The sequence below is a fragment of the Lethenteron reissneri genome, chromosome 9 (assembly GCF_015708825.2).
Source record: "Lethenteron reissneri isolate LAM-NWPU_2019-01 chromosome 9, ASM1570882v1, whole genome shotgun sequence".
In the NCBI taxonomy this organism is placed as follows: domain Eukaryota; kingdom Metazoa; phylum Chordata; class Hyperoartia; order Petromyzontiformes; family Petromyzontidae; genus Lethenteron; species Lethenteron reissneri.
This window is the reverse complement of record NC_083787.1, coordinates 10,851,331-10,914,069: the sequence shown is the minus strand read 5'-3', so window position 1 is coordinate 10,914,069 and position 62,739 is coordinate 10,851,331. Positions and strand designations below refer to the sequence as shown.

Here is a 62,739-nt window from a genome sequence, read left to right as displayed (position 1 = left end):
CCCACCCAGCCCCACCCTGCCCCTCCCCACCTCCTCCCCACACCTCCCTCCCAGCCCCTCCCCACCCAGCCCAGCCCTCTCCACCCAGCCCCACCCCTCCCATTTTTTGATGCACGACGGACACACACAATAATCCACTGTGGGCTGGTGGAACCAGGTGGTTCCTACCAGTATAAGGATTCTGTTCGGGCTTTTAACATCTCGAAACCTGTTTTATTGCCAGAAAGGGTACAACCAATTGTTATATGTGCAGCATGTTTGTCAATCCATTGCTGGATGAGAGTGGTGGTGCCACGGTGGAAAGATGTTAACTACCTTGCCTCGATTATAGGAGATCGTAGGTTCGATCCCGACCCTAAGGGGTGTCTCTCTTGCCGTAGTCGCGTGGGGTTTTCTCCCCGAGTCCCCCGGGTTTTTTCCACACGAACCCAAACTAATTAATGGCATTGCCCAAACTGCTAAATGTCGGATTTCTCCTGAAAAGTATTCGGAGAACCGACTGCTGGCTAAATTCCACTCAATACTCTTAAACGACTACCTTATGCTCACGAGAAGAAATTGTCCCACAATGCCATGTTACTTTTAAATGAGTTTATTTAGTAATAATGTTTTATTACTTAAAGGTTTGTCTGTTACCCAGTAGCTACTATTAGGTAACTTTATATTCCAATAAAAAAGCTGGTCATCAGAAAACATTACTAATTTTATTTTATTATCATCAGGTCCCATGATATTAAGTGGTCTCCAACTCTGATCGTCTACATTATCTCTGACCTCTCTATTCGTGTGCTATGAAGGGCCATTACCCGAAACGTCGCCGATTATATACATTTCCTTTTACGGCCAGTGTTACTGACGAATGTGTTGATTTGTTTTGTTAGTTGTGTTTATGTACCACTTCGAACGCAGAATCCCCCCCCAAATAATTCGTTTCATCCGTGCAAGGGTGGCACTGGTTGGAGTTGTGTTGTCGAGGGTGGAGGGGAGGAGATGAATGGGACGAGGAGGATGATGGAAAGCTCTGACAATGAGCCTCGGTTGGTGGGCTCAGTGGGTGGCGAGACCAGTCACGTATAAGCCATATCGGCTTACAGAGCATATATATACACACACACATTCACACAAACACACCATGCTGACCACTGCTGTACATTATATATAGCAGTGGCGGCACAGCAGTTAGCGCTGTACTATGAACCCAGCAACCAAGTTTCAAGTTTCATTTATTAGGTATAGCCCTGTGAGCCATGCGGCTCTTGAGTCGGGTGCAACCGCAACAAACAATGAACACAGAACATCCCAAAGCAATGACGCGTAACAGAAACATCCTGGAATAAACCAACAAATTACCCCCCCCCCCCCCCCAAAAAAAAAGTATTAAAACGCTGTGTGAAGAAATCACAATGTGGTGCAAGCCAACAACAACAACAACCATAAGACAATTTGGATTAACCATGTTTTCAAATCACTAAAATAAAGCTATAAAAACAATGTAACAACAGTAATCATAGGAACTGTGATTTAAATTGAACAATAAACGATATACATAAAACGTATGACCAAACTTGCAGCGTTCGATTCCAAGCCACCAGTTAACGTCAGCGTTGGATGACATCTTTAATACTGGACACCCAACCAGTACTGACCATGCAGTATGATTAAAATAAACAAACCATCATTCTATCTTCGTGACTTTACCGAAAGCAAGAATATGAATTGCTGCAGTCACGACAGTTTTAAGGCAAAATCTAAACCATCATGGGTCACACAGCACGGGGGATGACTTCGCGCAGCAGTAGATTGGCAAATGGTTGTACCATAGATTGTAAAACAGAATATAGCGATGGCTGTTGTGATGCGTCCAGTTATTTTGAGAAAAACTTGATAGTTCATGACTGGGTTGACTCAAATACTGGACCCTATGGAAATGTCAAGTCAAATCTGACAAAGTATTTCTCACAAAGTACACAAAGCCCTCTGCGCCGCATGCGTTTTAGTGGCGTACACAAAACTCGCCTGCGTCCTTTTTGTATATTTTTAACGTGGAGATATGAATATGTGAAGGAGACATTGCTGATCTATTTTGTTATTTATACGAGCACTGCCCACGCAATTGCGCGGGCGACATGGCTGGGGTGGAGGGTGAGTGGGGGGGGGCGTGACGTCATCACTCACTTGCCTGTCTGCACACCAGCCAGCAAAACTTAAAATAAGCAAGTACATGAAGGATAATACTCTTATATAGAAGCTGCTCGGGTCAATTGGTCAAAGTGCAACTGGCCCGATTTGTCAAGAATACCATGGGACACAAAATTCCACAACCACACAGAGGTTGGTGACATTACCACGGAGGTTTTCGCTACCAACATTGATTCACAATTTATTTTTGGGTCAGATCGCATGAGCTGTCGTAACATTTGGAAGATGCTTAACTAACGGAGTTTAATATAATTTGTTATTCGTAAATTTCCAACGTTTGTTCATATGATTTTACGAATCGGCTGCGTCAGGTGGAGGAGTGTTTACGACACGCATTTAACTTGTGATCAGATACGAATCATTCCACAACCACACACACATAAACTGGACAGCTACATGAACACATGAATAGCGTGTGCAACACACTCATGCATCGTACACACTAATCTCATTGCTTTGGTATTGCCTACAGTCACTTCGTGTACGAATCGTACACGCACCATCTGGTTTTAATTACTTGTACATTTTCGACTCCTGTTTCGTTTAGTTTTTGGCATTTTTATGTAAATTATTTCGAATACTACATAGGGTGTGGGAAAATGTCAGGAGCCATACGTCTGCGCAGGAAAATAGCAGGAGATGATCAAACTGTGTGCAATGGCGTGCAGAGCCCTTCATGCAGCAGATCAATCATGGCCAATGATGATGACGCTGCAACTGTGCACCGTTTGCATGCACACACACCTCTCAATCCGTTTCATACATAGGATGCTTGAACATTCCCTTGTGTCCATACGGATAGCACTACGACAAGGTTAGGGGTTGTACCACGTCGGGTTTTTTTCCACCATGTCCAACGTTTTGCTCCACTTGCTGGAAGCTTCTTCACGAATTTCAGGTCCTCAAAGAAGGTCCCATGCTGTAGGGCGATTTTGGGGCCTCCGTTTTATATATTGAGAAAATAGTACAAGCTGAGGGAGCTCAGGTCAGTTGCTGAAGAAGCTCCTTGTACGTGGAGTGAAACTTCGGACAGCGGTAGAACCCAAAAATACATTAGAGAGCTGTCGAGCACAACTGCGGAAATGTATGCAGTGATCGTCCCACGTACATCTTATTAATCATACTAATATTACACTCAGCTTGTATCTTCTCCTACATCATAGGAATTAAGTTTCTACTGTTCCTGAATATTGCCGCACCCTGCATATTACGCTGTTTGTCGAGATGTCTTGGAGTGATGCTAGATTTTTTGGGGGCGTCTAACTTCAGCAGGGACCCTTTGAAGAAGCCGTGTTATGTGAATTCCACGCGGGACGGCTCGATTGTCGGCAGGTCATCGAGGTCGGTGACCTGCGGTTTATTTGTTCTTCTGTCGCAACAGCTTTACAACGACCACACGTCAGAAAGTCGACACTATCGCCAAATTTGCTCGGCCAAGCAAGTGAGCGATGGGTGGTGGGGAAAAGGCAACCGCCGCTTCTTACATCAGCTTTACAAAAATACAAATAACCATCGAGTGGGACGTGTTGTGCGTCCGCTTGACGTTAACGCGCACAAGCGATAAAAAAATTGCATGTTTGTGGAGAGGAAACGTAATTATCGCGAGTGCAGCAGCACATCCACAGCTCATGTTAACAATTAAAATTACAATTTTGCGAGGATGTACCAATACCAAAATACATATGAAGGCAGCGATTGAAATTCATATATTATACTCGTGAAACCTTTCACGAAACTTCCTTGGTGATAAAGATTCAGGAAAACACAAATGTATGAGCTGGATACAGTGGCGCACACCTGTGGAGAGGCAAGTTTTGGTGTATTTCGTAGGGATTTGTTAAACTCCTAGACCAGCTAGGCCGTGAGGTGTGCCAGTGGATGGCAGCAGAACAAGGAGGACTCCTGAACTCATCTTCACAGACCAAATGAGTGTTATCCTACGTATGTGTGATGAGCGTTCGGCAGAAAAATCCGGCTCACAGCTACGGTTCTCAGCGACATCACCACTGCACAGCTCAGCCACATCGCGTCCGTCACACCGCCGCACCCCCCCCCTCCCGTCACGCCGCCGCACCCCCCGCATTACGCTCCGCCTGCCGCGGCAATCCAGTCCGGGGTTCCCGGTGTTCGGCCCCGACAGCCTCGGCCACGCTGCTGTAGCCGTGTTCACTGCAAAAGATGGAGCCCAAACAAAACGATTGTTGGGTAAACCAATCGTGTGGACAGATGATGAAAAATTATGACGTTTTTGTTGATATTGCTCGTTTTGTGATGATGGGTCCCGATTACCATACTGACCTGGGGTCACATATCATTCTAATTCGTAAGGAACTACAGCTAACGATGCTGCTGTGATCGTAATTACAATTGAGAACAGGGAGGTCGACAATGGTGAAGAAGTCAGTCACAATGTCATCATTGTGACTGAATTCTTTCACTGCTGGACGAAGGCCCGCCCAAACTATCACCATCTCTCCCCATCCTGCGATGTATCAATCCACCTAGCATTTGCACTTGAGCTGATTTAATGAACCTTAGAAGTAATAATAATAAAAATAGCCATAATTTATTTTTCATAAAAAGCATCGTCCTTTACTCCTGGGCGTCTTAACCCTTTCCCATTACAATGGCGTACGTGTACATACATAGAATGGCGTACGTGGAAGTCATCAGTTTTTCTTCCGATTTTGTCCCGTATATTTACGTCATCGGAACAGAATCAAAAGTAAAAAGCCATGTGGGGAGGACTTGTGGTACAGTTTGGTGACAGCTATCATAGAGTGTGGTTAGCTCGCTACAGTTCTCTGCGGTGAGTACAATGTTTTAAAAACAACGGCGCTATGCCTCTAAATAAAATTAACGATAACCGCTCGTGCGTTCCGAGAATTCAGCGGTGAACAGGACACCCACCCTGCAACTTCTAGACGCCTCGATAACAGAAAAGCTTTAAGGCGCTTTACACACGAAAAGCAACACACGTCTCATATCATCCCCAACGGCTTGAAAGGGTTGTTTTTTGCAAACTGTGATTCAACCGCGTGAATTTTCTGCGGTCGCATTAGCGGCGGACAGCGCCCCAGAATATACCTGAGCAGGTCCCGCAGCTCGCGCTTGACGCGCGCAATGACGGGCGGGCCCTGGTACATGAGCGCCGTGTAGAGCTGCACAAGCGAGGCCCCCGCGTGGATCTTCTCGAATGCGTCGGCGCCGTTTGTTATCCCGCCGACCCCCACAATTGGCACGGAGCCTGCATCGTTCGTTGGTGAATGCACAACAAACAACCGTTAAGCTACTAATTGCTCAACAGTGCTGGATTTAGGTATCTCTGCACCTTGGGACATCAGAGCAGAAAACACCCCATATTCCCACCCCATCTTGGGCCTCTCCGAGCTCGACTCAGCCTTAAATGAGCACCTGGTGTGGTGTATAAACATCAGCACTGGGGGCCAGGCGTAGTGATGGCCAACCACCCTCTTATGTACCATGCCGGCCTTTACAGGTACGTGCTAATAGCACTTGCCCCAACAGTTCTGTATGGCTACTGGGGAATATTTGTCTGGTGTGTGTACATGTATGCATGTGTGTATGAACACATGTGCATACAATCCCATGTGGTTTTGTGTGTGCTCGAGTATAAATGTGTACCTGTGCATGTATCTCTGCATGCACGTGTGCAGCCATGAGTTGAGCGTGTCTCTCCGTGCACGTCTCTGAACGTGTGCGTGCAGACATGTGCACATCCGTGCGAATACACGTGTGCCCATGCAGCTTCTATTTGGCCGGATAGAGGGGGCTAAATGGACGCGGCATGGGCTAAAGAAGAGGTAGACTGATGTGTTACAGAAGGATTTGGAAGCTGAGTGGACTTGCAGTGTCAAAATCGGCCGCATTGGAGGAGGTTCGTGATGAACGCTGCTGGGGAGTGGAGGCAGTCGCCCTCCAGCAACAACGGAGGGCAGAGGAGCAACGCTCATAACAATGAGCAGAGCGCCAGGTGGCCAAAGCTCAGAGAGTTGGTACAGTAGATGCATCTGACAGTTGTCTCAGTCAATAAACCCATAGCACCTGGGTCTGTTCCGTGACCTCCTGCCAGCAGGTCTATGACACTTCACATGGCCTCAAAGTGCAACTAGCATGCCACAAGCACAATGGTGTCATCACCACCACTGAACGGCAGTTGCTATTGTTGTATGCACGCGTGGGTGCGTGAGTGGGTGCGTGAGTGGGTGCGTGAGTGAGTGGGTGCGTGAGTGAGTGGGTGCGTGAGTGAGTGGGTGCGTGAGTGAGTGGGTGCGTGAGTGAGTGGGTGCGTGAGTGAGTGGGTGCGTGAGTGGGTGCGTGAGTGGGTGCGTGAGTGGGTGCGTGAGTGGGTGCGTGAGTGAGTGGGTGCGTGAGTGAGTGGGTGCGTGAGTGAGTGGGTGCGTGAGTGGGTGCGTGAGTGAGTGGGTGCGTGAGTGAGTGGGTGCGTGAGTGAGTGGGTGCGTGAGTGAGTGGGTGCGTGAGTGGGTGCGTGAGTGAGTGGGTGCGTGAGTGGGTGCGTGAGTGAGTGCGTGAGTGTGTGCGTGAGTGGGTGCGTGCGTGCGTGAGTGAGTGGGTGCGTGACTGAGTGGGTGCGTGAGTGGGTGCGCGCGTGGGTGGGCGCGTGGGTGGGCGCGTGGATGGGCGCGTGAGTGAGCGGGTGCATGAGCGGGTGCGTGAGCGAGTGGGTGCGCGAGTGGGTGCGTGCGTGGGTGCGCGAGTGGGTGCGCGAGTGGGTGCGCGAGTGGGTGGGCGCGTGAGTGGGCGCGCGAGTGAGTGCGCGCGTGAGTAGGCGCATGAGTGGATGCGTGGGTGCGCGAGTGGGTGCGCGAGTGGGTGCGTGAGTGAGTGGGTGCGTGAGTGAGTGGGTGCGTGAGTGAGTGGGTGCGTGAGTGGGTGCGTGAGTGGGTGCGTGAGTGAGTGGGTGCGTGAGTGAGTGGGTGCGTGAGTGAGTGGGTGCGTGAGTGAGTGGGTGCATGAGTGGGTGCGTGAGTGAGTGCGTGAGTGTGTGCGTGAGTGGGTGCGTGCGTGCGTGAGTGAGTGGGTGCGTGACTGAGTGGGTGCGTGAGTGGGTGCGCGCGTGGGTGGGCGCGTGGGTGGGCGCGTGGATGGGCGCGTGAGTGAGCGGGTGCGTGAGCGGGTGCGTGAGCGAGTGGGTGCGCGAGTGGGTGCGTGCGTGGGTGCGCGAGTGGGTGCGCGAGTGGGTGCGCGAGTGGGTGCGCGAGTGGGTGCGCGAGTGGGTGCGCGAGTGGGTGGGCGCGTGAGTGGGCGCGCGAGTGAGTGCGCGCGTGAGTAGGCGCATGCGTGGGTGCGCGAGTGGGTGCGCGAGTGGGTGCGCGAGTGGGTGCGCGAGTGGGTGCGCGAGTGGGTGCGCGAGTGGGTGCGCGAGTGGGTGCGCGGGTGAGTGGGTGCACGGGTAAGTGGGTGCACGGGTAAGTGGGTGTGCGAGTGAGTGCGCGAGTGGGTGCGCGAGTGGGTGCGCGAGTGGGTGCGCGAGTGGGTGCGCGAGTGGGTGCGCGGAGTGGGTGCGCGGGTGAGTGGGTGCACGGGTAAGTGGGTGCGCGAGTGAGTGCGCGAGTGGGTGCGCGAGTGGGTGCGCGAGTGGGTGCGCGAGTGGGTGCGCGAGTGGGTGCGCGAGTGAGTGGGCGCGTGAGTGGGCGCGTGAGTGGGCGCGCGAGTGGGCGCGCGAGTGGGCGCGCGAGTGGGCGCGCGAGTGGGCGCGCGAGTGGGCGCGCGAGTGGGTGCGCGAGTGGGTGCGCGAGTGGGTGCGTGGGTGGGTGCGTGGACGGGAGCCGACCTCCGGTGAGTTTGTACATGTCTCGCACGGTCTGCGTGGAGAGCTCTCGGAGCGGCACCCCGCTCAGCCCCCCGGTCTCGGTGCGGTGAGCGGACTGCAGGCCCGCCGGCCGGCTCAAAGTGGTGTTGCTCACAATAAGGCCGTCCACACCCATCTGTGCCACGCGGGGAATAGCAGAGATTGCACGTGCACCACCGCACGTCTCGGTTGCCTCATTGTGTTAAGCACATGCACTATTGCTTAATATGTTTCCGGTCGCTGGTAGACTGGAGGAGGTAGCATGTGACTAGTAACCACAGCCATAGGCGAGAGAGGTATTCTGGATGTGGTGTGCCGGGTGCGAAGTCATTTTCCGGGTCACCAAACCCGGACAGATATTTTGACGGGTCGCACATTACCACGCACCATACTTCACCAGCATGGTGGATCCCCCCCCGCCCTTACAGTCAGAGTACAGCCGGGTGGACAAAGCTATGAATAAACGTTTGTGGAAGCTGACCTCAGTGACAACGGCTGCGATGTCGCGCTTGGCCTCGTTGGTGAGGTCCGGCGCAATCTTGAGCAGCAAGGCCGGCCTGTGTGGAGTGGGCAGTGCGTCACGCGCACGCACAACCTGCACAACACGCACACACAACACATACAGCCTATATAGACCATTGGGCCAAGTGCTGTTAGCGAGCACCTATGAAGGTTGGCATGGCACACGAGGGGGTGGGTGGGCAGCACGATGCCCGACCACCTGTGTCTCCCCAGTGGTGATGTTTACACACAGCACCAGGTTCCAATTTAAGGCGGAGTCGACCTAGGGGAGGCCCAGGACAGGTTCACATCATTGCAACCGGTGTTGGCCCCTTAAGCGGGAATCAAACTCGGGTTCCATATGTAATGACAGGGTGACATCTGCTGGCCTGGAAAGGGATTCACGGGTATGGGCACAGAAGTAACAACCAATCAGAGAAGCAGGTGTATCTAAGGCAAAGGTAACAGGTGGGGTTAGCAGAGATACTCCAGGAACCTGCTGGAAGGTTCCACGAGAAGGCGTGGCCGGAGGCGGGGCCCAGCCACGCCTGGGGGGATATTAGGGGGAGCGGACCCGGAGCTCAGGGCTCATGTGTGGGGTCCTGGGTTCTGGCTGCGTCGCTGCTCGCCGACAGCTCTCTCCGTCGTCCGGCCACGTGGAAGATCCCCTGCGTGGTTTCCATCGCCATCATCATTACGCCACCAGCCAGCGGCATAGCCGAGTGGGGGCAATGGGACCACGCTGAGTGATCGGCTGTGTGTGTAGCCAGTAGATGTGTTAATACCTAGAGTTGTGCTCAGTGTGAGGAAGAACAAGTGTTGGCCTGTGTTGTGCCCAGTGTGAGTAAATAAAGAAGTACCCTCTACACGACGTGTCACGGAAGTCGCTCATTACACGTACATAAACGTACACGCGCTCCAAACAGACTGTTGAGGCAAGTGCTGTTGCCGCACAGACTGCCGACCTCAACTTTGACCTCGACTTCGACTCCAACTGCTGCAGTGACCGTGACGATGGCCCCAACCTCTATCGTGACCCTGACTATGACCTCAAGAATGACCCTCCCTCCGTGACCCCAACCAGTCGTCACCTGCTGCAGCAGGGCCCTGAGTTCGGAGCATCCTTGAAGGACCTGTAGGCCCGGCGTGTTGGGGCAAGACACGTTCACCACAAGGTAGTCGGCCAGCGGGCCAAAGCGCGTCACCCCCGCCACGTAGTCATCCGCGGCGCTGGGCGAGAGCTTGTTCTTGCCCAGGTTGATGCCGAGGGGATGCCCACCTGCGACGGAGCGAGCCAGAGGGTGGGAGGGGGAGAGAGGGGATGACGATCGTGAGAAACTACTGTGGCTGGAGGTTAACTAAGCCCGTCAATATTATATAATCGAATGCATTATCAACATCACTGTAGTTGCCCTTGTGAGCCACTTCTCCACGTCCCTGCCCTCCCCCTCATTCCGCCCCTTCCTCGGTTCAGCGCTGCATGTTGCGGGAGGGGTAGGTGTCTCGTGGGCAGGATGGGGAGCCTAACATGAGAGAAAGAAGCCCCGAGAGAGTGACAATAGGGGAGGAGTCCCAGAGAGAAGAGAGAGACGAGCATCGGGGAGCATGGCGTGGCCATGCGGCGCGACCACGTGGTTGCCTCAAAGTGAATGTTGAGAGGGTGGAACGTGAGGCAGGCGACTCGACCCTGTCAGCTGCTGGTGCCTCGGGGCGATGAGGTGCGCTCGAGGACTGCGGGAGGGCGAGAGGCACGCACAAGAGTTGTGGCCTGACACCACGTGGAAGCCCGACCTCGGCTGGAAAAAGCGGACGAGGTGCCATCTTCTGCAGAGCTGGAGAGAATATCCGTGGGTGCGGAAGTCTGCTGAGCCAGAGGAGCTGATAAGTGATGGACGGGAGTGTAGAGATGTTAAAAGCAGGTTTAAAAAAATGTGAATTCAATAATACAGGTGTGCACACATGAGCTATGCATTGGGGCAATATCGATTAAATAGGTTTAGTTATTTTACATTGGTTATATTTAAGGCCTCAGATAAATTGATTAACTGGTAATGGTGTTTTCCAAATTTCAACCGGTGCACCTTGATAAAGTAATCTCTGAGATGTTAATTTCAAAGGTACATTACTCACTCATCGTATGATCATATTTTATATTTCAGTTTTCAGGCAGAGACAGAGTCCTGGAGCAACGTTATTCACAGGTTGTTTTAAAGTTATGCAGGCAGAGAAGACAGCCCAGGAGAAATATTTTTACAAGTAGTTTCAGAGTCATTCAGGCAGAGAGGGAGTATTGGAGCCGAGTTTTCACCTACATTGTTTGACACAGGAAGTGTATCAACAGGTTTCCAGGGTTACAGGCAAAGTGTTTGGTACAGGGAGTGTATGAACAGGTTCAATGTTTCAGGCAGAGTGATATTTAGGCTACTCCTGGCCATCGCGGTGTTTTGGTGGTGGTCGTGCCCCGGCACCGCCGTGCATTTTCAAGGAGGGAGAGTTCGCCGGTGATGAACCTCCCAGCTCTCCACATTTCTGCAAACTGTGACCCTTTGGCCTTCGATGCCAACAGAGTCAACGAGTCTCCCAGGCATTCACCCTGCTGCAAACTAGTGACAGGCGTGTCTTTACTGCATCGGAGACCAGGAGTTTGAGGCTGCAAACTCTAGCTCAGGGGTCTGAGGCTGCAAACTGCTGCTGCATCAGAGTCCAGGAGTCGGAGGCTGTGAGCCGCTCCGGCACGAGGCCACGAGGAGTTTGCAGAGTCGAGATCCCAACGTGCGGTTTGCGTCACTTTTCGGGGAAGACGCGAGCGGGTTGATTGTTTTGCAATTTGTTTGTTTGTGTTTTCGTTAAAAGTTTCATGAGTAAAATTCGGTGGTTCTTCGTTTCGGTCGGGCCACGTTGAGGAGTGGTTGTGTGCTGGGAGCTCGCGTGGGCTGGATTGGCATGAGGGGTTGAAAAGATGACCTGACAGACCCGACGGACCCAACCCTCACAATCACGTCAAAAAACCACCATTATAATAATAGGGTTTTCCCCTTTTTTCTGGCAACAAACTAAAACCTTTTTACAAGGATTCATGTCTGCATTAACCACAATACTTGCAGTCAAAATGCAAACAACAAAAAAACACGATGATAGTACATGCATTGCCCTTGAAACTGATTGGTCCACACCAGAAACGGCTTTCTTTTGAGCCTATTGTATTTTGGTACTTGTAAAGGAAGTCTCATGATGTAGATGCTCACCCCGAGCCCTCATTACTTTGATAGTGCATTGTCTTTGAGCTGTACGCCTTTTGGCGTCCTCTGGTCGAGCACCAATTGGGTCGAGGCTCAAACGAAAGCTGTCCCTGGTATGGACAAATCAGTTTCAAGGACAATACATATATTATCATACTTGCAGTAAATGCAGCTATGAATCCTTGTAAAAAAGGTTTCAGTCTTGTTGCCAGAAAAAGGGGAAAACCCCTATTATTATATTTTGGTACTGGCAAGGAGTTCTAATGATGTAAACACCACCACTGTTACCATCATCGTCGTCATCATCATCTGATGCATAACCATCATCACCATACCATCGCGTGCGATGGAAGCGAGTGTGAGGGTGAAGGTGTGAGGCTGTGTAAAACTGGAGGCGGTCAGGGCTTGATTTAGCCCACGATCATCATCATTCAAAAAGACTACTACTACCACCATAATCATCATCAGCAACAGAATGATAACGATAATAATTTTTATCATCAAATTTATCATTAAAAACACAACCATCATCAGCAGCACCACCATCAACATTTTAGAAAGAGCAGCGCCCCCTAGTGTGTCGATATTAAAAGGTCACCTTACGTGTTGTTACAAGTCGATCTGTAACATCTACTTTTCGATATCCTCAAGCTCATGGCGATGCGCTGGTCTGTGAAAGTGCTGAACGGGCAGTCCATCACAAAACTCAAACGAAATTGGGGAAAAAGTATAGTTACTATTCGTTTAAATCCCGAGAGCAGTACGAAGACTGCAGCACTCACACGCGAGTGCCCTACACACAAGCACGCACACACACACACCTCGAGACAGCTCCTTCTGCGCGTCCGCTCGTGCCCCCAGACGTGCCGCCACCACCTCGTGCCCGTCGCTGTTGAACCCGTACCTGCGGGGTAAGGGGCATGGCAAAGCAGAGACAGCGTCAGTGCTGCTAGAGGCGACTCAAGAGGTTCGGAAAAAATCATTTGAACTCGTAACATGCCGTGCACAGATGACTCGGAAGAGCGAAGAGGAACCAGAGACGAGCGGGAAATCAGTAGCAGGTAGTGAACTGGAGCCAAATTCCTCCCCCTTCGCCTCTTCTCTGAAAACGTGTGTCTTCATAACGTGAATTGGATCTAACGCGGTTAATGTATTAGGAAGCACATTGTTTTAATAACGCGGACGCGAATTGGATAGAACACAATTGAGTGAACAGAACTACGCTGTGCTAGTAGGAATAAGCAGTTGGACGGCTGCCGAGGTGTAGCATCGCACAAGGCGGGATGCTGCTGGATGCTTCTAGATGCTACCCATGCGCCTCAGTCTTTGTTCAGCCTGCATACGCAACTCATGTGTTATCGCGAACTGTGCTTTACCTTATATTATTTATTCTAACGCCATTTTCCCATAACGAGGTGTTCTTTAGGAATGCAACTGCAACTTTATAGGAGAAAAGAGTGTATCAAGGTGTTACCAGTCAACTTATAAGTACTTACATGCGGGAGGAAAAAGGAGCACCTGGAGAAACCCACACATTCGAGGGAGCACTCTATCCCATGCAGATGGAACAGGTGGGTGTCTACATTTGCTGTACTGCATTCTCTTGGCTAGCCAGGGTATGACACATTTACGCACACGGGAAGAAAGTTTCTCAACATTTGTGTGATCCACCGACCGAGATAATGGCTCTGCAATCAACACCCAGCTGTACCACTGAGATCCTGGGTTCACTTCAGGATTTCAGCTGCCTGTGTGATTAAACTGGGTCCTCAAGTGGAGTGAGTTTATTGTCTCAGCCTGGTCACCAATGACTTGCATAGAGGCCCATATAATCGCACAGAGGCCCAACGACTCACAAGGAAGCCCATAGACTCACACTGACCGAGTTGTGGTTGTGTATTCATTTAGAATTTAATGTGATGAACAAATTTTATAGTGGAGTACCGCATAGTGTGGATAACAAGTCAACTGATTGAACCTCAAAAGTAGTTATGTGACGTCGCCTTCCCCGTACCTCCGATTCGCACGGTTGGCTACATAAGATGTCCAAAGAAAACACCGCTCTTAAATTTCCATTTATTAATGTAAATATCTCTCATCCTGTGACACTACGACAGAGGCTCCAGCAACCTCGGTGACCGACGGAGGATACGCAACTACAATCAAAACTAAAAGATCCCCACGACTAAGATCCACACGAGACGTATCGATACTAAATCCGTACAGCGAGGGGGCGGCAGGGGTGGGAGGGGAGCGGCCAGCGGGGAGTAGTCCCGACACACCGGTTGATGACTGCGCTGTCCTCGCTCAACCGGAACACGCGGGGCTTGGGGTTTCCGGGCTGCGGGAGCGGAGTGACACTGCCGACCTCCACAAAGCCGAGGCCCAGGTGGAAGAGGCCGTCCACCGCCTCGCCATGTTTGTCGAAGCCGGCCGCGATGCCCACGGGGTTCGCGAACGTGCGGCCAAACACGCGCGTCTCCTGTGGGGACGAGGGCGCAGAGCGAAGTCATCATCGCCACCGTCGTCGTCGTACAGTTATACCGCACCTCCCACGTAGTCCATCCCGAGCATCACGCCGTCAACACAGGTCATCCACAGTCAGTGCTGCCAAAGCCACGATGGCAAGGGGTCATCGTAGTACTGAGAGCCACTGTGATGCCGCTAAGCCATGAAGTAGGGAACCTTTTCCTTAATTAGACAAATAGGATTTTTAAGATACTTTTAGCAGGCCACCATACATGAACGCAGCCACTTCTGTGAATACGAGAGGCCCTTTCAGTGACAAAAGCGACCGAGCGCAACGCGAAAATTAGAAGCCATGCTCGTCAGGTCAATTATGATTTGAAGGGCCATTTCGAGTGGTAGACCTCACATTATGGCCCTTTGGGCCAAACGGAATGAGGTTCGAAGGTTTGCGCTTGGCCCGTCGGTTCCCCACCCCCCTGTTCAACGCAACCACGGCGAGTCGGCGGTGTGGCGGCAGATCGACGGCGGACTGACCGCTCCCACACGTGCGCCGGACCTCACCAGCGCAGGGCCGTCGTTCCGTGTGGGGTGGAGGCGAGGGCCGAGGCCCAGCGCCAGCAGGCGGATGGAGAACGTGTGCGCCGCCTCAGGCGGCACGACTCGACGCAGCGCCGGCATGAGCAGCTCGCGATAGAACCGCTCATCGCCCGAGACGGTGCCGTGCCCGGCGAAGATGGCGACACCACCCCCCAACACCAGCAGCGCCTCGCGCAGCCGCTGCTGTCTCGCGGAAGGGGGCAATAAACGAGCAGTTAGCGGCGATGCGCACAGCCGGCCGCCTATACCTCTTAGCTTGTTTAGATTTATACAGCGCCTTATTCCAAGGCACTTCACAGCAATTATAAAATTGTACATAAGGTGATAGTGCATGACATAAAGATTGGGGTTGTTGAAAGTGTTGGTGTACCATTGGAACCTCACTTGTAAAAAAGGTGTCAGTTTTGTTGCCAGATAAAAGGGTAAAAAAACTATTATCAGTGTTGGTGTAGTTATGGTGACAGTTAGGACAGGTGAGAAAGGTTAAGGTGGGGTTGGTGTAGGCTTGGTCGTAGCTGGCGGGCGGGGGCAGGGATTAGCAGCAGGATCAGCTGGGGAGAAACGATGGATGATGGATAGTCATGCTGTCCGCAAGAATCAATTATATATATTTTTTGAAAGTTAGTTATAGTTTTCTTGATCTGATTTGTGATTAGTTTGGTGCATTGTATTATCTAAGGTCTGATTCATTTGTTCAGTCCCGTTTGTATCATCTCTTTTATGTTGTCTCATTTGTTGTATCTTGTGTATTGTCCGTGTTGTACATTGTCTCATAATTATTATCGTCTCCCATTTGTTCCGTTTAATTTATACCGTATGTATCGTGTGTTCCACGTTCATTGTTCCATTGATTAAGACCGATTTCCAGAAGGGTCTTGCATTGCGGTGATTGTAGGTAATTGAATTCATGTGCTGCTTTCCGACAGCATGTTTCACTTGCGACAAGTGTATTTTGGACAAAACAGCAAGTCGCAGAATCAAAGTCAGAAACAAACCACACGTACTGTGAAAATACAGGGACACGAAGCACAAACATGCTATGTTCCTTTGATTAGGTCCAAGTCTGCACAGAGGTCATGGTGGGAAACCACCCATGGCTGATGACCACTCTTCCATAGCTCACAGCCCTTTGTCTATCCACTGCTTAAGTCCTCCCCAAGCCGTGTCGGTTACGAGGGTTGTTTGACAATATGTCGCCATGCTGGTCAGAGTGAGGTTGAACGTTAATTACGGTCGTGGCGACGCGTGCCGTCGTGTTCGCTGCGATGAGGCGCCGGCCTTTTTAGCCTCCGCGAAGGGGTTTCAGATCGGAGATTAAAAAATTGGCTAACATTTGCTTTTACTTATAAAAAATATTTATCCAATAATTTGCAATTGTTGGGCAAAATGAGTATCGTATCAATTGAATTAATCACTAATAATTGCTTCTCCTTTCTCGGACCCCTTGAAAATACCTTTTTTCCCCATTCATTGTACAGCATCTTGAGGTCCGGCCACATTCATGCACTTTATGCAACCGTTTTTACTGGTCCGAATGCAATTTCCTTCTAAAAAAATTCTCGTTGGTGCCGATCATTTGCTGCGTTAAACTCTGGACGTTTTAGGGGTCGTCGGGTAGCTCAGAGGTCCCATCGCTAGAGCCAGCACTGAAATATTTTCTCACGTGATGCAGTTGTGTTTTTATTTCAGTAACTCTTGTAAATGAGATTAATCCTGGCCTCTTGAGTACTCATCTTGTTAAAAGAAAATAAACTTGGTGGGGACTTGGGGGGCGTGAGCGGGAGCTCGGAGTTCTTCAGATATCACTCGCCACTGACATTAGCCGTGGCTGGTAATCAAGAATACAGTGATGGCCTCAAGGTTCCTGGGTCATATCCCACGTGTAAATACTGCGTTTGGAAAGAGTTAGCGTTCTAATGATCCTCATTATACATGGCACAGCATTGCATATCCCTAATGTTTCAACGGTTGCATTCTTGTTATACATTACAATGTTCACCTGGATAATCCCAAGAGATGGAACATCTCGTTTGCAAGGGTTTTCTGGGTGTCGAGTGAAACATAGCAAACACACAATGACAAGTCCAGTGTGATGAGCAAGACGATTGTGACAATGATAGTGATGGTGAGGATGACAACAGTGATGGTTAGTGATTACACAGTATTTATCATTATGGAGAGATTAAAAAATCATTCACACACCGCACTACGAACTCGGCAAGAAGAGTTCGCTTCCTGACCACAGTTAACATCAGTTCGTGAGTCGTATCTCAACCGGTCCTCAAACCACCTCCACACATTATTCAAAAACACTTTTAAACGAAACAATTTTTTTTACCTACAGATATTTTTCAAAAGCGACCTGGCCAATAATGATAGGTCAACTAAGTGGCATATCCACGTGTATATTTATAGCAGCCAAATGCTCAAAACGCACGTGGATTCTAAATGTGAACAGAAAAACCGGAGGACCCAGAGAAAAATCTACGTGCCCACGCTGACTCCAAACGTACAGGCGTCAGAGTCGGGATCGAACCCACGTACTCCTGCATATCAGGCGAGATAGTTAACATCTTACCAGCGTTGTAAGTACATTACACATTACAGTATAGCCAAACAAGTCCGGTGACTGTGACACGGCAGGCCTCTATGCAGTAACAGATTGACAATGGGTTGAACATTATTATTATTACACTGTAGTACTGATATTATAGTGACGATGATGGTAATAATGACAAAAATTTTGTTGACGTTTTAAATGTTTCTAATTAAAAAATAGATGGTGGTATTGAAAACGAGTTTCGGATGAACCAGTTGCCATTTCAACTTTGCCATTCACTACCAACTACAATAATCTCGATGTCCATAACACAAACAACAGTTTTAACTTTTAAGAACGCCACGAATCACATTCCCACGTCTTGCGAATTAACCACGAACAGGGCGAACCGGGGCCTCAATCGAACCACAATTCTCACAACTTTTACGGCACAGAATGTCGCATCGATCCCACTGGTGCACAAAGCCGGCTAAGCCCACGACTACACGGAATGCTTTGAGTTCATCGACTTAGGGCCGCCGATCAGCCCGCTGCTGGATGCAGGCGGGGGTGGTTTGACCGCACGTGTTTGCTGGTCAGAGCGCGGGACCGGTTGGCAATACACAGCGGCTTGCCATTGTTACATCTGACATTGTTCACAGCACTGCATACAAGATTATCACTGTTATAATCACAACATAGGCCATGCGTCGGGGTAGTGGGGGGGGGTTGTTACTGAAGCACCTTCCACATTGCCCACGGGTCCCGCGTCTCCTGCCCAGTGCCACAGCCGTGATGGGATGAATGTCAGGCAGGCGGTGCTTCCGGGACTAGGGCGGGGCTTCAATGAGGAGGCGGGGCTTCAATGAAAAGGCGGGGCTTCAATGAGGAGGAGGCGGGGCTTCAATCGCTAGGAGGCGGGGCTACAATAATTAGAAGGCGGAGCTTCAAAAGCAGGAGGCGGGGCTTCAATCGCTAGGAGGCGGGGCTTCAATAATTAGGAGGCGGGGCTTCAATGATTAGGAGGCGGGGCTTCAATCGCTAGGAGGCGGAGCTTCAATAATTAGAAGGCGGAGCTTCAATCAGCAGGAGGCGGGGCTTAAATAATTAGGGGGCGGGGCTTCAATAATTAGGAGGCGGGGCTTCAATAATGAGTAGGCGGGGCTTCAATCAGCAGGAGGCGGGGCTTCAATCAACAGGAGGCGGGGCTTCGCTAATGTGGAGGCGGGGCTTCCAGCAGTGGGCGGAGTTTTGACATTAATGCCGGTACAGTACGCTATGTGGTGGCGATGCCGCTTTTGCTGCGTTGTATAACCACAATGATTAAAACACTCAACACAATTCGTTAGTACTGTAATAACACTCTTGTCTTAAAATCAAATACATATATTTGAAAAAGAGAAGTTTCGCGCCGATGGCCCTTCTGTATAGCACAATATTATTGACAATTGTGTTGATTTATAACTGGCCTTACAAGAAAAGATAATAAGTGACGTTTCGCGCAATGGCCCTTCATAGCACATAAACAACGAGTCGGAAAACTGGAGTGGATAACAAGAGTTGGAGACTTAATGTTTCACGTGCAGAGCACCACACACTTGCTTGTTGTACCACTACCAACCCAACGAACAATTCCTTTACATTTGAAGATAACTGCATTGTTCGCGTTTAGAACCATACATATGCATACATTGGGGTTTAAATATAGAGTATATACTGTAATTGTAAATTATTTGTTAAATAATGCATTCGTATGGATACGGCTGAACTGTTGAGCATTAGAATCGATTTACGTGCGGAATCGATTGATGTATTTTACTTACAACGTAGGTAAATCGGATTTTATTGATTTTTAGACGCACGATTCCATGTACGTATCGTAATAAATGTAATACATATATATACTATTCATCTATGGCACTTCTACGACGTCGCGATCGTAATGTACTCAATGCGTACCGACACTGCAGTAGTTGTAAGACGTCCCGAAGAGGAGGAATCGATTACTCGCGTGGTGGAGATGGCGGGAAACGCCGAGTTGGAGGAGACGCGGGCCGCGCTGCGGGAATTGCGGTCCCTTTGCGGAACCCTCGGTGAGCGGACAGCAATGCCACGTTCCCATGACGGGGGCCAGTACATCCATCGGTACATTAACTCACGCATTGCATTTTTTTTTTTATCACGAAGTGTCCCATAATTGTGCTCGTGAAACTCCTAGGCCCGAAATGCGCTTGAGCCTGGCTAGTGCTCGGGGTGCGTTGTCACCGTGCATCACAGGTGTTATAGGCTGGTGTGGGGCAACATCGGGTAGTGAAGCAACAACAGCTGTTGTACAATTATTATATGCTACCACGTGTACGCCCGCCTTAGTTTGTGGTTAAATAACTGCGATGAACGACAGCGTGGGGGGAGGCCCTCATCCAGCAGTGGAGTGACATTTCTGACTGAGCTGAGACCAGTTCACTAAACAATGTTTTTACAGTAATAGGTTTTTACCCTTTCAACTGGTACAAAAACTGACATCTTTATACAAGGGATCATGTTTGCAATAACCACAACACAAGCAGTCAAAATGCAAACAAAAATAAACTACTCTGATAATGTTAATGATATGCACTGTCCTTGAAGTTGATTGGTCCACACCCGAGACAGCTTTTCTTAGAGCCTAGTCTCCATTGGTGTTGGACCAGATGACGCATTTTGACTGCTTGTGTTGTGGTTATTGCAAACATGATCCCTTGTATAAAGGTGTCAGTTTTTGTACCAGTTGAAAGGGTAAAAACCTATTACTATATTTTGCCACTGGTAAAGGAGGTCTCATAGTGTAAATGTTTTTACACTGTGGGAATCCGATGAGCTATAAAGCAATTGTTCGCACATTTCCAGTAGAGGCAGGTCAGAACATTACAACAACAAACAATACAAAAACACGATAGGAGTGCAAAGTATGGGAAAGGTAAACAAATCACTACAAAAATGTATACAAATAAAACTAAACAATTTTTATTATCTTACCAGGTAAAGATTGAGCTATTCGCTTCTTTTTCAAAAGCTACCTGGCCACAAACGATAGCTCAACAAAGTGGCTTATCACGTGGACATTTATATCAGCGAAAATAATCTAAACGTGTGTTTATAACCGCCGGAGGATGAAACCCAGACTTCCCAAATCCTCAATTGCTGGGCCAAGTGTCTCCGACATGGCCATTACGGATCTCCCCTAATGCTTGCTGCCCGGCCACCTCATTACTGAAACTCGCTGTGAACTGGCCCTTACAGATGAGATGGTGTCCGAGTTCAGGGGAACCAAGGAGGCGCTGGAAGAGGCGTGCGTCATCCAGGAACACCTCAACCAGGTGATCTCTCTTGTTATCAAGAAGGACCATTGCCTGAAACGTCGCATGGTTTCAATTCCTGTTATGGCCACAGTGTTTCTTGGTGATTTTGTTATTTGTGATAATGCACCGCTTGCAACGCATTATCATCAAACGTTTAATTTTGTGAGTCAACTGCCACTCACCTACCATGCATGGCCCTCGGAACATAGGAGGGTGACATGTGACGCTTTGCCCTTTAAATAGCCTTTAGAACCCCCTCAACTTGTACTGCTCACATCATGGGCCCCCATGTTGCTGTAACATTGGTATACTCTCGCCTCCTGGTTACATTTCCGACAATATCTGCCCATTTTAGTCTCTGTCTTCCTTTTTCCTTTCCACTTAAACATTCACATGCCTTTTAAAAATGGTGACGTCTGTTCTCAATTGACTGTTCCTTGGTGTTAAGTAAAGGAACTTGTAATTGTTTTTCACAGAGTGTGAAGCCCATCCAAGCTGGGTTCCTGAAGCCCACATTCACTGCAAGTTTGGGTCTACAGAGTGCGACTCAAGCAGAAAACGATTAATTGCCTCAAAGCGTTACACACTTGTTAATGTAAAGTATCCAATTCTATACACATGTGTACATGCCTATCTCTAAATCACCCAGAATGAGCCTGGTTCCCATCATAATTGAAGCTAAGCATGGTTGAGCCTGGACAGTGCTTGGTTGTGTGACCACCATGCATGAAACAGGTTTAAATAGGTGGTGTGGGCAGGAGAGTGCAAGTCCAACAACATCCACCGTTTGTACTCCCACCTTCAACAAACCGCACTCACTGGACGTAAATACTGACTGGTCAAAATAACCCTCACTGCCTGCAAGTCATGGGAAAGTCCTCATCCAGCAATGGTTTGACATGCACAATGTGTATATAGATCAATACAGCTAAAGTATGGGAATTGACGGCAGGAACTTCTTGACGGGAACACACTTTTATTAAATCTTTACGTATCAAAATACAACGTGTAGTCTCCTTTCTTCCGACTTCACACTCCACTACTCTCGTGTAAACTCTAGGCCTCTGGCTACACACGATACCCTTCACTCGTGTAGACCCTACGCCTCTGGCTACACAATACACTCGACTCGTGTAGACCCTATGTCCCTGGCTACACAATACACTCGACTCGTGTAGACCCTATGTCCCTGGCTACACAATACACTCGACTCGTGTAGACCCTATGTCCCTGGCTACACAATACACTGCATTCGGCTCGTGTAGACCTTACGCCTCTGGCTACACACACTACACTCGCCTCTGGGTTACACAGAGTCCCGGTCCCCTTAGGACAGCGGGACTAGGTACCGCAGGGCCCTAGGTCTTCATCCCCGTCTTCATTCTTCGCTGGTTACACACTGCCCTCACGCCTGTGTGCATCCCCTTTTATAGCCCCTGCTCACGAGAGGCGGAGCTGATGCGTACTTCAACGTGAGCATCGCTCCTTAATGAACCAATCACGACGCACTCTCTCTACGATCCGTTTTCCCCAGCGCGTGTTAACACTCCTCCACCAATCACACCGCGCTGCCACCCGATCACTCCCTCTCAGCACGTCACCCGTCCACAGCCAATCAGTACCCCGTAACCCACGACCCCGCGCTGACCCCTGATCCTCCACCGTCAGCGCACGTCACCACCTACACAGCCAATCATTACGCGCTGGCATACGATCTCTAATCCCAGTGCGTATCACCTCTACATCACCCCCTCCCACATAGCTTGCAGCCGGCCCGGCTGTTAACCAACAACACAACCTAACGTCAATGCAGTAACAAAGAAACTCCACCTCTCAGTGTGCCCCGTAACGCAACAACAACAACACAACACAACACTTAAATATGAAGCAATATACAGCCCGACGAACAACACAATAAAAGCGAACACCGGAAAACGAACACACTAAAAGCGAACACCGGAAACCGAACGCGCCAAGTGTCTCTGTGACTAAACGCAGTGCCGAGGCGCTCCGGCTGCCTCGACTCCTCACGTGGCAGGTCACACAAAGTAGCGCGACCTAGCGCGAGTCCGTCTGGCCGGTCCGTCGTATGGGACGGGACGTTGGCGACCGTCCGGTGGCTCCGGCTGCTCAAGATCCGGCCGCCGATGGTCGGCAACTGTCAGTTCCGAGACACCTGGGAGCGGATCAGGCGGAGACATGTGAGGAGCAGGCAAAGACAATTCCCCCTCAGGGTCGCTGGTCACGTCACATGCTCGGCCCTCATGACACAAGGGGAGGCCATACGGAGGCGAGAACGGTTTCAGTCGGGAGGGGTGGACGTACCAACGGCGTTTTCCCCATTTTATCTGAACGCACTGGGGGCGTGCAACCCGCACGACCTCCACGGGTCCCCGCCACGGCTTCAACAATTTAGGCGACGTAGCCAAAGGTGCCTGCGGGCAATGCAGCCAGGCCCTGTCACCTGGTTCCCAATTGTGCACGGACACCTTCCGTGCCCGCAACCGCTCGTTTGCAATTTGGCGAGCCCGTGAATTAAGCCGTGCGGCCTCCCTTGCCTCTGTCAGCTTATGAATATTAAATTTAATATGCTCTGCCAATTTCGAATTTGCTCGTGGTGCGGACAGACCCAGCTGCGTTTCCATGGGCGGGTCGGCTTCCCGACCGTACATCAGATAAAACGGGGAAAATCCCGTAGCTGCATGGGGGGCCATTCTATACGCGGCGAGGACCCCAGGGACCTGCAGGTCCCAATCAACATGCGCCTCACACACCTGCTGGCACAACATAGAAGTCAATGTCCTGTTAAGCCTCTCCACCATCCCGTCCGTCTGCGGGTGGTACGGGGAGGTACGCACCTTCTTGGTACCCAACAGGTCGCACACCTCTTGCAGTAATTTACTCGAAAAATTCTTCCCTTGGTCAGTCAGCAAGCGTTCGGGAGCCCCCTTGTCCAGGACGTAGCCCTGGACAAAGGCGTCCGTCACAGCCGCCGCCGACTGGTTGGCGAGTGGCCACGCCATAGGCCACCGGGTAAAATATTCGACCCCCACCAACAGGTACTTATTACCCCTAGGCGTGACCGGAAAAGGCCCCAGAATGTCGAGTGCAACGAGCTCGTTAGTGCGCGAGACCTGGATGGATTGCAGCGGTGGATTAGCTGGCACAGGCGGTGGTTTCCGTCTGGCGCACTCAACACAACCCTTCAGAATGTTCACCACGTCACCCCCCATTCCCGGCCAATAATAGTCACGCTGAAGCAGGGCAAGCGTTTTGTTAACTCCCAAATGCAAGAGGCGTTCGTGTGCGGCCAAGACAACCTTCCCCCTCACAGCAGCAGGCACCACAATCGCATGCCGCCGGGACAAACTGTCCCATCTCATCAATAGGCCTTGCTTAAGCTCGTAGGAGCCAGTTCGGTCGTGGTTACCTTCGGAACCCCCCGTCTTGCGGCGCAATGCCAGCAGGGAGCTGTCCGCCATTTGGAGACGGCCCCACTCAATCAATGACATTGAGAGCAGCGAGTCCTGACCCCCAGGGGTAGCGGGACCATCCCCAATTGGTGTGCTCGCGGCCGCAACCAACGCCTCCCTACCTTCCGTAACCGGCGGTTTACAGCGCGCCGATCCCGATAAGCACGCACATTTGTGACAAGGCAACAACCGCGACAGGGCATCGGCATTTGTATGTCGCAAGCCTTTACGGTACGTAGTCGTGAACTGATAGTCCTGGAGGACTTCCAACCACCGCGACAATTGGCCCGAGGGCTGGGCGACCCGCAATGAATACTGGAGCGCCGCGTGGTCCGTCCGGACCGTGAAATGACGACCATAGAGATATGGCCTGAATTGTTGTACAAAAAAAACAATGGCAAGCAGTTCGCGACGGGTGACGCAGTAGCGCTGCTCTGCCGGCGACAACACCCTGCTACCATAGGCGACCACTCGTTCGACCCCTCCAACGACTTGGGACAGCACTCCCCCAATGCCCGTGTTGCTAGCGTCCGTGTCTAGCAAGAAGGGACTCGCGAAGTCCGGATAGCGCAAGGGTGGGGCCCTAACCAAGGCGTCCCGGAGGGAGCAGAATGCAGCCTCCTCCTCCGGTCCCCATCGGAACTTCACTCCTTTCGCCGTTAGAGCGTGCAAGGGTTTTGCAATGGTGGCAAAGTGCTCAACGAATCGGCGATAATATGAAGCAAAACCGATGAAACTGCGTACGTCTGACACTGACGTGGGCGTTGGCCACGAACTGACACAGTCCGTCTTCGCAGGATCGGTAGAAATCCCCGAAGAGTCGACAATGTGACCCAAGTACCTCACGGATTTACGAAAAAGGTGGCATTTGGCCGGTTTAAACTTTAATTTAGCCGATCGCATTCGCAAGAACACCCCCCTTAATCGCTGGAGGTGTTCTTCAAACGTTTTACCGAAAACAATGACATCGTCAAGGTAAATGAGGCACGTATCCCACTGCAAGCCCGACAAAACCAATTCCATAAGACGCTGAAACGTCGCCGGAGAGGAGTGAAGTCCCATGGGTAACCAGTTAAACTGAAACAGGCCCCCTGGAGTCCGAAATGCGGTCTTAGGCTTAGACTCTTCGTCGAGTGGCAACTGCCAGAATCCGGATAATAAATCAAGAGTCGAAAAGTATCGCGCACCAGACAATGCGTCGAGAGACTCGTCCATCCTGGGGAGCGGATACGCGTCGGCCACAGAGATCTTATTCAGGCGACGGAAATCGACGCAAAATCGCAGGGACCCGTCCTGCTTTTTAACGAGCACAATAGGCGCTCCCCAAGGACTGGAGGAAGGCGAAATAATGTCGGCTTCTAGCATATCGTTAACTGCCGACTGAACATGTTCCTTCTCAGCAGGACTCAGTCGGAAGGGATTTTGCCTGACCGGTGCCGCATCGCCCGTTTCAATGTGGTGGCGTAGCAGGTCCGTGCACCCAATGTCATACTTATGTTTACTGAAGACATCCGAAAATTCAATGAGCAACCCGCGCAGCGCACCCAACTGTACCGCTGATAAATCGTCAGAGTCCGCGCACAGCGAATCAACCCAATCGAGGTCCTCCTTCAATGTAACGTTTTTCGTGGGACTCGGATCCGCCTGCGCAACCAGCCTCTCCTCCGCAGGGACCCGCGCCGCGTGAGCTAGCACGGTGCCCTGCTGAATGACGGCCGGCCGCGCCCCAGCGTTTAAAACCATCACAAACGGATCCCTGTCAGCCCCCACCAAAGTGTGAGCCACCGACAAATCGAGACCTCCAACAGCCCTATTAGAAGGACCCAAAAGCATGCCCTGTTCCGAGGCCTCCTTCACCCATGGCTTCCGCAACCGGAGGGGAATTAACATTTGTGAACCCGGGGGCACGTGCACGGTCTGTGTCGCTAACGCCTGTATGGTAGCGCACGCCGTCCGAATTTCATTAGGGCTCGTCAAAAATGAAATACGGCGACCCGATGGTAGTTCAATGCAACGCTGATCAATGAGAATTTTGATGGGCATTTTTGCCAAAAAATCAGTGCCCAATAGACAAGGGACCGCCAGGGAGGACGAAACAAAAACGGGTCCCGACAATTTGATATCACCAATGCAAATGGATGCCCTAATCTGACCGATAATGCCCAAGGATCCCCCGTTAGCGGTGTAAAATGGCACATCCACCGGAAGAAGCGGACGACATTGTACAGGGAGAATATTATAAATGAGATCCGATTCAATAGTCGCCGATGCCCCCGTGTCCACTAACACCCTGACCTCGACCCCATCAATAGATCCGGTAACTACGGATGAACCCGCTGAGGCAGCCACTATTCTGTGCCCCAACTCCGACCATTTAATGTCTCCCCGGTCCCGGCCGAATCGCCCTCTCTGAACCGAATCCCCGAACTCTACTCGGCTCTCCCCCGCCGCAACGCGACGACCCATATGTGCCGAGTATGCGGGCCGAGCATGTGAGGTGCCGCGACTTGCCGGGGTTTGCAGGGACGACTTGGGGCCTTGGTCGTCGTCCAGCCGAGGTCCCATGGCGCGCTGACGTGGGGCGCGGCAACCGGAGGCCACGTGGCCCCGGAGGCCGCAGTTATAGCAGGTGATGACAGTCGTCGGAGATCTCGGTTGCTCCAGCTTGCGGGCCGCTCGCAGAGGCGAACGACCCCCCGATCTCCAGTCCCCCGGTCGTCCCGCGATGAACGCCTCCTCTCGTGGGCTGACGACTTGGGGCACGGTGACAACTGGGCCCGGAGTTGAGGCCACGGCAGCGTTGCAGACGACTCCCTGTTTACGTTGAAGGACCTCGTGCGCTTGTATGCTTGTGGCGACCCGTAAGGATGAAATATCGGTCTCATCGGCCGTGTTGATGGGGACCCCCAGGTCCTGCGCCAACTTGAGCAGCTGCTCCAAAACCATGGCATCTTGGCCCTCCTCGTCCATACGAGGGAACGCGGCGTCGGCGAGAGCAAGCAACGCCGTGCGGTAGGCGAGCACGGTCTCCGTGTCCGCCTTCCGTCTTGCATAAAAATGATGGCGGCACGCGGAGGGAGGACCATAGACCTTGGCCATGAGAGCCAGCGCATCTTTGAGCGTGGAGCGGTCCGACCTGCGTGCGGACGTGAAGGCCACGAGCGCGTTGTCATCCAGCATGGCAGGTAGTGCCCGCAGTGCCGTAGCGTCGGACCAGGCGGACATCTCCTGATGCGCCAAAAATCTGCGCTGAAATTGGCTCCAATCCCCACCTTCCGCCTTGAAGGCTGACAACGTGGGAAGGCGCTGCTGAAAAATGAAGTCGTCCTCCTCGTGCTTCCTCTCTGCCGCCCCGCCGGTGTGTAAGATGGCGGCCCCATCGGCGGGTGTGTGATGGCGGTCCGCCGCGCGCGTTGGTGACGTCAGCGGGCGCGCATGGAGAACCGCTGCCACGTGGTGATGGCCGTTCCCGCCAAAAGTCGGTGCAGATGAAATGGCGGCCATCGCCAAATCGTTTTGGCGGGAATCTGCAGGGCGACCCTGCAGAACGTCGGCCGCCGTTCCCGCTCCTCCCGACGAGCTGATCTCCGCCAAGATGGACGCGGCGGCGAGCAGCAGCTCCGCCAGACGGGAGTGCGCTTCGCGAAGCACGGCGTCAGTCCCCCGTGGCTCGTCCGGCGCCGTCGGCGGATCCTGCCCCGTGGGCAACTCCTCTTCCTCACCCCCCGATGCCAGTTGACCCGCGTCCTCGAGGTTGTCCCCGTGGTCAATCCCGTGGGTCCGACGGTTCCTCCTTGTATCCATGCTTGGAAGACCGTTTCACTTCTGACGCCAGTTGAAGTATGGGAATTGACGGCAGGAACTTCTTGACGGGAACACACTTTTATTAAATCTTTACGTATCAAAATACAACGTGTAGTCTCCTTTCTTCCGACTTCACACTCCACTACTCTCGTGTAAACTCTAGGCCTCTGGCTACACACGAAACCCTTCACTCGTGTAGACCCTACGCCTCTGGCTACACAATACACTCGACTCGTGTAGACCCTATGTCCCTGGCTACACAATACACTCGACTCGTGTAGACCCTATGTCCCTGGCTACACAATACACTCGACTCGTGTAGACCCTATGTCCCTGGCTACACAATACACTGCATTCGGCTCGTGTAGACCTTACGCCTCTGGCTACACACACTACACTCGCCTCTGGGTTACACAGAGTCCCGGTCCCCTTAGGACAGCGGGACTAGGTACCGCAGGGCCCTAGGTCTTCATCCCCGTCTTCATTCTTCGCTGGTTACACACTGCCCTCACGCCTGTGTGCATCCCCTTTTATAGCCCCTGCTCACGAGAGGCGGAGCTGATGCGTACTTCAACGTGAGCATCGTTCCTTAATGAACCAATCACGACGCACTCTCTCTACGATCCGTTTTCCCCAGCGCGTGTTAACACTCCTCCACCAATCACACCGCGCTGCCACCCGATCACTCCCTCTCAGCACGTCACCCGTCCACAGCCAATCAGTACCCCGTAACCCACGACCCCGCGCTGACCCCTGATCCTCCACCGTCAGCGCACGTCACCACCTACACAGCCAATCATTACGCGCTGGCATACGATCTCTAATCCCAGCGCGTATCACCTCTACACAGCAATAGATGCCTTTACAGAGCAGTGGATTCACAAAGAGCTGTCAATGTAATGTGTACATAAAGTGAACATTTGTTATCATAAATGTGCTGTGCGTGCAGGTGTGGTCGTCTTTTTTCAATGGTGATATAAAGTATAACCGTTCAATAGCCTTTAATATAGAAAGTGTATGCTTCTGTAAAATATTCAACGAATTTATGTACGTTGAATTTCTTTCGCACCGTATAGCCAATCGTGCTAATCGGAGGTGCAGGGGAAGGACAAACAACACAGCATTTCTAAAGAAATTAGTTTTCAATCTAGAACAGGTCCATAACGCGTGTCAAGATGACATTTCCTATGACCAAATCAGCAGGAATGCACCAGATCGCGACGGATCGTGCTTTGATATAATATAAGCGACCACTTCATATAACAGATCTTATAGGCTGGCGGGGGGTATGCAACAAAATATATCGTACTGCACTCAGCTCCGACGTCTATGCTCCCCACCACTACCCTGAAGTCAGCAGAGTACTGAAGCCTGGTCAAATAACCCCCACGACCCACACAGCATAGAGAAGTCCTCGTCCAGCATTACACTGACAAAAAGGGCAGTGCAAAGACAAAGATCCCCCGTATAGCCTTAACTGACTATTGAGTCAAGTGCTGTTAGCGAGCACCGATCAAAGGGCAGGTCTACACATACACGCAAGATCGCATACTTAAGCTGCAAAGCATAATCGGAATACGGGGTGATTAGGCAACGTATGTTGATGGCAAGATTGGCGAGTTAGTCTGAGGGCCCTGGGAGTGATATGTGAACGTGTAACGTTGCCAGCGAATGAGCGAAGCATGGGACAGGTGAACGATATGGTAACAGGGTTTGCTTTTGATAGCAAGAGTCGCAACTTGAAAACCCGCTTTTCATCGTCCGCCAGTGCAATGCCGTGTATTGTTTTGGTAATGCTACGTTGACTGGTGCACAAGCATAGATAAATGCAGCGTTCCTCAATATCACTGCATTGAAAGAAAATATAACGGGCAACGTTTCGGGCAATGGTCCCTTTTCAAAGGGGCCGTCCATAAATGACGTCACGCACCTAGGGGGGTTGAGAAATGTGACGTCACACCAAAATGCGCAATCTAAAATAAATATAGAATTGTTATAACAGCACTAATTGTTATAACATCAGTGCAGCGCCACATTAAATACGCACTACAATGACAATAGTTTAAAGCGATTTGAAGCATGTTTTATTTTCAAATTGGAAATATGGTTTGGGGGGGGGGCAGAGCTTTGTGACGTCATATTTGAGGGGCGGTCTAACTTTTTGTGACGCCGTGTGACGAGGGCCCCAAATCACCTATTATCAGTGTAATAGGTTTCGTGACTGCAAGGATTCATACTCTTAGGTTTTTTTCGGTAAAGTCACGTAGGAAAAAATAAAATAATAATTTAGATATTTTCATATAATATGTATTATTTATTTTTTTACCTACGTGACTTTACCGAAAAACCTAAGAGTAATATTTGATTTGTCTAGCACGGTCGCACCTTAGGCTATGAAAAATCGCGGCTCTTGTCTAATCACATCATGACGCTCACGGTCTCGATAATTTAATGCTGCAGGGGCGGAGAAATCCGCCTTCGCAAAATAAGTGTTATTTTACACTTGTCGGGGGGGGGGGGCAACTCGTAGCTTTGGCCTTTGGCCACCAGAGGCGGCGGGGACAATGCTGCCCCCTCGCGAAGGGATGCTCCTGGGTATGGGGGGGTCGATTTCGGGTCACGCACCAGCCACACGTGTACGCAGCCTCGTGGTGGGGGGGTAGGGGTGGTGGTGGTGGGGGGTGCTGGGGGGTGCTGGTGGTGGGGGGTGGTGCTGGTGGTGGGGGTGGTGGTGGTGGGGGGTGCTGGTGGTGGGGGGTGGTGCTGGTGGTGGTGGTGGGTGGTGGTGGTGCTGGGGGGTGGTGCTCGTGGTGGGGGGTGGTACTGGTGGTGGGGGGTGGTACTGGTGGTGGGGGGTGCTGGTGGTGGGTGGTGCGGGTGGTGCTGGTGGTGGGGGGTGGTGCTGGTGGTGGGGGGTGGTGGTGCTGGTGGTGGGGGGTGCTGGTGGTGGGGGGTGGTGGGGGTGCTGGTGGGGGGTGGTGCTGGTGGTGGGGGGTGGTTCTGGTGGTGGTGGGGGGTGGTGGTGGTGGGGGGTGTTGCTGGTGTTGGTGGTGGGGGGTGCTGGTGGTGGGGGGTGCTGGTGGTGGGGGGGGGTGGTGGTGGTGGTGGGGGGTGGTTCTGGTGGTGGTGGTGGGGGGGTGGTGCTGGTGGGGGGTGGTGGGGGTGCTGGTGGGGGTGGTGCTGGTGGTGGGGGGTGGTTCTGGTGGTGGTGGTGGTGGGGGGGGGGTGGTGCTGGTGTTGGTGGGGGGGTGGTGCTGGTGTTGGTGGGGGGGTGGTGGTGGTGGTGCTGGTGGTGCTGGTGGTGGTGGGGGGTGGTGCTGGTGGTGGTGGGTGGTGGGGGGTGGTGAAGCCTCACGTGGATGGGGAGGCAGCGCTCGCGCATCACTACACCCGCGATGACGGCGCTCGCGAGTGGGGCCACGTGACGCACCACGAGCCAATCGGCGCACGCCTATGGTGGCCGTTAGACGCCGCGAGGCAGCATCAAGCCCGGCTGACCGGTGCGACCCACAGCCTCGTCGCTCTCTCTGCCGGCTCGCGAGCCCGCCAAACTGCTAGCCCGAGCGGTGAGTGCAGCGAGGGAACTCGTGAAGGGTGGACGTGACAGGCAGCCGGGTTTAACAAGAGTGGCGCCCGTGCCAGCTTAAAGACCCCGCCGAGGCCTAGTCGGGCCTACGTTGATTTTTAAGCCTTCGGAGTTTCCTGGTCCTCCTGACTGCCTCTGGATGAGGCTCGGGGGGGCAGAGGACGAGTCCTACAAAACCCAACCTCCCCTCCGCGACTACGTCTATAATTGACAGTTACGTGGTTATACGTTGCCTTTTTACTGTTAACACTGTTGCTAATAAATGATAAGTTGGTAAGTGTGCTGCGTACGAGTTGCTTGTATTGGGGGCAGTCTCAACGCAGCGTAGGACAGTCGCCTGCAACGTCGAGTTTTTAATTTCCCCAATCACAGTACGACTCCTCATTACTTTAATTAAACTGATACTTATTGCGTAAGTTAAACTTTGTACTTTCTAATGGTCAGTGCTCTGTCCTGCCGTGTTATTGCATGACCACCGATATGTGGCCTTATTCAATGGTGTGGTGCTTGTGTTAAATAGTTGATAAGTATTGGAGCTGTGTTGGGTTGCATAAACACCTTCAGTGCGACTTCATCAATTTTGTATTTTAAAAAGCATTGGTGAGGAAAATAATAACTTTTGGCGTTGTGTGCCATTGGCCGATTTGACCTCCCTGATGACAGTAGAAAACATCCTTAATGTCGATGACCCTTTGATTTGTGTAGCGAATTAAACATGGGCGTCAATTCACAAATAAATCATTACTGCTGTTGCCTCGCTCTTAGTGTTTAATCCGCAGCTCCTTTTTTACTTTGTCAACCCTCCTGGATGAAGGCATCCCTACTCCGTGTCAGCAATGGGGGTTGTTTGACCATACTGCACTGTGATGGTCAGTGTGGGTTGGTGAATGGATGGGTGAGTGGCCGGATCGGTTCACATACCACGTGTGTAAATGAGGAATCAAACTTAGGTAACCGGCTTCATGACGCTGTACGCTTACGACTGCACCTTTGCTCCGAATCTGCTCCACCAAAACTCAACAAATTATTTTTTTTAAAGTCTGCCAACGCGCAAATTTTGCAGTAAAGCCAGACTATACAGTATATCGAGTTTTCACAACAGTTTTGACCAGTAGTTTTAAGAAACTAACACCTTGAGGTGTTTTTTCCCCATATACTGTATACAGTTTAAAATCAATTTTACAAAGGTAAAATTGAATGGTTAAATATGTTGCAAGCCTATGACAAAATCACACGGAATGTGGCCGATCTAATCAAATCTAGGAATCTCTGCACAGTTGAGCCTGCATAGTCTTGGATGGACGACGGCAATGCAGCTTTTTATAGTCTACTGGGTTCCACGTTGTGATCAGCAAAGAGCAGTGCATTATTTTACTTAACTTTATGCTCCCGATTCCATACTCTCCATCTTGAACGCACACTGACCAGCATGGAAAAGTATCGTCAATTAATCTCCATGATCCGTGCGGTTTGGGGAGGCCCACCTCCAGCTTTGGATTGATCAGTAGCTACAGTTGTACAAAAGGGCCAAATGAGAATGAATGCAGTATTGTACATGGGGCTTTAGGGAAAGTGTTCAGAATTAGCAATGGAGCTTGTGTCTCAATGATGTGCCGCGCATAGATTGAAAGCATGATTCACTGTTGTAAATATAGCAGCACACCTACATTACTCACAATGTTTCCAATCATAAACACTCATAGAGTGTGTGAGAGATGACTGTAGTGATGCTGTGATTGTTCTATCACATTTTCACCATGCATATAGTCTCTAGTCAGCAGTAAGGGCCAAGTAGCTCATGCAGATAATAGCTTGGCGTAGTGCTGAGACTTAGACAGCACCAGTGAGATCCTGGGGTCGAGTCCAGGTTTCTGCCAAATCATTATACCAGGTTCTCCAGTTGATGATCTCAGCCTGTCTTCTTGTTTCTTTCGGTAAAGTCACGTAGAAGGGAAGTAATAAAATAATAAAAATAAAACATAATAAAACAATTCTCACGACGTTTCGGCTACAACGCAAGCAGCCGTCTTCAGGTGAAGAATGAGACACTACCAAACTAGGAGCTTATATATAAGCTGCATTGGGGGTTGAAGAGCGCCTTAACAAAAAGAATGTGCATGTGAAGAGGGATTCAGCATATTCATGGAAAATGCGTAGGCGTTGGGCGGGGGGGTGTCAAAGTCATATTATGCCCATGCATTATGCAGGATCAGCAGCAACCAAGGGGGGTGCAGGGATTAGCAGTAACAAAGGAAAGGAATGTTAATGATATGTAGCTGCAGTTACTCAACAACACGTAGAAAACTAAAGTATAAACTACATAAAAAACTAAAGTATAAACTGCATCGCACCATCAGTATACTTACTATACTCTATAATAAGCTGAGTTACTAACAGCAAGTAATACATTACAATTTTACCTCGTAAAAATTCTATAATATGCTTCCATCTAAACCTTATTCTCTTACATCACACGAGCATATACCGTACTATATACTGCCATAGATAAACCCAACATTAAGCCTGGTCGCCAATGACTGCACACAAGAAAGCATTGTTATTTTTGCATATTTGCCTAAATTGGCATGTTCCTGCTCGGAAAATTTTCAATTTGCTTTGATATGTGTGAACATTTGCAGGGCATCAAAACATGCATGTCCCTTGTGTGGATAGGGGCCATCCATTTAGTACGTACGCATGGAGGGGGGGTTAACCCAAATGCGTACGCTTGCGTATGGGGGGTCTACTGACAATGTACGTACGCATAGGAAACGGGGGGGGGGTTTGAAGCCCTGATAATAATTTGTCGACATTGCCTTCAAAGGAGTTAGATAATCCGGCGGTAGACTATCTGTTTGCTTAAACACGTTAATATCATGAATCCTTCGTCGTTTCTGCGTGTTATAGGATTCGGGGAGGTGCGTCAAGCATATGTACGCAGGTGGGGGGGGGGGGGGGGGTGTAAAAAGTACGTGTGCATACAGGGAGGATGCTGAAGACGGGGACTTCTAAAGTACTTTTTTATTGTCACCATTTGGGGTCCTCTGTAGCACATGATGATTTTGCACTGCTGGTTCTAATAATTATGAATTGGAATTTGTTGTCTCATGAGATTATATCGATAGCAGCACAATTGGATTTTTTGATTATGAGAAAAAGCAAATAGTTTCCATGCTGTGGCCCTGAACGGTGCCACCTGTTGCTTACGTGCACCACTCTCGTTCCTAATTCGGTAAAAAAAATGTATTTTCACGCTGTTAAAGCCTCTGTTACTCTTGTTGTAACTGTAAATCTAAGTGTTGTGCGCGCCCTTTATTCTCACCCTGCATGCAGCATTGAGCCAGTTGTTAAGCGTCCTGTCATATTAAGACATTCAGTCTACTCTTTGTAACTGGTTTCTCAACGTGATTTATATTCCTGTTGCAGCATTACTCTCATGAATTGAAAATCTATCTGAAATTAACTGCCGGTGGTGTTCATCTCCATAATTTCAACTTGTAACCCGCCGTACATTATTCGCGAACGACTCCGTGAAGAACCACGGATAAACGGAAAGGCAGCCATGTGGTGAGCCGGTGCAAAATTGCACCCCAACCTCTGTGGTCCTCTATATATTAAGGTGTTATCGAACAATGCATGAGTGCTTGCATGTGAGAGAAAACTCAAGCATGTGAGGAGGTGAAACTGTCGGCCTGGTCCATATATATAGTACAGGTGGAGTCCACATTTTCTGGCAAGCCAGGGTATGGCACCTTGACGCCCACTGGAAGGGAGTTGGACAACATTTGTGTGATCCACCAACCCGGAGTGCTGGATCACAGATGTGCGCCGATACCAATGCGTTTTTCGAGTGCCCAAAGCAAGTGTGGAGAGAATCATCTTCTCCAAGCTGTTAATTTTCCGCAAAGTGGAATTCCTTATATCGCTTCTCGTGTTGTGATAGGCCGGGTCACCTGCTGACTAATATAAACTTTCATTAGTTTTAGGTGTTATCGATTATTGGTTTTTCAGGAATCATTTTCTTAATCGATTATCAAAATCGGAATAAATGTATTTATTTTTGGCAACTCCGTCCCACCGCACACATTAATGCCGCGACCCACCTGGCGCGGATCATTCTGTTGGCATGTCGTCTAAGCGCAGCGAGGATGAATGCGCCGAAGAAACAAAGCTTTGAAACTTTGATTAGCGCATCGTGTAGAGCCCGTCGTGAGGAATAGATTGCCGTATCGTTCGCCTTCCAATAGACATAAAATGACGTCGCAACGCAGTTTACGCGAGAGCCAGGGGCTTATGGGACACCGGGGTCTCGCCATAAGGTTCAATTGTAAAAGTTGTGGAATCAATTTTAGAATATAGTCCATTTTAGCAAGTTAACCCATTGGCACGTGTGAATAGTCAAACCGCACGGTGATATGATTGGTCGGTGGCAACCATCAAAAGGCAGCAGCAGTCGGGCTCATGAGTCACCACTCATTATATTCCAAAAGATGCAAAGTCACACATGGGCTTGGACTTGGAGTGTTATCAATAAAAATTTGATGTCTGGCAAACCAATAATCGACTTTTTGCGGGGAGTTTTTGCATGCGATTAATTATATTATCGCTCATGCTGAAAATTGCAATGAACAACTGTAGTTGCGATCGTTCAGGAACGCTGTTTTCATCAAAGCATTTACTATTTCTACCACGCCTTCCATGCGGAGCATGTCGAGGCATCAAAACAAAGGGGTATTTCAGTTGATCTCTCAGTAAGGAAGTGATTGCAGACCAAATATGATGTTAAAAAACAACGAGGGATAGATAACGTGCAGAACAAACAACAGTTACTGCTGAACTGTGCTTTAGAGGCTGCTCTCTTTCGTCGTGCCATCATGCGTGCGCTAACGTCCTGACGCGCGTCTCGGCAGACGTCCCTCGGGCTGCTGCCGCCGCTGCCGCTCTCATGGACTTCCCAGAAAGCCCCCCTATGGCGGACACGCTCCACTCAGGCTCCCCCAGCTCGAACGGCGACACGGACCCCACGGAGCCGGCCGATTCTTCAGAAGGAGAAGACAACGGGAGCGATGCGGGTGAGTGGTTTCGCTGTGGCTCGTGGTGCGCTCAGAATGGGGTTGTGGGGGAAGCATTGTTGGCTGGCTCATCATCAGCCATGATCAATCCACTGGTGGATGAAGTCATTCCCAAACCATTGCCATATCTTACCATCCTGTGGTGTAATAATCTGCCTAGCACCTGCGTACAAGCTGCATTTAATCACTTCATCTTCGCAGTGGACGTCCTCATGGACACGTTTCATCCATTGGCTGCCACTATCTTTAATCTTGACCACCAGCCATTGTCACTTCTTGTGATGTTTCCTACCTAAGCCCACTTAGTTTTCTTAACAGTCCTTGACACCTTGCAGGCCAAGCATACAACACACGATATAGGTACTGCGGTGGTGGCACATGCCTGTCATCTAGCCCTGTAGAGGTAGGTTTTATGGTTGACACAAATGTTGTGAAACTCCCTTGGGTGTCGAAATGCCATACCCTCGCTTTCCAGGAGAAAACATTACAGAAAATATGGACTCCACTTGTTCCATCTGTATGGGATCGAGTTTTGCCCCCTCGCACATATGTGTTTTCTCTAGGTGCTCCAATTTCCTCCTGCATGCCAAAACATTAATTGGCCGATAACACTTTCATATATAGAGGACCACAGAGCTTGCACAAGTTTTGCCAATCTGCTTACCGCCTAGCTGCTGCCTTTCCCGCTTGTCTGTGATTCACCATGCCTTTGAGTCGTTCTGTCTCTGTCAGAGTGAGCGAATACTATGTGTGTGACAAGTAAAAATGTAAATGTATCATTATTACTAACCATGCTCAGCACTGCTTAGCTTCTGAGAATTGGTGATGGTAGTCAGCATTTGGTCCCGTAGCTTCACGCCGACCATAATTTGCGGTGAACCGAGCTGATGCTGTCTTGTGGTGACACCTGCAGGGCACAGCGAGGAGGGGTCCCGTCTGTCGGAGGAGAGGGACGAGGAGGAGGATGATGACGATGAAGCAATGACGGCACATCACACGGATTCGTCCGAAGCAGCTGACGACAACGACAACACTCAGAGCGACGGCCAGGGTGCGTGGTGTCTCCTTGAAAAACTTTCACCGACTACCGGAACCACAAACACATCGTGTATTTATTTTTCTTAGTTGCTCAATACAAGGCCCATAACACAAAGCAGCCAGCAACAGAGAGCCCTGCTGATTGTTCAGCATATAAGCACTAATGTTGTTTTTGTATTGAGCGAGGTGATGGGAATTTGCCAAGAGACAATGAGATGGAGTTTTCTAGCCAGCAACATAGAGCACTAATGATAGGACAGCAGATAGGAGCTAAGATTTATTTTGTAGAGTCACGGTGAGAGGAATAGTGGTTAAAGAATGACGTTGGAGAGTTTCAATGTAACAACAGAGGGCAATAATGATAGTGCAGGTAGAACTGATTAGAGTACTAAATTGAACAAAGTTATTACTTGTCCTGCAATGTGGTGGTGGTTAAACACAGCTAGATGAGAGGAAACAGTCAATTTGGTAAAGCAAGTTATTAACATCAGTGGAGTTATCAAGGCGTTTAGTTAAAAATAACAATGACCACGGCAGTAGCGATGAAAGAGATTACAAGGAAGATACTGAACGAGGGCAAGATAGAGTGACTGGAGCAAATTGTCGAGCGCAGGCTCTTCGAAACATCGGGACGTCGTTGTGTGACCTTTGTTCTGTACGTGACCTCATGTTAGTGCGTGCAGCCACTCCCACCGACGAGGAGGCAGCTCCGGCCGATGAGGACGAGCAGGAGGAGGAAGAGGAAGAAGAAGGGGAAGAAGAAACACCGGTAGCAGTGGCAGCGTCGTCCGATGAGCCCAGCGGAGTCGCCGGCGGCGGCAGCGGCGACTCAGCCGCAGCCAGCGCCACGAGCCGAGCGAGCCCCCAGGACGCCAGCGCCGGCAGTGATGGAGCCGAAAAACCGGAAGACGGCGCGTCGAGGGAGCTCGACGACCACGAGCTGGACTACGATGAGGAGGAGGTGCCCGAGGTAATTGCGAAAGAGGTGCTTGCGACGTAGTGCTGGAATGAGGTTCTGACCGTATGTTTCAATATAATTTCTACGCGGTGATGTCAATGTAGCGAAAGTAGCGGTGCCCGGCTGCAATTTGACAGTGAATTTTAACAAGGCCAGAAATATGAGTGTCAACCAACGATGATGCGCCTCTGCAGGATAAGATTGTCACATTGTGTGCTTGAATAATGGTAAAAATTTGACAAATCTTAATATAGATACATTTTTCCATATATTGCTTAATCTTGATTTGAAGCTTTCGTGACTGCAGGAATCCATACTCTTTGGTTCTTTCAGTAAAATCACGTAGGTAGAAAGAAAACCTTCTGCTGCTAGACCACCCAGATTCTATGGTCTTCCAAAAATTCATAAAGAAGGTACTCCACTTGGGCCCATCGTTTCCATTATCAACTCACCTACCTACAAACTGGCCCGATTTCTGTCTGAGACCTTGCTTCCATTCACGGGCAAGACTACCTCAGCAGTACGTAACTCAGCTCACTTGGGCTCTCTAATCAAGGGCATCTCACTGTCTCCAGATGATTTGCTTGTCAGCTTTGATGTAGTCTCTCTGTTCACGAAGGTTCCTGTACCTGACACCTTCGCAATAATTGAAGACTTGGTCCAACATGGACTGAATCTTGATGTACCAACTTTGTTTAGGCACTCCCTTACCAACACTTACTTCACCTGGAATGGTACTTTCTACAAACAAAATAAAGGTACCCCCATGGGTTCCCCCTTATCACCAGTGATAGCGAATGTTTTCATGGAGAAATTTGAAACAGATGCCATCCAGACATCTACCCTACGTCTTGTGGAAGAGATACGTGGATGACACTTTTGTCATTTGGCCACATTGGCTTGCCAGCATTGAACCAATTTCTCAACCACATCAATCCATCAAATTCACCATGGAAGTGGAGAAGGATGGTAAGCTACCATTCCTGGATGTTTTGTTTGAGAAGAGGCCTGACGGCTCGTTGGGACACACTGTCTACAGGAAAACGACCCACACACATTCCTATCTAAAACCTGATTCCCACCACCATCCGGCCCAGAAGAAATCCCTCATCAAAACACTACACCATAGGGCCAACTGCATCTCCAACCAATTCCACCTAGCCAGTGAACTGGAACACGTACAACAAGCCCTCAAGATTAATGGGTACTCGGACCGCATTATTCGCAAAGCTGTTTCTCCAACCATGGAGAAACAATCTCCTGAGAAGCAAATCAAAACCATCACTTTACCATACATAGCAGGTGTTACCAAAAAGATTTCCAAAATCTTAAACAAACACATAATCCAGGTCCGATTCAATACAGTACACAAAATCCGTGATCTAATCCCATCTGTGAAGGAGGTCATTCCTGATATGCAATACCCTGGAGTCTACAAACTAAGTTGTACCTGCGGTAGCAGTTACATTGGGGAAACGAAACGATATGTCTCGGACCGTGTTCGCGAACACAAGGCAGATTTTAAACACGGCAGTACCAATACCTCTGCCATAGCTGACCATTGTTATAATGCTGTGGGCTCGCATAATATTGTTTTTTCCGAGACCAAGGTACTCTGCAAACCTTAGGGCAACTATCAAAGGTTTGTTCATGAAGCCATCCAGATGTATAAACATAGACATAACTTCAACCGAGAAGATGGATACAAATTGAACAGTCATTGGAAGGATGTTATTAACCAGGTAATGCCTTAACTGGTTGTGGTTGTTTCCATCGTACCTGCCGTTTACTTGTACAGTTTTATTTTTTTCGCCCGTGTCTCACACTCAGCTTCCCACTTCTAGTCCCGCCCACTTCCCCCCCCAGCCTCACGTCCTCTTCCCCTACCCCACACCCCCCCTCTCTCTCTCTCCCCCCTTGCCTCCCCCCTTTCTTACCTATATAACCTCTTGCCACGGCAGCTCTCTTGCCTACTTCAGCATTTTCTTGCTGTGGTTGTTCCACCTGATGAAAATTGCTTGTGTTGCGATCGTAACGTCGTGATTTGTTTTATTTTATTTCTACCTCCGTGACTTTACTGAAAGAACCAAAGAGTATATATTGCTTAATCGGACAACGCATTGCAAGGTTTTTCCCCGTCTGTGAAGCAAGGATCTATGGAAAAAGAGTCTTGAGACTTGGGCTTTCCCGGGTTAACAAAGCAATTGTAGTAGTAGTAATAAAGAGCTTTTTGTGTTTTGGGTGGCATAATTAAATTGTGGGTGAATTGCACTTGCACTGCTTGAAGTAACGTAGCCTTTGCATTGAATTGAATGAGTGTGTGTGTGTGTGTGAGGGCAGGGGGGCGATGCTCACAACAATGAGCAGAGCGCCGGGCGGCTAAAACCCAGAGAGTTGGCACAGTGGGAAGCATAGTTGGTGCAAGCGTCTCTGTTTAGAATGGATGGCTACATCGTGTGCAAAACAAGTTTAACATGCATACATCGGCATCTGCCGGTCATCTCAGTCTACTCATGGCAATTGGGTCTGTTCCATGACCTCTTACCAGTGGGCATACGACACTTCACTTGGCTTCAAAGTGCACCTAGCATGACACAAGCACCGTAGTGACGTCACCGCCGCTTAGTAGTGAATGGTGGTTGTTGTTGTTGTGTATCCAGCGTGTGTTGTGTACAAATAATATCTGACCTGGGGTGTTAGCAGCTGCTCCGTGGGTTTACTTACCCTCAGCTAACAAACAAAATGTGCTCCATCTTTCAGCCGGAGGAGCAGAAGAGCGCAGTTTCCAAGGAAGTGGTTGCTGTGGCACCAGGGGACGTGGCGGTTACCGCAGAGCGTCCCCCGGACGAGGGCGAGAAGAAGAGGCTCGGGGTGAAGGAGCGGCTCGGGGAGAGAGTGGCCTCGGTGGGAGAGAGGGACCGGAGACTCGAGGGAAAGTCGGGCGACGATGGGGAGGTGGACGACGATGGAGAAATTGAGGTTGGTCTTGTTTACGTCACAACATCATCATTAGCATCGTCAAAATTATCCACAATCAATCCACTGTTATAGGAAGGCCCAGCCATCACCATCTGTCATGGTCCTGCCATGCAACGATTCGCCAAGCTTCTGCGTATGAGCTGATTTTATTGTGGGTGTCCTCTCGGGTGCATTCACTCCATTGGCTGCCACTCAGTGATCGGTGAAGGTGTTAGTGAGCAAAGTTGAAGATGTTGTCGTGGAGAGTGGTTTAGGAACATGACAGCGGCATGAATCGAGGTCAGGTGACTGCCCCTGACGTGGTTGTTTTTACAGGATGATGACCTGGAAGAGGGAGAGGTGAAGGAGTCGGTGGATAGGAGACCACGGCCAAAGGCTCTGTGCAGGTTTTTCATAAAAGGTGCGTGACGTGCTCTTGCTGTCGTGAGCGCCACGCGCTGTGTAAACTCGTGTGTGTGTGTGTGTGCATGTGTGTTTTATTTACGGTGAGGAGCAGTAGTGTAGTGGTTAGCGCACCACGCTTCGAACCCAGCGACCCGTGTCCGATTTCTGCTCACGGCCAACACCAGTGACAATTATTTGAACCTGGTGCGGTGTGTAAACATAGCCACTAGTGAGACAACGGCGGACGGGCATGGTGCTGGCCTCTCACCCCCTCGTGTGCCGTGTCGACCTTCATAGGACCTGCCTCGACAGTCTGATATGACTATCTGGAGGCATCTTATTTACATCACCGGAAAGGTGGCTTAAGACTAAGAGCACCGAGCTGATGCTGCTGAGACCCTCGGTTCAGATCCAGGCAGATTCAACGGAGTTCTCAAGTGTAGTGATTTGGTGGTCTCAGCCCGATCACTAATGACTGCACCCAAAAATCCATCTCGTAAAATTCATGTTTTACTTCATTCCAGCTCTTGATAATTAAAAATATCAGGTCTGCCATCTCTGTAGCAAGGAATAAAGATAAAATGCAATCAAAGGTATCTGAACAAGTCCTGTTACATGACATGATGCTCGAGCACAGTTGGAATAGCCAAAGAGAAATTTACAGATAAAACCATGTGACCCGAAGTGTGGTGTTCTCTCTCCCACTGCCTCCCCCCCCCCCCGTGCCCCTTCTCTCTTTGTTTAATGTTCCACTACTGGCCTTAACCCCCCACCCGCACCACTGCCTGGTCCAGGTAACTGCACGTGGGGTTTCACCTGCCGCTTCATCCACCCCGGGGTCAACGACAAGGGCAACTACTCTCTCATCCAGCCCAAGATCGACCCCTTCTCCCCCAACGGGGCCCCCCCTCACCTGCCGCCCCCACACCCTGCCGTGCCCCCTAACCCGTGGGTGAGATGCTCAACCATACGCTGGTGCTTGCCTCTCGTACGCCTGACACAGAAGGGCCGAATACTGGAGAATTGTCGATGAAGAATACCAATTAATAAATGCTCGTGTCATTTATGTACAGAATATCATTTACGTGGAGGTGTGTCATTTAGATACCAATTACAGATATAATGACATTACATATTTATATTTTACATATCTGTTTGAGAGGAGGTGGAACTAGTAATTGAGAACTATAAGAGACTGAAATTCTAGAACAAGAAATACATTTTTCCTTTGGTTAAGAACTGAACTGAAACTGGAGCTAAATTATTGCATGGGAAAGGAAAATATAATTCCAACCGGAGCTAATTCAACGGTATGCAATTGACGTAACACTGCTCTCATGCACATTCGTCAATAACGCGTTGGCTTTAAAAGAAAAATATATAAAAGATGGCTTTTAGCGCAATCATTTGCTGCGAAGAACGGCCATTGCCTAGAACATTGTCTAATATATATTTTTCCTTTTAAGGCCACAGTGTTGACCAATGTGGCAAGCTGTATTTATTTGTGCTTGTACACAACTGCCAACGCAGCAGCATCATCAAATAATTCGTTTAATTTTCTCTCCTACTGGCATTTGCTGCCTGCTTCTCTTGTACTGGCACATGCTGCCTTCCTTTCTCGTACCGGCACGTGTCCCTCGTCCCGTCCCGTGGCTGAGCACGTCGCTATCTCCGTGTCTCGTACGGTGGTTGCAGGCGACTGCGATGATGGAGGAGTTGCTGCCGCCACCACCCGTGGAGCCTCCAGTGGAGAGCGCCTGGGAGCGCGGGCTACGGCACGCCAAGGAGGTGACGCACGCGTGCAGGGCTTGCATCTAAGTTTGCAGTGATTCATTCATAAAATAATATTTTTACACATTTATTTATATCTATATATATATAAAAGGGAAATTTGTGAATACGTGTGTCTGCTGATTTCACACATCCCTCCCCAACCCTCCGCGAGTAAAGTGCCATACAAATGTGTTGCAGGTCTAAGGCGTTCTTCGCGCAGCATTGCTTTATTATTTGAGTCGTTTACTGCCATACGCACCCTCAAAGTTCTGTGTCTGCAGCAAGCGCATTTATGTGTACCTATGGACGCGCGCGCGTGTGTGTGTGGGGAGGGAGCGGTAGTGTAGTGGTTAGCGCGCTGCGCTACGAACCCGGCAACCCGAGTTCGATGCCCGCTCACGGCCACCACCGGTGACGATTATTTTAACCAGTCCTGGGCCTCCCCTAGGTCGATTCAGCCTCAAACGAGTAACTGGTGTGGTGTGTAAACATCGCCACTGGGGAGACAAAGGCAGCCGGGCGTGGTGAATCCAAGTCCCGGGCGAAGCCGGGTAGTAAAGCTAGTCTACAATAAAGCACGATGCAACAACCTGTGCAGAATGCGTCATGGGTGCTTAATGCTGTCACCGAGTCTGCCACGTTTTCGCAGTACAGGGCAGTACAGAGCAGATGTTGCCATGTTTAATCCCAATTGAGTAAAGTACAGGTAATCTTGCAAATGTATCCTGTGACGCTCGCACGCGGTGGCATGCTCTTGCGAATGACATCACAGGATCTTTAACGTCCGCTTTAAGTGAAGCAGCCGGCTCTTGGTATTTTTTACAGTTAATATAAAACCAGGGAGACTGCTGCATTTGAACCGCGAACCTTTGCGACGATCGGCGAAAGCTCAGCCGCTGGGGCCACATCACCATTTGTGGCCAGGTTGCTTCTGAAAAATAAGTTAAAACCTCCCCCAAGTGGGCTTTGCTGACATCTCCACACCTGCCCCGCCCCCCATCGTGGCACCACGCGCTCCCCATGGTTTGCCTCGGCGCAGCTGATGAAGAAGGCGAGCCTGCGCAAAGAGCAGGAGCCCGACTTTGAGGAGAAGCGCTTCACGGTGACTGTGGGCGGCGGCGCCGACGAGGAGCGGGACTTCGACAAGGAGAACGAGTACTACCGCGAGCGCATGTTCCGCATGGGCGGTCCCCTTCCTCCGCCGCCACCGCCGCCATCGCGTGACCCACGCGACATGGGGTAACGAGCCGAGCGGGGTTCCTTCGTCTCTCACTGCTCTGGATGCGGTTGCGCTGGGAGCAGAAATATTTTTTTGTTTCTTTCATTTTACGGGCACCGCTGGGGCGAGATGTTAACTCCCCTCGCCTGGTATGCAGGAGGTCATGGGTTTGATCCCGACCCTGACTCCTGTATATTTGGAGTTTGCGGTCTCTCTCGCCGTGGTCGTGTGGATTTTTTTCCGGGTCCTTCAGTTTTCCCCTCAACATTTAGAAATCAACATCACGTGTTTAGAGTATTTGGCTGCTATAAATTTACACATGATAAGCCACTTTTCAGGGTTGCTGGTAGAACGGAATATGCAGCACCTGACGAATAGCCACAATCCCTATTGAGATGGACACTGGATGTGGTGTGATGTCCTGTTCCAGGTCGCTGATGCAAGATGCACCTGATTCAAATTAAGCCCCGATCGCGCATAGAGAGCCATCAGCTCGTATAGAGTCAATAACTATTTTAAAATCTAAATAGTTTTTTTTACTTGCATAGAGCCATATACTTACATGTAGACTCGCATAGAGACCCACAGACTCACATGGAGACCCACAGTCTCACTTGTAGCTGGATTTCTCACTGAATATTTTCTGGGGTGCTAGCACACTTGAGTAGGCAGCATATGACCAGTAACCGCAGCCCATAGCGAGAGGTATGCTGGATGTAATGTGGCAGCCGCTCAAATATTTTCTGAGTCGTCGACACAGACATTAATCCCTTTGCGAATGACATTTGCGGAGCGTTATGGTGAAGCAGCTGACCATGATTTTTAAGTTGAATTTTTTTCCTCACTAATGAAGCTTCAAACGCTTTTCAGACAGCCCAGGGCTCGCAGCCTACGTGTGTATCTACAAGGCAAGAGCCGATTTTTCTTGAGGTTGTGTTCTCCTGTGGCTGGAATGAAAATCGGCTGCAGAGGTTTGTGCGGCGTTATGTGTGTGGCTTGCATTGATGCTCGCAGTGAGCGTGTCCCATCGTGTATTCTTGTGTAGAGCGTGTCCATCCTGTTTCTCTCCGTCGTGTTGTCCAGCGGAGGGCACTGTGCCGCTGTGCAGCTCTAGCATCTGGCCTCGGTGGCGAGGGGGTCCCCCAGTGAATGTTGAACGTTGATTTTGAGCTTTTGCTTTTTGCTTTCTCTCCCAACTGCTGCGCTAAGGGAAGTGATGGCCTATCAGGAGGCTCCAGACTACGGGTAAGCTTGGTCATGAGCAGCCTCCGCTCTGAGCAATTACTTTAAATGCTGAAGTATGTTCAGCCGATGTGTCGTGTGTGAGACCTGCACTGCTGTCTTCTGTCTCTTCTTGATTAACATAGGTCGCAACCCTTCTGTGGTTTAACACTAACTGTGTCCGATCTCTTCCTTCCTTGACATGTCACCTCCTCAGATGTTATTGCAGAGTGTAGTGTGTCGGGGTTACACATGTCGGTAGCATCGACGTCACTGCACTGTGAATAGTTGTCTGGCGTTACTATTTATTTCATTAGTTTTCCCGTCGGGTGATGTGAGCGAGTATGCGCTGCTCAGCACGCTGAAGATACTTCAGACTAAAAGCTAAGAGGATGGGTGTTTGATGCCGTCCAGGTACGACCCCTACTGCGACCCCTACTATGACCCGGAAGCGGACCCCTACTGGCGCGGCGGTCACTTTGAGAACTTCCGCGTGCAGTGGACGGACCCAGAACACTACCGCTACCGGGTCGGACCCACAGCAGGCCGACCACCGAGCCCGGTACAGAAGAAATGCCCCCACGCCCATCAGCACAGCATACAGTTTTTGTACTCGCATGATCGAATGCACGCACGAATGTATTCGTGCACGCATGCGGAACTCGGGCGATCCGTGCAGCATATAGGAGGAAAATAGCAGCTATGGTATGGATCTATGTTGAACTTCTTGCGCACCGTACGTAGCCGACCGTGCTAATCGGAGGTGCTGCAGAAAGCTATCGCGTATCCTGTGGACAGCAAGGAGAGGCGTATTACTGGCGGATTGGCAAGTGAGCCAGATTGAACATCATCATAGAAAGATGTAAACTAAAGTGCTTTGGACCCATATCTCTGTCTATGATGGGGAAAATCTGGATAAACTGCTGGATAAACCATTAATGTTTGGTCAATTGGAGGGGAAAGGTAGATCAGAGGTACACAGAGACTAAGATGGACAGAGTATTGTAAATGTGACCGGGAGAGCATAGCAATAGTATAGCAAAGTGACGGAGAATAACGCATCTCCATCATCGAGGTCACGAACACTCTGTAACGAGGGGAACGTCGGAGAGATAAGACTCGAAAGTTCCGCACCACGTGAATGTCGCATGCGGTTCCCCTGCACTGTTTCCCCCTCCGCTTCTGCAGGACCGATCGCGGGATCGATTCCGGGACCGCGAGCGGGATCGCGTGCGCGACCGCGACAGGGAGAGGGAGCGAGAGCGCGAACGGGAACGGGAGAGGGAGCGCGAGCGGGAGCGCGAGAGGGAGCGTGCCCGAGACCGCGAGCGACGCAAGGAGCCGGAGACGCGGGAGCGCGATGCCGACAAAGTCAAGGCGCGGCGCGACGACAAGGACAAGATGCTGCGTGAGAAGGAGCGCGAAAAGGAGAAGAAGCGGCCCAAGACTCCACCGCTGCCCAGGTCTGTCTGACTACGTCGATGGCAGCGTCGATGGCAGTGTCGATGCCAGTGTCGATGCCAGTGTCGATGCCAGTGTCGATGCCAGTGTCGATGCCAGTGTCGATGCCAGTGTCGATGGCAGTTGTTATTGATCCCGGCCGAGATAGCGCAACGTGCCATCAGAGGAAGGAGGCTTTTCGTAATTCGCTAGAGCATTGCGTCAGCCCGCAAGGAGCCATGGTGGTGAGATGTTAACTCCCTCGTCTGGTATGCAGGAGGTCGTGATCCTGATGCCTCCATTTGAATTTTGCATGTTCGACCCGTGGTCGCGTGCATTTTTATCCAGGTCCTCTGGTTTTTCTCTCCATATTTAGAATCAACATGCATTTAGAGTATTTGACAAATTAAGTGTTGTTTTCTTTATCGTTCTCAGTTGGAATCTAGCCAGACTAAGTGCAAAACCAATTTAACGTGAGGTTGTTTTCTGCGGTCATGGTAACCAGGTTGAGACTATCAGCTCGCTACACTTGTAATCACGGGGAGGAGTTGAAACCTGAATTTGAACTTTGGATCTCAGCAAGCTTGACATTTATATTGTTTAACCGGGTGAGAACTTAGATAGCAGGGTGAGTCTGATTTGCAAGAGTGACCTGGATCACCAACGTGACAAAAGGAAAACAAAATTAAGTACCGCGGTGAAGCAAATAGAAATCTCAACAAACAACAACTGCGTCACATGGAAAACCATCCAGCCACCTCCAAAGCATCCAGCATTTAACATCTTAAATAAACAGCACCGACGAGAATCTGTTAAAAGGAAGACACAGCACACAAAGCACAATTAATGAGATAATGTTTCCTTCTCATATTGGTGTCTCCAGATAAAAAAAAAATTAAGTTTTTTTTGGTTGACACCCCATCGTCCACATGGCATTCAGTTCGACAGTATTGATTCAACACAAGCAAACTCTGGACCTGGTTTCGACATCATCAGTGAAGTCAGCTTTGCTTCAACTAATGCTGGCGAACTGCCAGATGTTTATAGGCACGAACCCTCCATTATGTATGGACTCAAAACTGTATAATGTATAATCCAAAAGAACCATTAGCATTTTTCGATTTAAAGCTTTCGTGACTGCAGGGATTCATCTTGTTGGTTCTTTCGGTAAAGTCACGTAGAAGGGAAGTAATAAAATAATAAAAAGAAAACATAATAAAATATAATTATTTTATTATGTTTTATTTTTATTATTTGATTACTTCCCTACGTGACTTTACCGAAAGAACCAAGAAGATGAACCATTAGCATTGTCGTGGACAATGCTAATGAACAAAATAAATCTTTCTTAGCTATGTCAAAAATAACAGCTGGGCCGTATGTCTCAGAATTTTCGGCAGGAGCATGAAGCTTCTGTATCGGGGCATCCATTGTCTTTGTCCACCTCAGCAGGCCGATGGAGGTGGAGCTACCCCCGAAGAAGAAGGAGATGCCGGTGGTGGTAGGGGGGCCGGGAGCGGGGCCTGGGCCAGGGCCGGGGGCAGGGCCACCTCCCCCAGTGGGGCCCAGCCTGCCCCCGCGGCCCGACGACTGGAAGGACCCGTGGCAGCGCTCCAAGTCGCCCAAGAAGAAGCCGGGAGGGAGCGAGTCGCCCACTCACCCCCGGCGCGGGCGGCGGCACCACCGCGGCCCCGGTTCCTCCGCCTCCATGTCGTCACGGTACGCAGCTGAGCTGGCGGCGCTCCCATCAGCTGCTGCTGCTGCTCCCCAGTGCCCACCGCCCTTTGGCCAAACGAGTGACGGGGAAAGAGACACCCAGGAGTGACTCGGGTGACTTGCCCTTTGCCCACCCCCACAGCAAAAACTGTGGAAAATAGTGATACCTGCCTGCCTACTCACCCGTCATTGGAATTATTGGTGGAGACTAACGATGGAGTCGCAGCTAAAGGAGGGAACAATGTGCCCGGGGGGAGGATGTCCACTGAGCTCAGCCCGCCTGCAGTCGCTCAAGACAGATTGTTTGCATTGTGTGATCATGCGACGTGGTGGCTGGTGGGTGGAGACGTTCATCCTCAGAGGATTGCTCATTGCTGGTGACGATGGGCATCATCGTAATCATCAGTGGAAATAGCGATTTGTATTATGTTTGTGCTCTCTGCTGTTAACGTGCATTGTAGCAGCAGTGCATGCTGACCCTCGTCTAGCACAGCCTTGCAGCTGCCTGTGATCACCTGGCTTGCATGGACGTTGCCCATGCAAGCACTATCCAGACACAAAAGCCTGCTTGACTTCCGAGATATTTTCGGTTTTTTGGTCATCAGCTTTTGTGCAGTCATTAAGACGTAATTTACATAAAAGTTCATGTGAAATCGAAGTAAATGATTCTTATACGCACCATCCAATGCTTGCATCTTGATCATTGGCAGTCGATTTTATAGCTTTACATTCACATTCCCTAACTGTGCCGCAGAGCTGTCCGCTTGTTGGTTGGTGACGTTAATGGACGTCTGTGTGTGTGTGCGTATCCGTTTGTTGCGTGTGCTTGCGTGCGTGTGTGCTTTAGTATGTAAACACGTGCAAGTGTGTGCATATGTGTTTGAACGTGCGTGTTCCTGTGTGGTTATGGATGCTAAGGGCCACGCGTGCGTGCATTCCCAGGTCTTCAAGGTCGAGCTCGTTCTCGGGCTCCGGTTCGTCACGCTCGCGCTCACGCTCCGCCTCGCGCTCCCTCTCCCGCTCCTCCTTCTCGTCACACTCAAGCCACACATCAGCCTCGCTGTCTCCCAGCCGCTCCAGGTCAGCATCGCTCGGCGACTCCCCCCCCCAACTTCGTCCATGCTCGTGAGCGTGCGGGTGATATCGGGATGCTTGTGGACACAGTCCCCTTCCCCGGTCGGTGAGATCCTCGGGCGGGTGAGGCCGTGTTGGCGGGGTCATGTAGTCCACGTGTCCTGCCACCACATGCCCAAGTGACTGCGGTTTACTGAACAGAGGGGACTTAACTGGCACGGACCGGGCTGGACCCCTGCCTTTATTACGGTGGCGAGATGTTAACTACCTCGCCTGGTATATAGGAGGTCGCGGGTTCGATCCCAACTCTGACGTCTGTATATTTGGAGTTGGCATTTTCTCTCCGTGATTATATAGATTTCTCTCTTTGGTCCTCCGGTTTTTTCCTCCACGTTTAGGTAAGCCACTTCGTTGAGCTATCATTTGTGACCATGTGCCTTCTGAAAAAGAGCTACATAGCCTTCCCTGGTAAAACAAATGGTAACATTTTTCATTTTACCCTCTCCTGTGACCTTGGCTTCCACTCGGAGACCAATGCCAGTGGTCGGTTGTTGATATTTGTGTCGCCGGTGGTGGTCGTTGCCTTCACCGTTGCCCCCGTGCATCTCTGCCCACGCCCCAGGACCCACTCGTTCTCTCACTCCCCATCCGGTTCCGCGTCCCCCCCTCGAGTCCGCCCTCAGCACAAGGGCAAAGCTGCACAGATGCTCCCAGCGACTGGGTGAGAAGCACGTACGCGCACACACGCCACGTGTACCATCATCGTCGTCGTCATTGCCCACAGTCCAGCCACTGCCGGGTGAAAGTCTCTCCAAGCTATCGATTGTGGTCTGGGGGGTATGGAGACCGAACGGATTTACTTATTCCTACGTGGATTTACTTATTTTAATGAATTTTCTCTGCGGTAATTTTATTGTTAAGTGAATTTTTTTCTCGTTATTAATGAGGCACTTTTATTTATTTATTTGCTAAGTATTGGGGTTTTATTTTTTGTATGGAACTGGTTAATTTATGTGCAGCGTTGTGGGATGCAATTGCACGAATGACGCTATATAAATGTAATTATCATCGCCATTTTACATGCACGCTTATACACACACACAGCACACGATGCACTTGCAAGCGTTAACGTACAGAGCAGAGGTGCGGCATACACATGTAGACGCACGCCAGACAGTACGCATCGCCCCAATCGCAGGGACAGAGCGGGCAAGCGCACGTCCCCCCTGTCTGCCAAGCGCGCGTCTCCGCCCGGCAAGCGGTTACCACCGGGGACGACGACGGGTGCACCGCCTCCCGGTGGCCGCGGGCAGAGGCCGGGGCGAGCGGGCGGCGTGGATTCCCGGCAAGGGGCCGGTGGGCCAACGGGACCCGGTGGGGCGGACGGCAGAGCGGCCCAGGACTCTGAGGTTGGTGGTCGTCATTTATTAAACCCTCGCCTACTCAGAGAGGTTGACAATCGCCGCTTCACTAAACCCTCGAGCCTTGGTTGGCCGAGCTTTGTTGCCGAGACGTTGCCTAAGACGTCGCGTGCCACCCTGACAGGGGAGGCCGTCGGCGGGCTCCACCGCGGAGACGCGCGTGGGCCGCAGGAAGGAGCGGCAGCCGCCCGTGGGGGCCGGGGCAGCCAATGCCCGGCCGCCGCCAAAACGTTACGGCGACGCCGAGTGGATCAACTCGACGCAACCGCAGAGGTGAGAGCAGCTGGTGGCGTGGGTGGAGGCACCTTTCTAACAGAGCATATCCTTTTTGTATCAGAGCGAGTCATAAATATACAATTCTCTCAGACTGGATGTTAACTGATGGATCAGTTACGTGCCAAATGAACACGCGTGCATAGGTGGTACCCCGTGACTAGGCCGGTGGTGGGTCTGGTGATGTGCTAATGTAGCGGTGATGGTTGTGTGACGGTCGTGGTTTCAGGGAGGGCCGAGGCTCCGTGAGTCTGTCGAGCTCGCGATCACGGTCGCGCTCCATTCCGCACTCCCCATCCTCGTCCACTTCCAAACACTCGAGGTACCGGTTCACCTCCTTCACCTGTTTGTCCCATTAGCGTCCCTACACCTGTCTGCTCAAGTCACGGTCTGATTCAATCACCAGCTCATTCACCTGCTGTCATGCTCATCCACTCGCGAGCAAGTTCACCCTCTTACTTTGGTCACATGCTTCATGTGCTGACCTGTTCACTCACCCCCACCCAGCTCACCTTCTCACTCGAACACAGCATTTGAGCTGACCTGTTCGACTGGTCACCTGGTTGCCCACTTACTCACCTGATCGCCCATTTATCAACTAGCCCACTCCTCTTGCTCACTCGCTCGCCCATTCATCTCGGCAGCGCACCCATTCACCCACCTTCCCACCACTCACCAACTCGCACACTCGGCCACTGCTCACCCACTCGTTCACTCGCGCTCGCACCTGCTCATGAGAGCACCTTCTCATTTACCTCTGCTGTTCACCTCCTCAGCGGCTCACAAGCAGCTCGCCCTGTTCAGCTGCTCGCCAACTGATCCCCCCTCTCATCCTCCTTCTTTCCTCCTCCTCATCCTCCTCTCCGCCGCCCGCAGGTCCCTGAGCATGAGCAGCGTGTCATCGGCCTCCAGCGCCGCTTCGAGCCAGTCGGTGCACAGTGCCGACTCGGAGAACATGTACGCCGACTTGGCGAGCCCCGTGTCCTCCGCCAGCTCGCGCTCACCGTCCGCGTCGCCCAAACCGCGGCAAAGAGGTGCGGTCGCGTCCGCGCCGGCGTGGGTGCTCGCGTCGGTGTTCGCGCGCCGGCATCATGTGTGTTGTGTTGTGTGCTGTCGGGGTTTTTAATCATTATTACTACGCTCGTTTACTTACCCAGAAAAGCCTCATTAAGTGTTAAGACTTTTATTCAGTTATCGCAGTCGGGGGGCGATGATTTCTACGTAAATTACATCAGTAATATGCAGGTAACTTTTCAAATTTGGACAATGCTTCTGGGACACGATGACCTACTCTTGCAGATGACGTCACAGCACCTCTAACATCCACCGTGAAGCGGACAGCGCGTCGTATTTTTCCGAGTAATGCACGACCGCTGTACTAATCGGGGCGTCCGCTAGATTCCAACGAACCTGTGAAACTCTGCAACGAAGCGGCGAGCGTGTTGCCGCCAGGCCACAGTGTCCTCGTGTGCTATCTGCCGGGCCACGTGTTGTTGTGTACTATCTGCTGGGCCACGTGTCATCGTGTGCTATTTGCTGGGCCACATGTCATCGTGTGCTATCCGTGCCATGTTGTCTTCTGCGCCCATCTCCGGTGAAGCCCCTACGACCAAACCGAAACGCGAGGAACCGAGCGTCGTCGTCGTTAAAGAGCGCGAGCGGCCGCGGGAGCGCAAGCGGGCGACGCCACTGCCGCCGCTGTCCACGGGCCGCGCCCCTCCACCCTCCAAGCCCCCCACGGGCGGCGGCGGGGGAGGCGGGGGGGGTCCCTCGGCCCTGCAGCCCCCCACCGCCGTCCAGCCCTCCGGCACTGGGAGGGGGGCTGCCCCGGCCATGTCCGCCAAAGCGGCGCACGCCGGGGCCCCACTGCCGCAGTCGAGCCACAAGGACATCAAGATCACGCTCGTCAGCAAGGCAAGGCCAGCTGTGCTTACGCGTGCGTGGGAGATGTTTTGTTCCTTGGCCAATGCCGGCGTTGCTGAGGAATCCGCTGTCACCTGTTTGATTGGGTTGTTTATCGAGTGTGAATTTTTTTCCGGTAATTGATTACTTCATCGAATATAAATTAAATCTTGACTTAAGGCTTTTGTGACTGCAGGAATTCATATTCTTTGGGGCTTTCGGTAAGGTCACCTAGATAGGTTAAAAGAAAATAACACAAAATTACAAAAAACTACGACGTTTCGATCGCAACACAAGCGGTCGTCATCGGGAAAAGGAACGACCGCTTGTGTTGCGATCGAAACGTCCTAGTTTTTTTGTTATTTTCTTTGAACCTATCTACGTGACTTTACCGAAAAACCCAAATAATACAAATATCAATTCATAAAGTCGTGAAATGGAGGCAGGTTGTGAGGTGTGTCTTGCTACTGCTGTTACTTGAACCTCTTGTTTTGCCTATGTTTTTCTCTATACGTGTTCTCCAACGTCATGTTGACCATTGATAAAAGTGGGATTGGGCAGTTAACATCGCTAGAAGGCACGATGGCCCCTGAGCAAGAATAACAACAGAATGGCAGCCAAAGGAAAATACCATACACGCGATTTCATCCGCCGCGGAGACGGAGCAATGAAATCAGCTCTTGCGCAAAGGGAGACGGATTGCAGCACGTCGAGGCTTTCATCCAGCAGTGGACAGACACTGTTTCGTGACGACGATGAGTTATAACGTCGGGCAATGTTTTGTGCGCGCCGTCGGCAGGGCGGAGCGACGGACAGGGACGGGCGGAAGCGCTACGAGCCGGTCGACAAGGATCGGCCTCGCTCACCGCCAGCTAAACGGGCCCCCATCTCACCGGACCGGGGTCAGTGCCCTCCCTCCAGCTCCCGTCCCACCCCCCAACCCCCACACCACCCCACTCTCCACCTTACTCTTGCCTGGTTTAATCTCACCAAGTATTAATATCGTTCTCGAGAACAATGCGCGTGCGACTGGAACTAATGTTTAGTAAGGACTACAGCCAAGTAGAATTGCTGAACTAAAACGAGAACCAAGCACTTGAGAAAATACATCCAGAACAACGCCGTGCAAGCATTGCTGTGGAACGGAGATGGGGCACACCGGCGTTAACCGACGTGCGTGTCTCCTCTCCCGCTTTTTGCGCTCCACCGATTTGCGCTTTGCGGTGGCGCCCGGCAGCAGCGCACCGGGAGCGGCGGTTCCCCGTCGGTCGTCCTCCGTCGCCTCGAGGCGATCGCCATGCCAACAGGCCGCCCTCCCCCCTCAAAGGACCCGCACCATCCGACAGGTCAGGCCTTGTGCTCCCCTCCTCCTGTTTCCCCTTGTTGCCACTGATGTTGGTTTAGGAGGAACACGTTGTTTTGTTTGTCCTAATTGTGTTTGTGCAGGGCTGTTGGGTTTGGGACTCGCATGCACGCACACACACAAGCACGCACAAGCGCACACACATACACGCGCACACACGTTGAGTGGCCGTGCCCATTCAGAAGCCACATGACGAGCCGTAGTTTATTGTATTATTCAGTGCTTTGGAGGCAGGGTTCGGTGGATTATACAGATGTTTATAAAACTCTTACACCTGCTGGGCTTGTGAGGTGACCAGGAGATGTCAGTGTGGAGCAAGAGTGTTCATTAACCCGTTTGTGCAGACCGTTGAACGTTGCCTGTTTGTACGTACCGTGCGTTTTCCCCGAGCAACTCTGGTATAATCTCCCATGCAAAAACACTCATGGAGGACTGGAATAATAAAAATGTAACAAGGGACATCTTCCCCTTCGAGTCGTTTCTCAATAAGTAAAGCGCCACTGTCGCTCCGTCCGGGTTCACGTCTCTCCTAATCGGAGGGATGCCTGTTCCCGCTATGCCCACAGAAAGCGCCCCCCGTCGCCCCCTCATCTTCTGAAGTCTTCGTCATCGGCGGTCGCGCCGGCATCTGGCGGCGGTGGCGGCGGAAAGTTGCAGGGCCCGTCCGCGACCGGCTCCGGCGGGGGCAGCGGCACTGCCAAGTCGGCGCCGGGCTCCGCCTCGTCAGCGCCAGGCTCTGCCTCGTCCGCCTCGTCCGCCTCATCCGCCATCGGCGCCACCGGCGCCGCAGCCGCGGCCGCCGCCAAAGGCGCCGCCTCCAAGAGCAGCACGTCCACGCGGCGGGAGGAGCTGCTCAAGCAGCTCAAGGCCGTGGAGGATGCCATCGCCCGCAAGCGCGCCAAGATGCCCGGCAAAGCGCAGTAACGACGGCGGCCGCCCTCTCGCGCCGACGGTTGCCGACCCACCGCGGCGGTGGTTGCGGTTGCGGCGGTGCGATGGGCGCTGCGTGTGGTCGGTCAGTCGTCCGGTTACCCTGTCGTGAGCCTTGAGGCTGCCCGCTCACGCTGTGCGGTGGGGGAGGTCACGGTGCTTTGGGGGATGGGAGGTGGGGGGGGCAGAAGCTGCGTTTGGTGTACGGGCGCCACCCTCCCTACCCCCCAGTCTCTCTTTCGCCGGTGACGGTGGGCTGCACCGCGTTGGTGTGTCGTGACGCGTTACCATGTGACACGTAGAGCTATTTTCTCGTGTTGTTTTTTTTTTGGTATTGCTGTTATTACTTTTTTTTTCACACAGATGGTTACAGCGTAATTTTGCTTTCTTTTTTGTACGTAACGCCCAGTGGCGGCGGCGGCTCACCCTGTTTGTCCTGCGTCTCCTGGCCCGGTTCCATCGCCCAGGGCGCACGCTAGGGCTCGGCTAGCAGACGCTCTCGCCAGTGCCGGCTCTCCTGCGACGAGGCAGTTTTTAGTCGTCCGTGCTGTTTACGTAAAACCAGTTTGCTATGGTACTACGTGCCGTAGCTGCCGATTGTCAAGATGAGGAGAAACCCATTTTCCACAGGGCGACTCTCAGCCCAGGGAAAGACGGATATCGCTCTTTCACTATTCATTGGCTTGGAACTCGACTCTGGGAGGCCGAGTTGCAGGCAGCGTCCACAGGTTATAACGATGTAATTATTCCTCCGTGTCTGTGAGATGTCAGCAGAAGACTTGTGTCGTCTAACCAATGATGATGATGATGACGATCCAGGGTTAAATCATGCGCCTGAAAAACGGAAGTAGCATCTGTAGCACGATGTGAATGTTTGCGCTCTTACCCTGAAAAATCATTAAAGGCTTTGTTACGTATTGCGTGGCCGCGCGCCACCGTCGGGGACGTTGAAACGGTAAACTCTGCTTGGTAACTGGCTTGGATAACGCACATGGTCCCTCCGTGAGTTCACACAGCAAGACCCGAGGCCTGCCGCTGTTTCTCCTGGAGCTAAGTGTCAAGAATCGCTGCTCGGACCCACACCCTTCTCTTCACGTCGCTCGTGTTGAGGTGTAGCGTGTTTAGTGGCGTGGAGGTGAAGCGTGCAGCTTTCCCCTTCTCGCATAGAAACAAGAATACAGGTCGCAGGGACGGTTCGTAGCTCTGGGTAGAAAGAGGATGCAAATTCGGCGCTTTCTCCAGCAGAGGGGCAAGCGCAGCCCACGCAGCTTCCCAGGAGGGCTGCTCTGGTGGGAGCTCGGCGCACTGGTGCATCATCTTTGTCGTTCACTACCATTGCGCTTCCATCACCAATGAATCTACCTACACGCGTCATCAGAGATTTGAAAATCCAGTGTTGAGGAATTTGTCGTCTCAAGCCCACGAGGTGTCACTGCACGGAGTCGTCGCATGTTCCGTATTCTCAGTCCTGTACAGTCTGGGGGTCGTTCAGGAAAATGTGTGCAACTGCTGAGTTTTCAGAGATAAAACATGTACAGTCTTTTATCGCTTTCTGTTGCTTTGTTTTGTTTCGTTCCCAGGCGAATCGCCATTTGAACGCCGCAAATCCGCACCTTTCTCTGTAACGTGTGGAGAATTACCAGAATCGTTATAAAAGATGGATCGGAGGGTGGCTGCAAGGAGCCAGATTTCGAATCACAGGAGGGGGAGGGCAACTTCTCCCTATTCAAATGCCACCACACCTACCATCGCTTACCCCTACAATGCTTAACCCACTCACCCACACCAGCAACTGTTCAGCTGTTGCCGCGACGAGATTGTACTAAGATGCATGCTCCAGACCCCTGGCAGTCTGCATGGCCTGACAGCTGCAGACTCGGCTTGAGATACTGGGCTTGCAGGCTCTGCATTACAAGTTGCATCAGACGCGACGCGATACGTAATGCAGCGTTCGAGGACTCGACAGTTTTTAACCTTGGGGTGAGGTTAAGTTTGCAAACTGCTGCGGTTTGAAACTCGCCGAGCGACTTTGCGGCAGACTGGAGTTTGTAACGGGGGGGGGGAGTTTTGAGTAGTGCAGGAGGGGGGCATCTGCATCTTCGCGCACGCATTTGAGTGGCGGCCGCACACCCTGTCGTCATTGTGTCGTTCCGTTATTTTTCGCTCCCCTTGTAAATAGTGAAATGAACGAGAAGGCCGTTAAATAAAGATTCGGACAAAGCTGCTCGCGCCTCTCTTCGAGTTGGGGTGGAGAATGCTCGTCCACTGGGGCGTGCGCCGACGAAAGCTCTGCCCGGCTACGAGGACTCGCTCAAACGCGGCCACGTGGAGTGATCGAGAAGCGGGCGGGCGGGCTGAGACCGGCGAGAATGAAATCAAAAGGTCTGGGCCACTTCTGTCCACAGAAGGAGCGACTGCTGTTGAACCTGATGAGACTGCTCGTTTGCGTGGCAGGTGGCGAACGAGGGCGCGGTGGCTCCCGTGAGCCCCAAGCGGCCTGGGACGGAGAGCACTGATGTTGGCACAGCACGGGGAAACCGACAATGCAACACAAAACAGCAATACCAACAACACAATACAACACACCACCGTAGAACACGACAATACAAACATACACGATGTAAAATACAGCATGAACCATGCAAGGACACCATAGGACAAGATAATACAAAACTAGACGGTGCAAAACACTACCATACAAACAATAGTCAATCATACACAACAATACACAATTTTAACAGAATACAGCTTAACGCCACAGTGCACACAATTACGGAGGGGGGAGGTTCGTGTAATTTTCCGAAATTATATTAAAATTTAACTACCATTACCATGAGCTGAATTTATTCAGGAGTATAAACTGAGCAGTGCATTACCCCATTGGGGAAACGGCCCGCGGAAGTAAATACTAAGGAACTACTTCTGAGATCCTGTTTATTCACATTTTGATGACGTACGTGTACTTCATCAGGACTGAATCGAAAGAAATAAAAACAAACTTCATGGGTACCCGAGGCTCCCTCAAGGCAATGCGGGGAGGCGTGTGGCACAGTGTGGCGAACAGCTATCGTAGCACGGTCATGTCGCTGCGGTTCTCTGCGGTGAGTACAATGTCTTTAAAAACGGCGCTATGCTTCTAAATAAAATGAACGCCAACCGTTTGTGCATTCCAAGATTCAGGCGGTGAATGGGCCACCCACCCTGCAAGTTGCATACGTCTCGGAACAGGAAAGGGTTAAGTGACCAGAGTTGCAAAGTTGAGCAGTGTGAGGATAGGAATGATGAGGAGAAGTGTCCTGCAGTGAGATGAGGTGGTTGATGATGATCCCTGTCCAATTTAAAGTTGAAGTTGCAAGTTTATTTTGATTTAACCAGGTGAGAATTTTCATTCATTCTGGATTCTGAATTGGGACATTCTTTGTGGGATATCGTCGAGGAGAAATGATGTCCTCACGCGGTGCTGACGAGATCGCGACTTTCGTTCTTGTGGCATCGGCAGATCTGATCACAGTAATTGTCAAGCTTTCCCTTCGGGGAAAGATACTGTCCCTCAAGATTGGACAATGATTGTGTTTGTCCACTCCATGAAGGTAGTTACACCAAAACCACGATCTGATTCCTGGCCGATTTCCATTCTTTCTACAGTGATCAACATCTTTGGAAAACTAAACTAAATCTAAAATAGCAAATTGTGAATTCTATAATGGCTCATCTTTTCCTGAACCAAAAGCGAGAGCTGGCTTTCGGGAAAATGACAGCAAAACATCAGCTGTGGTCGATCCCTTTAATTTCATTTTCAGCGGTGCTAGATATAATTCTGTGGTGCCTTATTGCTGGAATTCTGAAAAGCATTGGGCACCGCTGTTGATCCAGACATCCAATGCCCTGGGCCACATCCATTTATCTTGTGGTGCTCATAACGGATGGACAGCTACCTCTGAAATTAGTCTCAAGGGGTACACACAATAATGATGATGTATCTTCTGCCCCTATGGAAATGATGAAAGGGCGTCATGCAGGGATGTGTTCTGCGACCTCCTCTGTTCTCTATATGTTAATGATCTTGGTCATGGCCTCAACCAATCACAAATGACCCCTGTTTACGAAATGATTCTGTCATGTTGAAATCACTTGAAAATATAAACTTACTTGACTTTAGCCTCATCTAGGATCTACTGATGTCACTCAAACCTGTTCTAAATGCGATCAAGACTACGCTTGTGTTGTCCGTATCATGTCTAGCCTACTCTGATGATGGCTCTGGAGTGGCAAGTGTATCGTCCAGACCACCTGCTACAAATCGCTTTGCCTCAAGGTTGAGTTATCTGACCTTACACACATTGACATTTACGTTCAACAAAGTGAAATGTATAGTATTTTTTCTCTCTAGAAGTAAGCACTACTTTCAGGACACCCGCCTTTCCTATTCCTGAAGCTACACCACCCTACCTCTGACTACTGTGATGTAGCCTACAGATCAGTCGCAAACATTCTCCTTAGCAAACGGCATCCTCTTCCATCAGTCGGCTCCAAGAATCGGCTTAGATACCCCCTTATAGAACTCATCAGGGTTAACTTTACGCTCAAGATAATCTCGCCTCGACGGAGTTACGCAGAGGATCTACGGTGGGTGATCTTCATCTAAAAAAGTTCTTAAATCCAAATCAGCTCGGTCGTCTTTTTTAACCGACATCCCCCATCCATTAAACAATCCAAGCAACCTGAGATGCACCTCTGATTGCCTGGTGACCATTCCTCGAGCCAGAACTCGGACTGGCTCCAGGGCCATATATTGCACAGCACCCACAAATAGAATGTCCTCATAAAGCAATATCACTCGTCCGTCCACGTTCACCACCTCAGCAGCGCAAATCGGCAGATATTTTTCTTACAACGATCACCCCACAATTACAGAACCAAGTTACGGAGACACGAAACTAATATGGGAACAGACGAGGATGTATATCCTCCCGTTTTCTCTGAGAACGTGTCGAATCACTTTCAGCGACACTCAAGAGTTGGACGAAATCCACTGTGTCTGTGGACAAGTGCAAGGTTTCGTTTGAGCCAGCAGACTTTCGCTTCTGCACTAGCACTGTGACCTTTAAAAATAAGACTAAAAATATACTACGTATAATTGGCAACGTTTCGGGCAATGGCTCTTCTTTATAGTACATAAATAAAGGCCAGGCAGATAGAGTTATGAAGAAGGCTCATTGCACCATTGGAACCTCATTTGCCAATATAAAAATATGATAATTGTTTTTTTACCCTTTAATCTGGCAATACAACTGACACCTTTTTTACGATGAGTCGTGTTTGCATAGACCACAATACCTGCAGTCATAATGAAAACAAAAAACATAACTCTGAAAATGTATGCACTGTCCTTGAAGTTGATTGGTCCACACCCAAGACAGCTTTCCTTACAGCCTAGTCTCACGTGGGTTGGACCAGATGACGCCAAAAGGCGCACGACACCTACATACATTATCAGAGTTGTGTTTTTTGTTTGCATTATGACTGCAGGTATTGTGGTCTATGCAAACATCACTCCTCGTAAAAAAGGTGTCAGTTTTGTTGCCAGATAAAAGGGTAAAAACCAATTATTAAGGGTCATTGCCTCAAACGTCACCTATTATCGAATGTTGAGGGTGAATTTTGTTATCTGTGCTTATGCACTACTGCCAACGCAGCAGCAGAAGTAGCAAATAATGTGTCTTATCTTTAGCGAGGTCTGGAAGTGGCACAGACGTAGTGACATGGAATGGGTCACGACGTAGCATGGCGTGGTTTGCTGGCAGAGAAGGGGATGCTTAACCCACCCACCCACCCAGTTGCAGCAGCCCTGTCTGTCAGCAGGTCACGTGATAAGCCAGAGAGAGAGGGATGTAGGGGAAAGGTGATAGAAGGGGCACGTGATGTAAACCCGGGAACCCGCTAGTAGGTTCTAGAAGGGGGGAGTGGCCGGGGCGGAGCGAGTCCACGCTGGGAGGATAAAAGGGGACCCCGAGCGAAGGCTCGGGGCTGTCGTTTGGAGTGGGGTCCCCTCGTCGTGCTGCTGGAGTCTTCGTCGCCGTCAACGTCTTCACCTTCTCGGCGTCGTCAGTCAGGCAGTTTGCCAGCTGTCCTGGCTGAGAGTTGTCGTTACCACTTGTAACCTGTGAAGGCTGATTAATAGAGTGCCTCCTACTCCTCGTGTCTCTGAGTGCGTCACGACACATACATGCAAATATTCACACGTAACAAAGACAAAGATTCCCCTATAGCCTTAACAGACTGTTGGGGCAAGTGCTGTTAGCGAACACCTATGAAGGCCGGTGAAATACACAAGAGGATGGGTGGCCAGCACCAAGCCCGACCGCCTTTGTCTCCCTAGTGGCGATGTTTTTACACAC

At 50.7% G+C, this 62,739-nt stretch overlaps 2 protein-coding genes across 7 annotated transcripts; one reads left to right on the top strand and one right to left on the bottom strand.

Annotated features, from left to right (window-relative positions):
- Window positions 1–3,516: 3,516 nt before the first annotated feature.
- DHODH (dihydroorotate dehydrogenase (quinone)) lies at window positions 3,517–18,212 on the bottom strand. Its single transcript, XM_061548258.1, has 9 exons — window positions 18,122–18,212; window positions 14,803–15,021; window positions 14,055–14,254; window positions 12,594–12,676; window positions 9,625–9,812; window positions 8,514–8,627; window positions 8,015–8,168; window positions 5,287–5,446; window positions 3,517–4,368 (listed from the first exon to the last, which is right to left on the bottom strand). Exons 1-9 carry the CDS (start codon window positions 18,128–18,130, stop codon window positions 4,260–4,262), a joined length of 1,236 nt encoding a protein of 411 aa, XP_061404242.1. The 5' UTR covers window positions 18,131–18,212; the 3' UTR covers window positions 3,517–4,259.
- Window positions 18,213–31,396: 13,184 nt separating this feature from the next.
- ZC3H18 (zinc finger CCCH-type containing 18) lies at window positions 31,397–58,565 on the top strand. 6 transcript variants are annotated; one of them, XM_061548284.1, is made up of 23 exons: window positions 31,397–31,558; window positions 36,489–36,650; window positions 37,564–37,701; window positions 38,363–38,658; window positions 41,407–41,625; window positions 41,941–42,025; window positions 42,804–42,961; window positions 43,705–43,797; window positions 44,822–45,021; window positions 46,211–46,246; window positions 46,637–46,784; window positions 47,411–47,685; window positions 49,112–49,381; window positions 50,321–50,458; window positions 51,075–51,173; window positions 51,651–51,861; window positions 51,998–52,146; window positions 52,376–52,468; window positions 53,023–53,180; window positions 53,747–54,060; window positions 54,848–54,950; window positions 55,286–55,394; window positions 55,978–58,565. In XM_061548284.1, the coding sequence occupies exons 2-23, from the start codon at window positions 36,524–36,526 to the stop codon at window positions 56,333–56,335; spliced, it is 3,777 nt and encodes a 1,258-aa protein (XP_061404268.1). In that variant the 5' UTR covers window positions 31,397–31,558; window positions 36,489–36,523; the 3' UTR covers window positions 56,336–58,565. The 6 variants fall into 6 exon arrangements, with proteins under 6 accessions (XP_061404268.1, XP_061404272.1, XP_061404273.1 ...); XM_061548288.1 differs by having other exon boundaries at window positions 31,431–31,558; window positions 36,537–36,650; XM_061548289.1 differs by lacking the exon at window positions 31,397–31,558 and adding an exon at window positions 31,568–31,791 and having other exon boundaries at window positions 36,537–36,650.
- The last annotated feature ends 4,174 nt before the right edge of the window (window positions 58,566–62,739 follow it).

Coding starts and splice junctions, on each gene's coding strand:
- DHODH (XM_061548258.1), bottom strand. Junction 14,255..14,802: donor GGAACGACGGCCCTGCGCTG/GTGAGGTCCGGC, acceptor TCGTCCCCACAG/GAGACGCGCGTGTTTGGCCG. Junction 12,677..14,054: donor GACAGCGCAGTCATCAACCG/GTGTGTCGGGAC, acceptor CTTACCCCGCAG/GTACGGGTTCAACAGCGACG.
- ZC3H18 (XM_061548284.1), top strand. CDS start 36,524: ATGGACTTCCCAGAAAGCCCCCCTATGGCGGACACGCTCCACTCAGGC. Junction 41,626..41,940: donor ACGACGATGGAGAAATTGAG/GTTGGTCTTGTT, acceptor TTGTTTTTACAG/GATGATGACCTGGAAGAGGG. Junction 42,026..42,803: donor GTGCAGGTTTTTCATAAAAG/GTGCGTGACGTG, acceptor TGCCTGGTCCAG/GTAACTGCACGTGGGGTTTC.